At 41.6% G+C, this 60,948-nt stretch overlaps 4 protein-coding genes across 6 annotated transcripts; 3 read left to right on the top strand and 1 right to left on the bottom strand.

The window, feature by feature from the left end:
• Positions 1–2,114: 2,114 nt before the first annotated feature.
• kank1a (KN motif and ankyrin repeat domains 1a) lies at positions 2,115–24,106 on the top strand. 3 transcript variants are annotated; one of them, XM_072433329.1, is made up of 12 exons: positions 2,115–2,192; positions 12,571–12,697; positions 15,885–18,476; positions 19,617–19,778; positions 20,473–20,581; positions 20,677–20,892; positions 21,275–21,362; positions 21,437–21,656; positions 22,288–22,430; positions 22,838–23,038; positions 23,168–23,266; positions 23,354–24,106. In XM_072433329.1, the coding sequence occupies exons 2-12, from the start codon at positions 12,661–12,663 to the stop codon at positions 23,414–23,416; spliced, it is 3,930 nt and encodes a 1,309-aa protein (XP_072289430.1). In that variant the 5' UTR covers positions 2,115–2,192; positions 12,571–12,660; the 3' UTR covers positions 23,417–24,106. The 3 variants fall into 3 exon arrangements, with proteins under 3 accessions (XP_072289430.1, XP_072289431.1, XP_072289432.1); XM_072433330.1 differs by lacking the exons at positions 2,115–2,192; positions 12,571–12,697 and adding an exon at positions 11,548–11,590; XM_072433331.1 differs by lacking the exons at positions 2,115–2,192; positions 12,571–12,697 and adding an exon at positions 15,015–15,144.
• A 160-nt stretch (positions 24,107–24,266) lies between these two features.
• cfap157 (cilia and flagella associated protein 157) lies at positions 24,267–30,376 on the bottom strand. Its single transcript, XM_072433878.1, has 8 exons — positions 30,220–30,376; positions 27,646–27,917; positions 26,565–26,718; positions 26,223–26,490; positions 24,806–24,927; positions 24,578–24,728; positions 24,405–24,497; positions 24,267–24,338 (listed from the first exon to the last, which is right to left on the bottom strand). Exons 1-8 carry the CDS (start codon positions 30,366–30,368, stop codon positions 24,267–24,269), a joined length of 1,281 nt encoding a protein of 426 aa, XP_072289979.1. The 5' UTR covers positions 30,369–30,376.
• Positions 30,377–31,149: 773 nt separating this feature from the next.
• Positions 31,150–51,163, top strand: dmrt3a (doublesex and mab-3 related transcription factor 3a). Its single transcript, XM_072433877.1, has 7 exons — positions 31,150–31,338; positions 32,685–32,847; positions 34,388–34,530; positions 36,854–37,061; positions 44,403–44,551; positions 47,984–48,401; positions 50,205–51,163. Exons 1-7 carry the CDS (start codon positions 31,150–31,152, stop codon positions 51,161–51,163), a joined length of 2,229 nt encoding a protein of 742 aa, XP_072289978.1.
• A 5,246-nt stretch (positions 51,164–56,409) lies between these two features.
• On the top strand, positions 56,410–58,535 carry dmrt2a (doublesex and mab-3 related transcription factor 2a). Its single transcript, XM_072433842.1, has 3 exons — positions 56,410–56,813; positions 56,899–57,001; positions 57,217–58,535. Exons 1-3 carry the CDS (start codon positions 56,442–56,444, stop codon positions 58,242–58,244), a joined length of 1,503 nt encoding a protein of 500 aa, XP_072289943.1. The 5' UTR covers positions 56,410–56,441; the 3' UTR covers positions 58,245–58,535.
• The last annotated feature ends 2,413 nt before the right edge of the window (positions 58,536–60,948 follow it).

Below are 60,948 nucleotides of genomic sequence, written 5' to 3'. Positions count from 1 at the left end.
GCAATCCCAGAGTCCTTGTATTCTTTTGGCAAGGGTTGAGTCACTGAAATATTAAGCAATAGTATTTTCCTTTTTTATATTTTGAAATGGTTCCAACATATCTGTGCCCTTAGATGAAGAGATTTAAAAATTAGGTCAAGGTTTTACACAATAGTTTTTTTCTTCTTCAAACATTGTGGTCTTATACTAGTTCAAATAAAGCACTAGTTCATTCTAAAACTGTAAAATACCGTTTCTGCAATTTTTAGTACAGATACTTGCTCAAATGATGTTTTAATCAATTATTATCAATTATTGTCTGATTTTATATACTTCAACTAAAGTCTGTTTACTAAAAGGGCTCTATAATGTGTCTCAGTACGACTCGTGATTGTATTTCAGTTTTTTCTAGAACTATTCCATCAAATACAGTAAAGGGCTTTGTTTTAAAGATCTGACAAACTGTCATTCCCCTAAATGCAGGGAGGAAGTGGTTGTTAGCGACAGCCTGTCATTAACCTCTTGGAGAAGTTGTGAATGAAAAGGGTAAGATGTTAAAAAAACAGCAGTGAAACCCCCAGTGTTTTGTGGTGTTAAGCAGAGCGAGGCAGGTGTGAGGGGAATTCACTGACACAGTGATACAGTGATAATCCACAGTTATGCAGACACACACATACACACATGCAGACACACACATGCAAACATATGAAGACACATGCAGACACACACATACACACATGCAAACATATGAAGACACATGCAAACATATGAAGACACATGCAAACATATGAAGACACATGCAGACACACACATACACACACACGCAAACATTTGAAGTCGCATGCAGACATATGAAGACAGACGCACATGCATATACACATGCAGACACACACAGGCACACGTATGAAGACACAGGCACTCGCATGAAGACATGCACAGACTCATACAGACACACATGCACACGTATGAAGACATGCAGACATGCACAGACCTCGCCAGGTTTACACTGACATTCCCGAGGGACAGAGTGAATCTTGTTTTTGACTTAATGCCAGAACTCTGTCAAGATGATTTAGTTAGTCGATAATTGTGATTGTATACTTGATATTCAAATTTAGTTTATCGTTTATAGTAACAATGGCTACACAAGGAGGTTTTGAAATATAAGCTAGAATCACGTGCATTTCAGTACTTTTCTAAACTCCAGCATTAAGAGGTTTTGTAATAAGACTCATGAAGATGAACTCTTTCCATCCCAATGTTCCCAGGACATTGTATTACCATATCTGCACAAATCTAGCATAGAGTTTTCTTTAGCACAGGATATGATCACGGAGAACACCAGTGTGACTCCACTTCTGAATTGATGAGTGGTGTTTTGGGTGTTTATTGTGGTTTTATTTACACAAGCACATTCTTTGGCTGCACTTTAATCTTTGAAGCTTAAGGCTTAAGAAGCAGAAGTCTCTCTAATAACTGAATGCGATCTTATACATTATTCATTAATGTGATATTTAAATTAATTTAATTTTTTAGATGCAGACGTTTGCAGTGGTTAAAGGTGTGACATGGTTGTTAGTTGGTGCCACCTCGGCGTCATGGGTTCACACTACAGTGTCTAATAAAGCCTTCAGGATAGAAAAAGAATAATGATGAAGTAAAATATGCTTGTGTCATGTGAAATATGTATCCCACAACAGAATCTGGACTAGCACCATCTGACATGTTATGGGGACAAATCCGAGCCCTGTTTAGGTTTTACTGCAAACTGTTTTCAGTCCCAACTCATGAGCTATTTTTAAATCTTACAACACAATTTAGGATGTTTAACGTTTTTGTAATGTATAATAAATCTGCCCATGATTAGGTATGTCTAATGTTACTTTATTCTACTATTGGCCATAATTTACCCTCGACTTCAAGCGGTCCACACAAGCGGAGCCAGTGTCCGGCTGGGGAAGCCTGTTTACGGCCCACAGGAGTCTCTCGTGTTACTGCCTCCCTCACCGGCCACCATTGTCGGGTTACTTTGTGTGTGTGTGTGTGTGTGTGTGTGTGTGTGTGCTGATTGGCTGGAGCTCTGCGTGTCAGACGGTGGCGGCTGACGTCTCGATGCTAATCCCTCACTGCTCTGGGATCCTCTGTCTGTGGCAGTTGCACTTGTGGGAAATGCTATTACTAAATAACTTGGACACTTGTAAAACCGGGCTAAGGTGAGTTTGCGTTGCTTTTTTTCCGCCGTAGACGCCACTAGTCGGTAAATTGATGGATATACTGTGTTCCTGCTACACAGTAAAACGTGTTTTAATTTGAGCTGCTGCTGGTGGAGAATGTGAAACGCTCATTCCAACGTAATTGCGAGCTTCCCGAGAACAAGAGGGGAAATGCACTAATTGCTTGGATTGGCCCACCCTTCAGTGTGCTTCTTTTTCTTAACATAAGTTTCATTATACGGGGCATTTAGCTGACTGCTTACTTCAGTTCGTGGTGGGGGGGTTTGTTGTGTCTGTGGTGGTCACTAGTGAGTCAGATTTCATTTGTGAGCAGCTGCAACACCTGATCTGTTGAGTGTTCAGTGGCTTTTCAAAACTAACTTCTGCACACAAAAGCCTCAATTTCTGGACGATGGGCATTTTGTCTTTCAATTGTCTCGTTCCTTTCACAATTTCTCGAATTTCTCTGTGTTGCTAACTCGCTTAATTAGCTCCTTTTTTGTTACATTTAGTTGTTCAAATCCGGAGGTGGTCCACATGTGTTCTTCAGCCAAGCCTCTAATCCTGACGAGCTGTGGTAGCACATCTTTGATTTGGTGCTTCAAAGTCGTGTGAAGACGTTTGGGGCGTTTCTGGGCAAACTATAACATTACAGCCATAAATGATTTCCTTTCTGTGGTCGGCCGGGCTGCGTTTACAGAGAGACTGACTCCCGGTGACACCAAACATGCGATGGGCTCGGCTTTAAGCTTTTCAGCACCAGTGAGGTCTGTGCTCCACATGTTCAAGAAGTTGCTGTACAAGAGCTGTAAGATTACTGTAATTCAGCAAAACTGAAATGACAAATTTAATGGCTGCAATTAGTAAATCGTGGAGGTGATTATAATATGTCCCCTTCAAACGTGGAAACACACCCCTGCTTACCCTATTTTATACTAAAAGGTTGAGTGCTTCTTGTTTAGTTTGGCAGCATTGTTTTCAAATGTGTGCAAATTCTCAATGAGCTAAATCCAAATTGTTTGGTGTTGATGTCAAGGTACCAGTAGGTGTAATAAAACGTATGTGGTTTTGAGGACGAGCTATATATATATATATATATATATATATATATATATATATATATATATATATATATATATATATATATATATATATATATATATATATATATATATATATATATATATATATATATATATATATATATATATATATATATATATATATATATATATATATATATATATATATATATTATTTATTTAATATAATTTTTGCCGCCCAGCTCTCCTTGATGGGAGCAAAATAAGTCTGCTTCTGTATTTGTTATGTCAAGAGGAGAACTGCTTTACTCAGTCATGTGCAATTCATCTTATTCAGGCTTTGTACAACCTTCACTTCCCCAAGCAAAGTCTCTATCTTTTACAGTATTGTCGTGGATGTACTGGACAACACTGAACTATGCAGCGTCACATGTTCATTTAGTGAACCTTGTGTCCTGTAGCGCAGTGTGCTCTGCAGCTCTGCCCTTTGCCGTCCGCCTGGTACTTACTGATGTCCACTGTGCCTCTGTTTTAAAGATGTGCTGGAGTCAACTCCACAATAGCCTGGTCTCTTCTCAGGTTTCATTTTCCACAAAGTGAGGGACAGGGCGCCATGGCAACACTGTCCACGGGCGGCTGGCCTGAACGTGTGAGCTACAGCGTTAAGGTTGTGCTGGGACAGAACAAGGTTTAACAATTATGTCAACGACCTTTTGAAGGGTTGATTATGTTGAGTTTTCTAATTGCATATCCAGTTTTACTAGTTTTTCTAGTGTTTTTTTTTTCTTTTTTTTTTTTAAACAAACCTGAGGAAATCCCTCTTTATTCGGCATTTGTATCGGTTTAAGAAGTTAACCTGTTGGACAATGTTTTGTTTGTTTGACATTGTTGACTTAACGGGTAATGATCTTTATTTTGTGAACACTTCTGAACGGTGGAAACAAATGAAGTGTTTGGCAAAGATCCAGACATTTCAATAGTTTGTGTTACAAAGGGTTTGTAGGATAATCTGGTCTGACTTTGTTGGTGATCTTGACTAAATATGTGTGACTAATAACATGTTTATAGAAGAGTAAAATGCAGGGTTTGCAGGTTTTGTAAAAAACAAAACTCTTTGGAGAATGGTGTTTTGTACATCAAAGATAATTATTTCCTAAATGATCTTTCTGTTTGTAATTCCACAATCGTGTCACCCATAGAGAGCTGGTCTGATGTCAGAGATGTTCCTCGCTGGCACCACTGGCTCATTGTTCCTCTTATGGCTCTTTCACATGTTCAGTGACATCTGCCTCCTTTGCTCTGAATGGACAAACACTGATTGTTCCTGTTGTGTATAAAATAATGGAGCGTGGTCAATATTTGTCCATGCACAGTGCGTTCAAGCCTGTTCTCAAACTCATTCAAACAAACAACCACAGAAAGCGCCTATGGGTCCTTTAGTCTGACCACACACAAGCGGCTGTAGACACAATCCAAGTACTTCTACACAGGGATATTTATTCCATGTGAAGGAGTTGTTTTCTACATTAGCTGTGGACAGGACAGGTGTCCGTCTATCCAGTTTACCCTGAGGAATTGGAACAGAATAACTTTGAAATGTTGCTTTTTGTGTGTTGTATTGTGTCGTTTTTAGGCCGTGGAGGAACACCCTTTGAAAACTGCCCCAAGGGTGAATGCATTTTGCAACTAATGGCATATAGTTTTACCTCCATTTTGAAAGCGTTTCATGGTCATGTTAATTCTAGGGCTGCATTTTATTTGTATGCCTGTTTGACTATACCTTTTTTAATAATTGACTTATTATATTAGGATTATTAATATTTGTATGGACCACAGCAGAAGTAAATTGCAGTTAGCGTGAGTTTATAGTCGGATACATTTATTCTGCTTTTTTAACTCTAAATGCACTTTTCTTGGTGCATTTCTGTATGCAAAGTTGTTATCATGTGAACTTGAGCATTTTTATGATCTTTAGTGAGTATTTTGGGTCCGGTATATGGTAGGATGACCAGTACAGTATAACTTGATTTGAATGATGTCGCGCCCCCTGCTGGTGACTGATGAAACTGACCCGCGGCCCACTGAGACATTAGTATATGATTTACGAACATTCCCAAGAGTCATGTTCCCAGAAGGGCCCGAGAGGTAATCCTATTGTTTTGGTGGAAGTGATTACCCATAATGCCACAATGTTTCAACTGGAATGTGGCTCTATTGTGCAGCAGGATGAGTTCCACGCTCGCCCCGTGGTCCGGCCCTGCCACAATACGCGGTGCTGTTTCTGCTTCTGAACCGCGCTCCCGTTGTCATAGCCTCTGACCTCTGACCTCGGACTGCTCGCACCAAAAGCACCAGTCGGAAGTGGATGTTTAGCGCCAAGTTATTACAACTTCCTCGGGACCAGACACAACCATTCATCACATCCCGGCTTTTTACGTATTGCAAAGTCATTATTTTTAAACTGAAATTAGGTTGATGGAAAAAAAACCTGCATAGTTTGTTCTTTTAGAGCAGGGGTGGGCAAACTACGGCCCGCGGGCCACATCCGGCCCGCTGGGCCTTTCAATCCGGCCCGCCAGGCTTTTCCAAGTAATATTAAAAAAAAATATATATAATAATATTTTGCCCTCAGGCATCTGTCTGCACTTGTATCCTTAATAAATATGACGCTAAATGAATTAAATAATGGATTCAATAGCCTATATTTGACAAAAAAGTGATATTTTATTTGATATTTAATTTTTTGGATTTTTTTTTTTCTTTTTCACACCAATGATCGCGCGGCCTTCCGCTACTTGCCTGGATTCGAATATGGCCTTCGGAGGAAAATGATTGCCCACCCCTGTTTTAGAGGTCTAAAGGATTTTTCTTCTACTCCAGGAGGACCCGCCCGGTGGGCAGGGCTTACCACAGAATAGAATAAATATCATCTGAGTTCCCGAAAATTCTAAATTCGCAAATTGACGATGACTCTTGGATGAGAGTCAAAACGTCTTGTTTTTTCTAAAACTGAGTCCAGATGACAACAGCTGAACCTTTTTTCTACAATCAACTGGAGCATTTTTATTTATGTAACCAGGATACTCTAGGCTTGATATAAAAAAATGGCATCTCTTCAAAAAAACATTACCGATCGTATGTACACTTCGATATATTGTCTCCGAATCTATCCGTTCTAGCCAAATATTAATTGTGGCTATAAATAATACATGAATCAACGAAAAGGTTGAATCCACAGTTTGATCTTCAGTTTTGTGTTTGGCCAGAGCGGGTTTAGTTATCTCTCGCGTCGGTCTGTAGTTGATGGGCAAATACCATCCCATGTGTGGCTTTCCTCTTGGGGATAAATTAGACTTTTAAATGCGCGTCTGTGACTTATCAATGAGGAGCAGCTAAAAAGAAGATTGTACTAAATGTCCCCTCACCACTGCCCCATCCAAGAGACACTATCACTCTTTAGTTTGTCTCTTTGGTGGAACAAATCATTTTAGCTGCCACCTAAATGGGATTAGAGCTCACACAGGGCCTGCTCTACTTCCTCCACATCGGCCTTTTCATTTACACACTTGAGTTCATCTTCAGGACGCTCTTTTGGACATTCAGACACACATGAGTTTCAATATAAAATCAGGAGTGCAAATCTACAACAAGGAGTAAGTGGGTTTGTGTATGTGTGAAGTTCTAGTCACCATTTATACCAAAAATGACACCTGGAAAAGCGATGTTCTTATTTGCTTTTGTGTAGAAATTGGAATTTACTGTATACGATTTTTGTCCGTGTTTGTGCTTCTCAGATGTGTGTTATCTCTGACACATGACATTGAGCTAATCCGGCCTGATGTCGCTGCAGAGGAGGTGTGTGCTCGTCCCTCTTCTGTAAACAAGAGGCAGCTGAAGCACGGAGCGTCCCAAAGCCAAACAGAGGCCAGCCAGATGGGCACAGCAGCCACAGATGGAGCATGTTTTACACTTGATAAAAGCTCCTTAGGGAATTTGAAAATTCTTATTTTGTTCAATTTATTAACCTTTATTTAACCACATAGAAACCCATTGAGATCAAAACCTCTTTTTCAAGGTTGGCCTGGGGAACACGGTTTGTTTTTTCTATAGACGGGTCGTTGGTCAAGGAGGAATTCTGTCACATGTTTTTAGAGATCTCATATGTAAAACTGTTTCAATAAAATGAAGGAATTCTAATTTCTGGTTTCATTATAAGTGCCATAATATTCTAGGACACTTTCAGTTCCCTCGGAAGTGAATTGAATTCTCTGCTTTCGACCCATCCTTCAGCCAGTACCACAGAGCAGGTGCTGTGCAGCACTTAGAGCTGCAGCTCCAGATCTGGAGGTCCGCTTGTTTAGGACCACCTTATCTATTGCCTATTGTGTGGGTTTTGGGTTGATGGGGGAGTGCACGGAGGAAACTCACCCATATATAGAGCAAACATGCAAACCGTGAGTCGAGCCCGTGACCCTCTTGCGTGAAGTGCACGTGTTAGACACTCAGCCACTATGTTGAATAGGCCCATTGTGAGATATGTGCAGGTTTGAACCTTCTATGCTAATGTCTCATTTTGCTGAGAAAAAATATGGAGAATTAAAATGCATTTACAAGTTATAGTTCAGTAGACTGATAAATGCCGTGTTTTTGCCCTTCACTTGTAGCTCTGATGGCCCCTGTCTAGTGGGAGGCTCGGGTTACACTCTTTTGTGACACTGTCTCTGAAAAGGACATGTCTTATTGTTGTACAGCTTTGACATTTTTGATTGCGGTTTGTCCCTGAGCAAACTGTCCTGCATTTTTCATTGTGTTGTTTTAACTTATCCATCATCATCCTCCCAGCTGGTCCCGCCCCCATGTTGTTTGGCAGGGGTCCAGCACATGGTGACCCACGGCTTGTTAGAACTCTTAATTGGACCAGTAGATCAAGTGTTTGGTGGAATTCCGTACAACACAATTCCACATCAAACCTTCCAAAGCATTCCTGAGATACTTGTTCATGTTGAATGAGCACGGCTGGACTTTTAGCTTGTATTGACCATAAACAAGGTGTGAAATCTGACTAAGTGTGCAAATTCTCCTCCTCTTTACTTTCAGGTTGTCCAGTTGGAGACTGGCCTTCCCTCCCTGGGCATGTGGGTCTTTAATTAGCTTGTAGTGCATTGTGCAGCATGAGCTGCCCTTAGAAGTGCAGCGGTGAAGGGAGCTGCTGGATCTCATTGGTCTGTCACCAAAAGGTCAATGGAGAGGGCTGCTTGGCACAAAAGCAAACACAGGAGCACTTGAGATGGGAATTTCTCCCACAATACAGCTTTTGAGCAGGCGAACAACAGAAGGGAAGTCTTTAGAAGCTGGGTTAAAGAGGCAGAATTTAACTGGAGTCTGCAGTTGCAGTTTATGTTGAAAAGAGCCTAATTTGGTTGTGTAGGTTTGTATTGGGTTGTACGTATTTCAAATTGGATTTGCAGTACAATTTTGCTTTGTTAAAAGTTGGACCTGTTCTGCATTGCACTGAAAATCATTGGCACCAATGCAAAACAACTTAAGATTCATATAAAAACAATTTTAATCCTATAAAGAATTGGTCATATTTTTGAAGTGTTGTTGTACTGCTGTGACCTCCACTAGAGGGCAGTATTGGCAGAGCAGAAGCTGCTCTTAGCTCAAGTCTAGACAGAATTGCTGAATACAATTTGGTGGTTTACCTTTTTCATGAGTTTGTTTTATTTTTTGTGGCCCAAAATTCTGAGACTGGTCTCCGCAGGTGCTGCACTGCGGCTGGCCCATGCAGCAATGAAGAATGGGTCAAATAAAGGGCATATTTATCTACAAGACAAAGTCTTCACATTCAAACACAAAAATAAGTTTTTCTTGCGCTTTTTCTTCATTGCTATCAATGTTATTTCCATCTTGAATCTCCTTTCAAGTCAAACAATATTAGATTACCGGGATGGCTTAAAGGAAGTACACATTGTATGTGCTTGTATATTCTATTAGTCATTGAAATGTGAATGCAGACTCACAGATACTGCATACATGATCAAATATGATACAGGTGCAATGACAAGATTTAAGAACAGGAGTGGGGTAAAAATATACAGTCAAAAATGAAGATAAAATACAAGTAATAAAACACCTAACCAAATCTAATCATTTGAACTAAACTGTTTAACCAAAATCTTAAAATTAGGATACAAAATGGCAATACAATTTAAATACGACCCTGAAGTAGATTAAAACTAGAGCTGCTCTATCCTAATCATAATCTGTACATACTGTTTAAATGAACCTGTAGAGAAGGTGCGGACGGACTGTAATTTACTCATGATTTGTGACACTGTTTTCAAAGCCACTACATTAGACGTGACTAGACAAGTGTCTTTGCAGGGCAGAAAAGGTGCACATATAATACTGAACGGACTGCAATTCCTTGTATTTACGATCTTGGGCTGAAAAAAATTAATGGATTAATTGCAGCAAATAATTGGAATTATCTTAAACACATTTCATGATTCCGGGTTCTCCGGCTTCCTCCCACCGTCCAAAGACATGCATGTGTCAGGCAAAATTGGTGACTCTAAATTGGCCCTAGTGAATGAATGTGAGAGTGAACTGTCTGTAATGTCTATGTCTCTGTGTTGGCCCTGTGACGAGTTGGCCACTGTCCAGGATGTACCCCGCCTAAGGCCCGAAGTTACTGGGATAGGCTCCAGTCACCCGCGACCCCGAAAGGGAACAAGCGGTAGAAAATGGATGGATGGATGGACATTTCATGATTGTTTGTGCCTTTTTATGTTTTAATTATGAACATAAACAAAAGCAGACTTTAGTCTTCCTGATGGACAGTGATTCCTGGAGTTTTATGGAATGGATGCAAGTCTCTGGAGGAAGTCAAAACGGATCATTTTCATGCGTAAGAGACCAACCGGCCTTCTGTTCATTTCATCACCCAAAGGTGCAATTAGAAGTCTTTAAAGCAGTTTCAGATCGCTTTGACGTGCTCGGACGTGGCAGGGGAGCTGGGTTCAGTAGCACAGCAACAAATGGCCCTTTAGTGTGAAGGGTTTTGGCCTTTTACTTACCTGCACCTTCTCTGTCAGCTCCAGCATCAAAGCACTCCTGATGAGGTCCACAGCCACCGCTGGAAAGAGCCATTAGCCATTTACGCAATAAAAGCCAATTGTTACATGTACTTTAATTGTCTTTCACAATGAAATGTGCTCAACCACGTCTAGTTTTAACTGTCACTTTATGTTGCCCATTCTGAGGCTCCAAATAGAAATGTAGTCGCTCTCAAGGCCTTTTCCCCCTATTAAAATTTTGTTGGGGGGGGAAAAAACCCCTGCTGAATACAACACAGTGGGATTGCAACCTTCTGTGCTCTTGCTTACATTTCACATTACTCTTACATTATTATACGCACGCTTCTTGTGCTTTTTTTTTTTTTTTACCATCAACACTTTTAAGGTCTAGACAGAGTTCTCTACATGGGCCAAACTTTGAACAATTAAGCTTAAGATCACTGAAATACTACATGAATAAACATCAGTTAATCAAATGTTTGAGTGTTTATTATTCATAAGCCATTATAAATTGTGTTTCTACGTCGCACCACTGTCCGCTTCATTGGCGCCTTCCTGGCTTGAGTTGAAGCCCAGTGCGGTGAAGGAGCAAGTGGAGGTCGCTGCATTAGTGACAGTCTTGTTACCTGCAGGGGGCCCAGTTAAGGGGGTCCGGTCTGCACACCCCCATTCAGCGTACAGCCCTGATGCCGGTTATAGTGCACAGATCGGCTGGCTGTCATCTGAGGAAGTTGTCTAATCTTAGCCGTGAAAAGTATCCCTCTCTCTGAAGGCTGCTGGGTAAGGGCTCACTCTGGTTCAGAACCTGCACAGAGGACGTAGTTAGAATGAGAATTACGGGTGAGTTACATGAGAAATCCTTTTATAATAAACAGGTCTTGAATGTAATTTCACCGCGTTGTACATGTTGCTGTTACTTCAGAGTAAGTGTGGGCAATATTGACACAAGATCTGTCTGTAAATGTTTTGGTTTTGGTCGTTCTATTGGTCAAAAAGTGAATGGACTGTAAATGACTATTCAACACTTAAAGATTATTTTCGTTCTTTTGTCATTACATCTTTTTAATTTTATGTTTTCTTTTTGTAGATAATGATATGTTATGGCAGATCCCTTCAAAACCATTTTGATGTTTTGTTGCCTCGACTCCCTGTTGTAGACACACTATCTTATAAAATAGTTGTTTTGGCACAGAAAAACGACCTACTTGACCCATTTGTTCTTTTAGGCATTTGTGCTGACTACCCATGGAGCAGGAAACTTGGGAGATGCTTGGTCAGTCTCAATGATCCTTTTGCATGAAAGTTCACTTTTGTTTGATTGCTAATGCTAGTGGCATCATTTGGTTTGAGTTTGTTTTGTTTGTTCGTTGATTTGTCAAGTTTTCCCATTTAATTGTTGTACATTGTTTAGGGATTGGAATACATCAAGACTCTGCGTCTGTTCTGTGTCACATGCTTCATTTTTTGTTTGCAGTCAAATAAGGCGCTTTCTGTACTTGACATTGCTTTCCTGTCACATTACTAAACTTCTAAATTAAAATGTTAAACTAACTGGTATAGGATTCAACACTCATTTCAATACCACAAATATTTAAGAAATTCAAAATGTAATTTTCAACACAATTATTTAATATTTATTTAAATGTTTTAATTCTTATTGGAGAAGTCTGTGTAATCCCTCAGTCAGGCAGGTTCTGTAGGAAAGACATTTAGCCTCTCATCCAAGCAGCTTGTTCAGTTCCTCATTCTCTTTTGCATTGGAATCTCCCTGGAGTTATTACACGGACGTCCCTTTATTCTACCAGACCAACTAGATCAACCTAAAATTACACTGGAAAGGTCCAACTTTATTTCATTTGTTTCAATACTTTTTTTGTATACATTTTTATGTTTTTTGTTGTTTTTCTTCTATCCAATACATTTGCTGATATTGTTATATTGCCATTTTTAAAGTGAATTTATGTCTGCTTTCGTGGCGCATAAAGGCCCTATTGATTATAAGCAGGCCCCTTCACATTGGACGTCTGTTTCATGAAAACCAGATGCAAACACACCTGTGCTGTCTGCCATCAGTCAACCACATTTTTCATAAGATCTTATTCTGTAGCATTACTGTTTCCAACCAATTTGCTCTTGTGCACTTTACTCTAAATGTAATGTGATTAAAACAATGGTGTGAACTGGTTAGCTGCTGATGTGTGTGTGTTTTCAGCATGAACTCTTGACTAACTGCACTCTCCCTGTTTGTTGCAGTCCGCAGGGTGCATGACCGCCTGGACTTGATGCATGGCAGTTGCATGTGCCCATCTGATTGTGTGGGACTGAGAGCGCCGAGCTGCAGCCATGGCTCAGACCATACACTTCAACAACAATGGCACAGGTAACATCCACTTTACTGTTTTCTTGTAATGATTTCAAGAATTTATGTCTACTGCTACTTTGTTGTAACATGTGAAGTCTGAAATGTTGAGGTTGAAGCGTCAGACAAATATGAAAAGGATTATCCACTATAAGATTATCCACTAAAGTGCAGAAATATCACTTTACTCTCTTACTTGGAAGTTGTTTTTTTTGCAGCATTTTCATTATAAACCATATGCTCAATAATAACTTTCCATAGTCTTCTGTCCCCTCTTGCCATATAAATGAACCGCCTAGACTTACAAGCAGTAAGCGTCAACTGTCAGCGTTTTCAGACTGTGGTTCTATTGGTGGCACTTGCGCTTATGTTGCTTCTCATTTAGACCTGGGTTGGATCTTCTTGTTTAGACTTGATTATGTCTTTGTTATATTTTAGTTCTAGTGAATAATCCTAGTCCTTCTTTAGTCCTTGCTCAGTTTTAATATTAGCTGGTCATGATTCAGGCGGTATTTACTTGATTAAATACTTGTTTCTGGGCTGCAAGACCTTTTTTTTAAAGAGTAATTTCAATATTATCAATATAAACTCTTCCTCCCGTGTCGGGCCCTGATCGTAGACCCTTCTGAAGTGTGATTTCCACACTGTCGCCCGAAGTGGTTCACACACTAGTATAAAGCCGGTATTCCTTACCTCACGAACAAGAGAGACTTGTCCTCCTTTTTAAATAACAAATACATAAAATAACAAATCAAATGGAGCGTTAGCAATGTTGAAATGCAAACGGATATATTTTTGATCAGTCTAACAATAAATTAACTTGTAAACTGTACCTCAACAGTTAAATTTAGCCTCATTCCAGTCTAGACATTTTATCTGCTGCTTTGTAAGATGATTCTATTTACCAGTCACTAAATTTAATATTAAGAGATACATTTTTGGTTTGAAAGTATATTTAGGTGATCTGTTTCTGAAGTAGTACAAGACTCTGCTCGATACAGCTATTGTATAAATACAACACTGTTTGAATAAGTCTTTGAGAGAAGTGCATTAAATGGCTTTGTTTTGCACACATCAATAGATAATTGTGTATTGTTTGTCTCCATAGACTATAATGACAGCTTAACAATGTCGGTCTTTGTTGGTGGATTTTTTAAAATTGAGTTTACTTTTCCCCATAATTCGCTCTGAGAAACTTTTGAAGAATCAATGAAACCATTCTTGAGCAACAAAATTGAGTGGAATTTTCAAGAGTTACACAGTGAACTTGTGGAATTTGGCACCGGCGTGTCAACTTAAAAAGGCTTAGAATTTGTATAATCCGAGCCGCCACGGTTTTATTATTTCAGATCAGTCCTGTTTCCTGATATTTTTCCTCACGGCTGTATCTTGTTTGTTGTGTTGAGCAGCTGCAGCTTGATTAAATGTTTCAGGCGTAGAAAGTGCACAACTGTAGCCAGGAAATACCAGGCTGTGAGAAAGGGACCAGTGTGTGAGTGAGCCAAGAAAAGCCTGTTCTCTCCACTCTGCTCTGACCCAGTATAATGCGTTTTTGTATCCCTATTAACTAAAGGCTTCACATTAGATTATTGTAAACTACAAAGCAAACAGTCAACATAATCTTTCATAAATGAACAAGCCATGTATTTTAATAATTCAGAATACCTTTCAAAAATCTAATCTTTTTTTGAAGAAGTGGGGTGATTATGATCGTGTCCTGCAGAGGAATTGGGCCAGGCCTGTGCTATTTTTACACTATTAATTGGACAATTGCATAACACGTCAATTAGAAATAGAAAAAAGAAATCCACTCCACATTGGTCCTTTCAAAAGTGGTACCAAAAGAATGTTTTCTACAATGGTTTGGTCACCATGCTGTAATCCTGTCACGCTAACAATTGTGACAGCTGTGGATAAGCACGGCCGGGTCGGTTGTCCCAGGTTGATGAGGTCATCACTCAGCTGTTACTACACGACGACTCAAAACCAAATTGACAGTTCTTAACACGTACAACATGTGTGTAATTTTCCCCGCTAGTATAGATTTAAAGGTTTTTTTGACCAATGATATCTTAATAGTTTTCAGTACATTTTCCAGCCTATAATCTTTTAAATTTGTTGCCAATTTGTTCATACTAAACCTTTTGAATGGCTGTCATTTGTCTTAAGAACAGGCTGTTTTTTGTGCTGGTCTGACCACCCTCCCAGTGAAAACATAACCCTCATTTGGAAAGGGACGCGCCCAATCTCAAACAGTCAGCTGATTGGTGAGGCAGCTGTCCAATAGTGCACCAGAGAACGGCTGAGCTTACTTGAGTCCACACGAATACTGGAATTTTTCCCCGTGCAGAGAAAGGATTGAGAAAGAGCGTGCGGAGCAGGAGCCAGCAGCTCCGAGCTTTAAGCTGATGTGGACTCTTAAGTGTTGTTGAGAGGTGGAGGAGTCAAAATGGAGCGCGTGTCCTGAGGTGAGTGGAGCGGTTTTAACTGTTCAGATGGAACGGCCGAGCGGCACAGGGGAAGAGCTTGTTTATTTCAGGCCTGTGTTTTAGTGTGCTGGAGTTCCACGCATACCAAGAACAAGTCGCTGTATTTAGCCAACACTGCGTGAAAACACTGACTGTAGGTGCCTGTTTGTGTCTCACTAACACCAGACTTTATGCTCCTGTCGAGTTTAGACTTTGCCTTTAACTGTTTCCATTGATTTGTGTCTGGACTCTGGAAATCGACCACAGTCTTGACAAACTGTTGTTTCCTGTACCACTGACCCTTGTCCTGCTCTTGATTAAATTTGACTCCTCACTAGGAAGGAGGAACAAGCTGTTAATAATTTATTAATTGCTTGTTAGCGGAAAAAATGCTATCCTCAAGTGAAATATACATGTGGAAATATATACATGTTTGAACATGTGAGTGTTTTGCATTTAAAAGGCAGTCAGTAGTCAGTAGCCAAAAAGATTCTGAAATATCATAAGTTCTAGATCAGAATTTCATATGCTTTACTTACAAACCTAAAACGTTATTTGGGCATTTAGCATTATGATTAGAAACAATGCCATTTTATTATCTCTTTTTGATCGTGGATGATGAAACAATGACCGCATGAACTCTAATATAATGTACATAACTGTAAAACTCCAAAGGGAGATTAAGTTTTAAAATGCAGTTGTGGCATCAGTCACTGATGAATATTGATTATGTTTTTCAGAGAGAGGACAAAGATGCCCGAGCACAGAAGAGGAGAAGGACTCGGTGGCCCCCTACTACGTTGAAACTCCTTACGGTTATCAGTTAGACCTGGATTTCCTCAAGTATGTCGATGATATTGAGCGGGGCAACACCATTAAGAAACTGAGTATTCAGAGGAAGCCCAGAACGCCCAGGCCGCTGGCTCTGCCGCGGGGCAGTTCTCAGGCTGAATGGACGTCCACAGACTCGCTGTCCTCCTCCAACAGCGACGACAAACAGTCTCCAGTGTCTTTCACCTCCAGGCCTCTGTGCCCCGCTCCTCACACCCCGACCCTGAGCGCCTACATTGAGCAGGCCTACTGCGGCACAGAGTACAGACCACTGCTGCCCCCACAGTCCCCCCGCATCACCCCTCGCCACAACCCTCAGGTGGAGAAGACCCTGATGGAGACCAGGAGACGCCTGGAGCAGGAAAGACTGCTGATGCAACCTCACAGTGAGCCTCCACGCCGGCGCCTCGCCAGCTTTGGAGGTTTGGGCTCCAACAGTTCTCTGTCCTCGTACTCCGGCTCTGTAGGCCCCAGTCATATCTCTCCCTCGGCCCATCAGCCTTTAACCATCAACGGTCACTTGTCCAACGGAGAGTACAACCCCTCCTACACCATTTCTCTTGGAGGCTCCATCCGCCATAGCCCCTTGAGCTCTGGCATGACCACCCCTGTGACCAATGTCAGCCCTATGCAGCTGCAACAAATCAGAGAGCAGATGGTGATCGCTCTGAAGAGGCTGAAGGAGCTGGAGGGACAGGTGAAAACCATTCCAATCCTACAAGTGAAAATAGCAGTTCTCCAGGAGGAAAAGAGACAAATGGCAGCCCAGTCCAAAAACCAAGGCCCTGGTGGTTTTCGTAAGCGTTCATATAGCGTTGGCAGCGCTGACCAAATGGAAAATTCTAGTTTGATTCAAAAGGAAATGGAACTGCACATTAAGGAGCCTGAAGCCCCAGAACAGAGCAGTGAAAAGTTGGATGAGTTTAGACGTTTGGCTGCTGAGGTCCACGCTCTGGAACAGACAACACGGGAAAACACGGAGCGTGATACTCGGTCAAACATCCGCGTGCAATACCAAGCCAATCAAAAGTCTATCGGTACAGTTACTGAAGAAAGCATGAGCAATCTGACCGACCAAAGGCTGACCCCAGAGCACAGTTCACGAGATGTAGGTGTAGCGACAGACATGAAGAAAACCTATAGCGCTGCAGTTGGGGTGACTGAGACTATGCTTGGCTTGACTAGTGATGCGGAGAAAGAAATCGAGCTCCAGCAACAGACCATTGAAGCTCTGAAGGAAAAGATCTATCGCTTAGAAGTTCAACTCAAAGAAACCACTCATGAAATGGAGATGGGCAAACTAAAACTAGAGCTTCAAGCAGCCGGAGGGTCAAGTAAGAAAAAGTGCGACAAAGGTTTCATGGTGAGACCTGAGATGTACAACGCGTGTGTGGAGGCAAAAGTCCAGGTGCGAAGTCAGGGCGTGGGCGACGGTCTGAACATGGGCCCCGTCACAAGTGCGGGTCGCGCTGTAGGAGTCACCTGTCAGCCTTGTGTGCATTCTGTGGCTGTGGGTCCAGAGGTGTCAATGGAGCTCTGGGTGGTACATGAGCAAGTGCAGCTCCGTGACCAGTGTGTAGGACGAGAGGTGGAGATGTGTCACCAGGAAGTCGGCATGGAGATAGATGCCTGTGAGATTGGAGTTAATACAGAGGAGTCTATGGGCTTCGAGGCACTTGGCAGAGCGTTGACCAAAGAGAGCAGGTCGGTGGGCTGTGGGGACTGTTCTGTGGATGTTGTGGTCAGTCCTGTGAAGACCCTGGTCTCCCAAGGAACTGAAGTAGATCTCGTCACAAGGAGGGACTCTGGAACCATGGCTGTTCCTGAGTCTGCAACGCAGCAAACCAACACCAACTGTCAAAGTAAAAGCATTTCTACGAATACAGATGCTGCAGACTCGGTTGACTCCTCCACAGACACGCTGCTGTCTACTGAGGACAAGCACACCAACACCGCAATGACAGAGACCAGGACAGTGGCTGCAGGTGAAGGACTAGTCAAAGATCTCCACTCGCCTACCAACATCCGCTCAGTCGCAGTCGGAACAGTCACAGATATGCAGTCATTCCCTGGCAAATCAAGCTCCTCAAAAACCAAAGAATGTGGGGTGGGACCACGTAACATTCATGAAAACTATTTAGTCGGCTTAAAAACCAGGAATATTGCATGTGGCCCCTCCCAGCCCACAAATCCTGAACCTGTTACCAGCACTACTAAAGAGGATCTTGAATGTGCGAATGTTCCGGCCCATAATCAGTCCCAGGAGGGTGCGGGGCTGGACCACTACATCGAGAGGGTGCAAAAGCTGCTACAGGAACAGCAGATGCTCCTGGCTGAGAACTACAGTGAACTCGCAGAGGCTTTTGGTCAACCTCAGAGTCAATTCAACTCCATAAACAGCCAGCTGGTCAGCACGCTCTCGTCCATAAACTCTGTTATGAAGTATGGAAGTGCCGAGGACATTCTCAAGCTGCAGACTGACTCCATGTGCCCGCTGCCAGGTGAGGGCTCAGTGCTGCACATGTGGTCTGATTTACAGTCTGCTGTGCTTTAGATCTGCCTCCAGAGGCTTGTTATTGACTGCCTAAAAGCTCATGTTTAAGCTTTATTCAGTTTTATCTTAAGTTCTTCTCATTTCCCCTTCATTGTGTAATTTAGATTGAAATAGCTGTTAAACACTGGGTGGAGAGGCTTGTGAATAGTTCTGTAATGACAGGCACAATATAATGAATTACTTCTAGATAGTGCCTTTGACTGGCAACAAAACTGAAAAGTAAATATTTAATGTCCAAACCCCAAAGTGTGGTATTTTTTTGCCTTTATTACTTTGTTTTGTGATTTAGGGACTAGGCTCGTGTTGGCGAGCCTGTTGCTAATGATGCCGGCTTTTCGAGGGTCTGTTCACGCAGATACTAAAGATAATCTGATTAGATCAGACGGGTCAAAGTTATCTTTGTCCCTGAAAAATGCAGTAGGGGCTTTGGCCTCAACCCAACAGTGAGCTAATTTCTTTTGAGAGCCAGTAACATTACTCCAATCAACCACTTGTTTTTAGAGCTACTTTCCCTGTGCAGTTCACTCACAATAGATGCTGATTCATGCTTGCTTCAGAGTTACATAAGCTGCATTCTTGTTTCAGGCTGGGGCACAGCAATTGTCCTAAGCGGTTAATTTATGAACAACAAACGGAATGCTCAAAGACCATAAACATGTCAAAACTGAAAGCACAGAAAAATTAGGTTTTACAGCTTGATTTTAAAAGGGTCTAAAACCTTCTTTTCTCCACTGAGGTGTTATTGTTTAGCCTGAAATGTTCCATAGAATGGCATGAAACTGCAATCTCCATGGAGATGAGCAGGAAACTACCTGTATTTTTGGCAGTCAAAAGATCTTATACCTTACTGTCCTTTCTGGCAAAGCAATAACATTTTCATGAGACAAGCTGTAAGTTTCTGGTGGAGGGTTCATAACCATAGTGCTCCTTTACCATCACCAAAGCAACTTCCTGTGTTTGTAAATGTTGTTCATTGGCAATGGCAATAAACCTATTCTGATACTGTAATAGGTGCTGCTGACTGCCAGACTTCATGTTGCATAGTGAAGTGTTTTTCACATGTTTTAAAATGCTGTGTTTGTTTTAGTTGGCGCTGAGCAGCCGAGTCATAAGTCCCACTCTGGGGGAGCAGAGCGGGCTAACACAGACCAGACTTCAGTCACTGACCCTGCAAATGCACAGACACAGCATGCCATCAGCGCAGAGCAGAAGAGATGCATGGATCTACAGATGTCTACTGCGCTACACGGTAACGCAGAAGCTTCATGAAATTGTATCTTAACTACAAGCACTTGAGCTCATAGACGCGTGCTCGGTACAATCATTGAGTTACAAACATGTTTATGTCAGGTAAGGTAACAAATATGATCTCCTCCTCACGCTAACCACACCTACCTGTCAAAGCAAGCAAACGTGCCGAGTGACTCCTGCAGTGTTTCCTGGGAGCAGTGAAGAGGCCTCTGTCAGGGCAAGTCTTGGCACATGAGCTGCATGCTTTAGCTCCAGGCTTTGGTTTATGGAGCCTTTACTTAAAATTACTGAGATAGTTTAGGTCTGACAAACATTCCCTCCTTCAGATCATTTCTGACTAAAGCAACTTCCTCTGTATAGCACCAGCTTTTAGTTTTCAATGCAAAAATACAAACGCACACCGAGGTATTATTATAAATATCACGTTTAACTCCAAGTCTTTCGTTGAATATGTTGCGTGTCCAAATTTATAAGGGAGGCAGAAGCAGAATGCCCTTACAATGTTATGCAATATGAAAAAGTAGAAAATATCAAATAAGACAAATGTATATGTAGAGCACAGATGTAGTACACAAAGCGCTGGGGAAAAAAAGAGGGCTTTACGTTAATGCATTTCAAATTCAGTGTAATAATTACAGGTAAAAAAAAAAGTGAATAAAAACTAACAATAATGCTCCCTCTTATTCCTCCAGGGCAGCGCTGTAATCAGAGCACTCTTAAGTCCATCATGAAGAAGAAAGATAGCCAACCTGAGTCTAACGGCACAAAAAAGAATCTGCAGTTTGTCGGAGTAAATGGAGGGTAAGCTAATCTCTTCTGGAGCCACCTCAGGGAGTCCAGTGCTAAAGTAAACTAAACTTGAGTTATGAATTGTTGTGTTCTCCCTCGTGGCACAGTTATGAGACCACATCAAGTGACGAGTCCAGCTCAGATGACAGCAGCTCATCTGACGAAGAAGAGGAGGAGGAGGAGGAGGAGGAGGAAGAGAACGAGTTTGGAGACAATGGAGGCTACAAGAACGTTGAGAGAAAAGACACTAGGGGGGAGTTTGAGGCCGAAGGAGCTGAGGATGTGAACAAGGACGCGGATGCAAGTGCAGAAACCAGAGAACGGTACTTTATTCCTCTGACTCGTACTTGGATAAACTAGAGATGTCAAGATTTTTCGGTTGATCAATAATTGTGATTATTCAGGTCAAAATATAATTATGATATAAATGTGAGTTTTAGAGGCTGGATTAAGTCATTTTTTAATTCTGAAGTGCTTTTTATTTGTGTACGTCACATTTGATTGAATAAGGCTGGTCACATATTGTAGAGGAATGGGGATTTGTCAGACAATGTTAATTAAAATTAAGGAATTCACTTATTGGTCATGGTGTGAATGATCATACTATTGTGATGTTTCTTTTCACAATAATTGTAATACCAGAATTGTGACGTCCTAGAAAACTTAAACTCCTATAAACTTTGTAATGTGTACGTTTTACTAAAGGTATGAGCTGAGTGAGAAGATGATAGCTGCGTGTGGTGTTCTGAAGTGCCACCTTACTGACCCAAAGGCTGTAAACAGTAAAGACTTGGTAAGGAGACGTTCTTGTTGAATCCTTTGATTTCACACAGACGTTAATCCTACTTCTGTCTCGTGTATCCTCAGAGAGCCTGTCTAAACACCATTCAGCATGAGTGGTTCCGTGTGTCTAGTCAGAAGGCAGCCACTGCGGCTCTGGTGGAGGACTACCTGAGCGGCTTCGGGGCCGCTTCAGCCGCCGTGCTGCGACACATCGTCAACATGGCCGATGGCAACGGAAACACTGCTCTGCATTACAGCGTGTCCCACTCCAACTTCCAGGTGGTGAAGAAACTTCTAGATGCAGGTACAGACTAATTTATGACCCTTTTATTGCAAATAATCTTTGTTTTGTATTATAATTTGAAATGATGAATGGATATATGTATAAAATCACCAGCATTTGTTGGCCTTACAAATGGTTTTCTTGTAAGCTCTGGAGGCTGAGCTCACTTTTGAAGGTTGCGTCTATAAATGGCAAAATCAAAGAAGAGAACATAAAATAGTCTTAAAATATACAAGAGGTGCTCAATAGACTCTGATGAGGTCCGGGACGTGCTCTGCTTTAAACCCCTTTGTGCCCTCGCAGTTGGTCTTTTGTGCACTTGTCCAGCCGTCTGACAGCAAATCTTCCCCCTTCTCCCATTGTAGCTTTTGTACTTTGCCATACATTCAGTTCCTCAGACCCCCACGGCCCTCTCCCCGGCAGGACCGCATCCCCTCCAATTGATCTTCAGTGATGTTTTTACTCGAGTCTTCTTTTAAGTTCTAGTCCAGACGACGCAGTTCAGTGCCCACCTCCTATGCTGGTTGTGTCCGGGTGCATGGATTTGAATAAAATGAGATCATACTAGTCGAATACATTTGTGTGTTTGAGTGACGGGCGGGAAAGGCCTCAAGTCAATCATCCCACTCAGCAGCCCGTGTTTGTGTTTCAGATGTGTGTAATGTGGACCAGCAGAACAAGGCGGGATACACTCCCATCATGCTCGCTGCTCTGGCTGCCGTGGAAACGCCCAAAGACATGCACATTGTGGAGGAGCTCTTCAGCAAGGGTGATGTCAATGCTCGTGCCAGCCAGGTCAGTGAGGTCAGAGGTCAAAAGGCAAAACTAGGGCATCTACAGGTCCCACACAATTATTGAGTAAAGACAAAATCTGAGTAAAATTAATGTGTTCATATTGGTGAAAGAGCAAATAAAACAATCATTAACTGTAATAATAATAACTATGCATTATATCGCTTTTCTAGATATTCAAAGTCCCTTTGTCTATTTCATGCATTATTTATTCCCTCCATACTCTGGTGTGGTAAGCTGCTAATGTAGCCACAGCTGCACCATCAGCCTCTCTGACTACCACCAAGTCACTCATTGACACCTCATTCTTCAAGTGGGTTAGAGTTGAGCTGCTAGAGCTCTGCTGCACCCTTGTGGTCCTAAATGGTAACAGTGATGTATTAGGCCTTGAGTTCTCTGTTGTGCTGCAGGCGGGTCAGACGGCTCTGATGCTGGCAGTCAGTCATGGTCGGATGGACATGGTTCGTGCTCTGCTGGCCCACAGTGCAGAGGTCAACATCCAGGATGACGAGGGCTCTACTGCCCTCATGTGTGCCAGTGAGCACGGCCACGTGGAGATAGTGAAACTGCTGCTGGCTCAGCCAGGCTGCGACGCTACACTGAGTGACAGTGTGAGTATCTGAGATCATCTTCTGAATTACTCTGAGAAAATCTCATCTAAATGGAGCCTATGTTTGAGGATATTTAGTACACCGGAGATTCTACTACTGCATTCTACTGAATTTATCATTTATTTTCAGGATGAAAGTAATGCCCTGTCTATTGCTCTGGAAGCTGGACATAAGGACATTGCAGTCCTGCTTTATGCACATGTGAACTTTTCCAAAGCCCAGTCACCAGTATGTACTCCTCATGGCTACTTTTAATACAGTATTAAACATCAGTGGCTCTCAGCAATTGAACTTCTTTTTCTTATTTGTCTGTAGGGAACCCCTCGCCTCAGCAGGAAGACGTCCCCTAGCCCCACTCGACGAGGGCTGTTTGACTAGAGGACTCACCCCTGCCACAAACTCTCTGCTGCTATTGATTCAGGCTGATGGTGCCTTACCCACAGCTGGACGTGGGACGCCCCTTCTGTCATGAGCCCAAAGTGCCCTTGAATATGAATGTAACCAGCTGGTGCCTCATGTCCAACCAGGAAACCATCAAAACATCACACATCTTTAACCAAATGCCATTTGCCCTTTTTACATACTTTTTTATTTTGCAAATATGTTTTTTGTTTTAATAACTCGAGAGGGAGCTAAGGTTATTGTAACTATGAATGCATTACTACGCAGAGCAGTCAGTATCTCTTGTGTATATATTGCTAACCTCAACATAAAACTGCCTATGTGAATGATGATGAATCAACACGGTGGAGTAAATATGTTTATTTGACTGGTTAAACTGTTCTTTTATATAGATCATTTTTATTCTTTCCTATTTAAAAGAAGAATCACAGTATTTTAAATATTTCTAAACAATCAATGAAGTTGTATATTTATCATGAGCATAGTTTTTGTCGCAGATTTGTGTATTCATTGTACATACAAGAGTCATTAAATTCCTCTTTTTGTCTCGTGTCCAGATTACGTGTTTGTTTAAATGTATAATACAAGTCTAGTGTTCATAATAGTATTCAACTATAAATGGGAACTGAAGTGGGTGACACTTTGCCATAAAACAATAAACATTTTAACTGCACAAAACCTGTGACTTTTTTGTAATTCAAATATCCTCCAATGTATGATACTCTAATACAACTGCAGTATGTTTTATCCACTATACAAAATATTACTTTTTTTTTGTTTTTCAACCTGCCGTTTTAAATGCAGTAGCAGTGCGGTTTCATTTTCTTCACACACGGCCTGTTGGAGATTCACCTCTAATACTTCTGCCCGTGTTGTTTGCCTGACACTGGATTCCCTCCTGAGAGACAACAAAACGATATTGTGTGGATAAACGCCAATGCATATCTGAAACTTACAAACAAACCTCGACTGAAGGGGCTTCAAGGACCACGAGCAGCTTCTTCATGAGCAGCTTCCACCGGTCCACACGCTCCTTTGAGTTCTCCACCTCAACTTCCTGATCAAAAAGAATTAAACAATGTCATAATATCTCCAAAAAGGCCTATCACACTTGTAATATTGTAGATCAAAGCGTACCATCAATGCCTCTTTAAGTATAACGCATCCCTTCTGTATGACACTTTTCATCTCACTCCTCGTCCTCCTCTCCTGCTGCAGCGCCGCCTCCAGATGACCAATGTCATGTTGTTTCTTATTGCACTGCTTGAGCACAGAGGCCTGGTCCTGCCTGCACACACAGTCATAGTGACGACATTCACCTGAGAGGTCAAAGGTGATGGTATTTTAACATGTGACTGGCTGAACCTGAGCGTCTCCATCTCGTCCACACTCTGTGACTGCAGCGAGAGCAGCTGCTGATGCTTCTGTCTGCACTGGTTAAGCTCCGTCTGCAGCGCGGTGCACTTCTCTGTCAGCTTTTGAACTACCTGGAGAAAACAATAAGAAATTACCACTAAAAAGGCACGGAACAATCAAGCTCAATAATCAATGCAATGGAGGTTTTATACCATCTACACCAACTCAAAGAAAATATATCGCATACAACCTGTATTATTTTGTCTTAGTTGGGATTGGGCAGAGACGGGTAAAGTAGTCAAAATGTGAACACAAGTCAAAGTATTGTTATGTTAAAGTGTGGTGTGTGTGTGTGTGTGTGTGTGTATGTGTGTTTTCTCTTTTTTACTGTGTCTATTTTGTGCTGTGTTTTATAATTATTATTGAACCCAAATAATTACTCAAGTATTTAAAGAAATTACAACTTGAGTACTGAGTAACAATTTGTATGTAAATAGCTTTTAAATTATAAACCAGAATTTAAATACAATGTAATCATCAGACCAAACCTTAAATAGTGCACAGATTCTGGTATTTCCCAAGCATAGACACAAACATTAAAAAATGGGAAAATGTGGTGCAAGAAGTGCAAATGTTTGAGGTGTTAATGTCATCAATGAGCTTTTGTCACCAGATTTACAGAGTGGGAGGAGTAACAAACCTTCAAACAAAACTTTAGTCAAGTGGACATAAAAGTGTGAAAACTACTCTGAAAAGTACAATTTCTCAAGTACTACCTGCCAACTCTGGAGGGGCTGTGGGACTGCAAATATATTTATCTGTTTCTAGTTGGTCAACTTTTATTGATCAAGGATGAATACATCTTTAATTGAACTTTATTGGAATAAACAACCATCTACAAAGCCATGTATCCATAGTTTGGTCGATGAATGAAGGATATGTAGTAACATGTCCAGAATAGGGTTGACCACAAAGTCCTGCTTTCTTTTTCTTTTCTTTCCATTTATTTTCTAAACATAAAACAACAAAAACGTACATATACCAAACTGACCTATGTAAAGAAAGAAAGACAAAAAATGTACTACTAGTAAAAATAGAATAATAAAGAAAGAAAAAACAAGCAGAGCTGGGCAGCACCTTAGAGAACTCAGGATAAGATAAAAAGTAACAGTCCCATATTTTCGAGTTGAGTCCAATTTATATGCTTTGATAAACATTTCAGTCAGTTATAATTGTTGGTGCTTTGTTTCATTTCTTGATTATAATAACTCCTTATTTGTATGTGGGTTATAGCTCAGATCCATGCAGTTTGGCTTAAAACTTTGGTCATAGTCAATTTACATGTCCTGTTTTCTATTGATACCACAACACTATTGATCTAAACTTTACTATAGTTTTTATTGATTCTGAGTTTTGCTGCTCTCACCCGTTTCTGGATGCAGTTATTGCGGGTCACCTCTCGTAACATTTGCTCCAGGTTTTCCACGTCCAGTTTAAGTTGCGTCTTGCTCTTCTTCAGGGCTGTGTTCTCCCCCAGCAGCCCCTGAGAGTGCTGCGAGAGCTGGCCAAAGCGCTCCTTCAGCTCCTTGTTCTGCTGGAGGGCGAGGCTGGTGGTCTCTGGGAGCCTCTGGTTGACCAAGCGCTGGACCTCGGCCTCCATACCGGCGACATGGCTCTCGAGCGTCTTCTCCCACCTTCACATAAACGTCATACTGGTGAAAATCCTGTTGTTTGTGACATGTTATGCTCGAGCGTATGCGAGACTGACTTGTCCTTGTCCGTCAGTGCCTGCATGTCCCGGTTATGCAGCTCGACTGTGTGCGCTTCTTCTTGGCGGGACAGTTGCTTCTTCAGAGCGTCGAGTTTGGCCATCAGCTGGTCTCTGTCGTTTAAGAACTGCTCCACACACATGAGCTTTTCCACTGTAACATGTGGAAAATGTGAGTGACGCCAACACAAAACTGTGCCGTGAGTTCCTCTCTGTTTGTGGATATATTTCCTATTGTTCTTTTTTCCCCCACTTTTTTTGGAGACGTCACTGAAGATATTGCAAAACAGACCAACGTGCTATTTTAGCCTGTTATAGTCATTACTTTAGATACATTTTTTTGGTCTTATAACTTTCGAGTTGTAAAGGGTTGAATAATTAATAACTTACATATGACACAAATAGTCATTCCAGAGGTGGGCAGTTACATTTACTTTAGAAACTTTTAACAAACTGTACTTCTTGGAGTAACTTTTTGACACAATACTTTTACTCCTACTTGAGTACTGTCTGTTATTGTACAGTACAGTTATAGTACTCTTAAGTGACAAAAGCTTTACATTGACAATATGATGTGTTTCTTGCACTGCTCTTCTCATTTTTGTGTCTATCACTTGAAAATACTAGATGTGGTGCATTATTTCATGTTGTGTCCTTCCAATGACACAAACTTCCAATTATAAATCAGATATTACTTGCATACAGTTACTCTTAAAGTTACGCTTCTTACTTGAGAAATACTTTTCCTCAAATGCTTTTTTATTCTTTCTTCAGTCATTTCTTGGATCGCTTCATTGTACTTTTACTTATCATTATTTTTGAAGTAACTCTACTCCACCCACCTGCGTAATGTGTAAACTAATACATTGCAGCTTACATTACTTTTTTATTTTTGTATCTGTGGCGTAAGATAATCGTCAATACAATTCAATACAGTTTTGTGGCAGAATAAAGTCACAGTTTAAAATGTGTTATAATGACAGGTCTATCAATTGCATGAACTGTAAATTCATAGTGCAGAACAGACTATTATGACTCCAACAATAAGAAATCATAATTTTCTTTACAATTGTTAAAATACCGAGTGTTTGGTTGTCCACGGTGAGCGCGTCGGCCCCGTGTTGCAGTTGGTCCAGCTGTAGCTTGTGCTGCTGCTGCATCTCCTCTCGCTGCCTCTGAGCGTCCTGCTGAGCGCTGTCCAGACGCTCGCTCAGCCGGTCCGCTTCCTCATCTTTCTCCAGCAAAGAGCGTTTCAGGAAAGCCACGATGTCGGCCTTCTCCTTCTCCCGGGCGACGTGCTTAAGGTTTAAGTCTTTCTTCTGCGCCTCCAGGTCCTCACATTTCTGCTCATATCTGGAAAAACAAAAGCGTGCGTTTCAGGTCCTTGGACTTCTAGAAGGTTCCTGAGGTGTGAGAGCCCAGTCCCCGGGTGGATAAAACTCTAGCAGTGACGTGAGGTCGTGCTCAGTCAGGAGTTTGGGGTTTTTGAAGCTCAAGATCTGAAGATGGATCCACTGTCCCGATGTTTGCCTCATTCTTCCCGGTTTGACAATGTTTATAATGATACTTTCTCGCCGGAGATGAGCAGCAGATGTGACAGATGTAGAGGTAATTCCACAACTGTTACCTAGCAACCACACTGTAAACAAGGGCCAAATCCAGCAAATTATAAAATAGTTATGATTTGACAAATAATACCTTATTAGGGATGTCAATATTATTCAGTTGGTCGATAATCGTGATTATTCAGGTCACAATATAGAGGTAAAAAAAGTTAAAAATATGAAAAATTGTGACAATTTTAGAAGCAAATAACAAGTATTTTTAGTTCAATTTATAGCCAGAAAAATAGACATTAAGAATTTAAAATATTCTATTTTAATTTGTCTCTCAGAAAGTTCATTTTCATAAAGCTGGTCACAATTTTTTGTAACAGTAAACTATTATGAAGATTTCCCTGTTGTTTGGTCACGGTCCCAATAATATTTGTGAATAATCGTTAAATCGTGATGTTTTTCTCACAATAATCGTAACACTAAAATAAAGTTTGATATCGTGACATCTGGCCACAGTTTTTTTTAGTTTGAATCCCACAATTTACTGCATGTCCTCCCTTCTCTCTCATGTCCCATTCCACACCTGTCCTGCTGAATTAAGCCTACGGGCCACAATATTCTTTAAAAATGTCAGTAAATGTAGTCGGTTGCGTTGAAATTGTCTCCCCCTCTTACAGTAGGAACATAATGTATGAGACCATTACATAACAACCTTTTTATCTTTTTAAAACAACAGATCTAAGTCAGTATCCAGTAGTATCTAGAAATGGAACCAATGTAAGATTCCGGAATTAAAACTAAATAAGCATGTGAATCCATCTGCCCCATTTGAAGATACTTTTATGTGAAAAAACACAGTGTTCCCTGTGTTGACAAAAGGGAGTATAAAGACCTTGGTCATTCAGTAGCTTGTGATAAGGAATTGTCAAATCTTATCTTATTTTATTCCCAGACGCACAATTGTTCCTAATTTGTTATAGTAGAGATTTCAGTGATATAAAAAAACAAAAATACAGTTGTATTCAGTAGCTTTAGGTGATTGATGAGTTATATAGACCTTTAGAGTCATTCAGACAGCCACTGGGGGCACACTATCCATCACTCTATATACACTTAATCCCTTCTATTGTAAGCTACATATCATGGTGAATATGAATATAATACTGTTCTCTTATTGGGATAGGTGCACTTTTTAATTCTAGGTCTTCTTATTAGACTTTTGGGGCTGGAGTAAACAGGGTGCATTTTAGAATTAGATGATGTTATGATTTCAGATGGAGGGACGTGGTCTGTGCAACTCTGTGGGATCATTCACTGTTTTGAACATGATATAAACATGATTAATCCACAAATGTTGAACCCTCTCATTATTATTCATCAGCCATATTAGTCATGATGCTTTAAGCCCTTTAAACAGACGAGGATCACGTATGTATAACTACACTCTACACTCTCTGAAGCTGTAGTGAACAATGTTGTCACTTTAGTTTCATGTGCGCTCACAGAGGTGTGTGTGTGTGTGTCTGTGTGCGTGTGTGTGTGTCTGCGCGTCTGTGTGTGTGTGTGTGTGTGTGTGCGCGCCTGTGTGTGTGTGTATGTGTGTGTGTGTCTGTGTGTGTCTGTGTGCGTGTATGTGTCTGTGTGTCTGCGCGTCTGTGTGTGTGTGTGTGTGCGCGCCTGTGTGTGTGTGTGTGTGTGTCTGTGTGTATGTGTCTGTGTGCGTGTATGTGTGTCTGCGCGTCTGTGTGTGTGTGTGTGTGTGTGTGTGTGTGTGCGCGCCTGTGTGTGTGTGTGTGTGTGTCTGTGTGTGTCTGTGTGTGTCTGTGTGCGTGTATGTGTCTGTGTGTCTGCGCGTCTGTGTGTGTGTGTGTGTGTGTGTATTGTGTCATATATACATTTGAAACAATAGTTATGATTGACAAAAACCTGATAACGCATTTATTTCATTAAATCAATAAACTGTCACAGGCATTTTGTGGCTTATTGATGACATAATCACTCCTTTTGGAACTTTAAACATTACCTTTTTAAATGATCATTCCCCAAACTAGTAATGATCAGAAAAACATGGAGAAGTTGTCACATGCACATGAAGTTACCTTTCCAACTTCTCACTCAAGAATCGAATCTGTGCCAAGCAGAAGCTCCTCTCTCTCTCCTCAGACACAGCTTCAGATGCAGAGTCCGTGTCTTTCTTCGTCGTCTTTTTGCCTCGTTTCTCGCCACTTTCCTTCACTTTCTTGGACATCCTTTCACTCTTTATCCCACAGTTTCAACAGGGCTCAGACCAAACTTGCGGTCGCTAGGATATGATGCGTTCACGGACCTGGCGGAAAAAGCAGAAACCGTCACATCTCGGACTTATTATTTATTATTATTCAGTCAGTGTTCTGCAAAATATAAACACGTTATTTACACAATTACACAATAATTAAACACAAACCACCTGGTGTTATTGCACAGGCCCTTCCTGTCCTTATGTCGACCACTTTCTCTGGTGGGGTCAGTCAGGTCACGCGCCGAACTGACCGGAAGGACGCGTGTTTTTGTAGTATTTAAGTGCAATTAATTACACTTGACACGTTTAATGCCATAATATTGTGACGTTCCAGGCAAAGCACAAACATATCCGTGGAGTAAAGCAAACGGCTGCAACGTTTTTGTTTCTTTTGTTTCTCATTGTTCACCTTTAACTTGAAAGTTACTTTGTTTCGCCCCAAAGAGTTGTAATTACTTTAGGCTCATCACTTTTGTTTTTTATTGATGTTAAATTGTGCTTATTTGAGTCAAAATAAATAAATAAAAGGTAATTATAATGCAAATTCAAACTAACAAAAAGAGGTGCTACAGTGTTCTGGGCATGGGACTCCAGCCAACACCAGCACTTGTCTCCATATTTGCAGTGGTCCCTCCCACACGGTGGATGCCCACAGACAGGGCAGGTCCCGGGTGTGTGACCCTCAGCCTCCAGCAGCAGAGGACACACAGTAACTCATCCCGGGCCCCTCTGACACATTCTCTCAGCAGACATGGGCAGAGACAAGCGGGGCAACGCGTCCAAGGGCCTCAGACCCGCGAGGATGCCCAAGTGCAGCCGGTGCAGGAACCACGGCTACGTGTCCCACCTGAAGGGCCACAAGAGGTTCTGCAACTGGAGAGACTGTCAGTGTCCCAAGTGCAAACTCATCTCGGAGAGACAGAGGGTCATGGCCGCTCAGGTAACGTGCTTTTGACTCTGTTTGCGCGCCAACGTCACGCACGAGCCACGTGTTTACAGCCTCACATCACGCTTTAAACTTTTAATCACAATTGTGTTTTAATTTAACAACCACCAGAATCAAGTGGAGGCCGGGACCGTTTTTAAAAGTAGTCAATGTTTCCTTTTTCTCTGGCTGTTTTGAGTTTACACTTACAGCAGCAGCTAGGTTTAATGTAGCATGTTGTGTTCATGTTGTACTTGTGGCTCATTACAATCTTGTTACAATATGTTTAGTTGTTACAGCTAATCATGGTTGTTTAAAAATAATCACGTTTTGTCAAACACAAATGATCACGTTTTGTCAAACATCAATGACTTTGTAACAAAATCATTGTTTACAAACCAAACTATCTACTTTATCTTCTTACACTTCCCACGTTACATGAAAATTGTACTTTCAGTGTAGTTTTCTGACACTATACGTTTACTTCTATTTGATTAATATTTAGTTCAATTTTAGGTAAAAAAAAAAAGAGAACAAAATAAGTGTACTTCCTTTCTTACACCTTATCTTCATGATCTGTTTTGTAATTGTCTGTTATTTTGAAAAAAACAGAATCTGTGCATTAATTTGAATCCTGTAAAATATGGACAGAACAAAACAAACTAAATGTATCGCAATAACACCAAAGACTTCCATTTGACATAAATCTGTTGTATTTAAACTTAAAGCTCAAAACTTCTTGTGTTTTCCACCCAAAAATAGACCACTGCACTTTCTGCCTCTAATAATAAAGTATATTGTATGTCTCTTCAACCTGAAAGTAAGGGCCAAAAGCTCAGCTCTGATTGGCTGTGCTTAGGTGGTCCTAAAGCTGTGCACGTGCCTGAAAATGAATTCATGTGAATATTAACGATGAGATAAAAGGGTTTATTAGAGCGAGGGACGAGTTACACAGATTTTAAAACATACTTCCTGTTTTGCAGTGTGAAATTCAGGTTCTCCAGCTTTAAAAGGCTGAAAAAGGCAGATTTTCAATGTTCTAATTCATTAAGACATGACCGTGTTTGTTTGAATATAGCAGGGATGATTGTGTCCAAAAGTATATCACAATCATATCAATCTCAATCTCAATAATGTCCAATATTGTAAGATAAGCTATTCCTTTATTGTCCACACATGGGGAAATTTCATTGTTGCAACGCAGGTAGATACAGAGGAAAAGGATAGACAACTTATAGTGCAGCCCTAGTTTCAAACACTTTTTCAATTGAGTCATTATTTGGGTCGCCACTTTGTACGTGAGTTGGGGAATGGTATTTGAGTACTCTGCACCTCTGATTGTTTCTCTTCGTCCCCTTTAGGTCGCTCTGAGGAGACAGCAGGCCCAAGAAGAGGAGCTGGGGATTTGCAGTCCGGTGACTCTGCCCAGCCTGGTTAAAAGTGAAAGTGGAGCAGATTGCCTTTACGCCATGGAAGGATGTTCTACTCCTACAACCAGTGCCGCTGCGTCTATGGCTGCGACAGGTGAAGCCGGCGTTCACACTTCTCACAGCTCTCTGGTGTTATTGTTTTTGCAGATTGGACGTGCAGATGGCAAACGATTTAATGAAAAAAATGTAATGTAATAGTTCTGTCAACACAAAGCTTCCTTGTAGTAACAGCGTGTTCTCGACTCCCCAAAGCTGGTCACTTTCAATTCTGTGCAATCTGGTGTGGCCTTGGTCCCTGGTTTGGCACAGGAGAGGAAAAGCAGGAGGAGTTCAGCACGCTGTGACTTGATGGCAGCAGTTCAACGGGAAGAATAAATTCTATTATCTCAGAGTGAAGTGGTGCACATGTCTTCCCTGTGCCCGGCCAAAAGTTCAGGGTCTGCTTAAAAAGTATGTGGCCTTGTTGATAAAAAAATAATAAAGAATGTGTATGATGCAAACTCACTCTATTTCTTTCTTCTGTCGAGTAGAAAGGGCTTTTTGTGTTGAACGATCTGTAGACATGAGATTATGCATGTGGCCAGCAGATGGTGCTGTTGACATTATGTTGACAAGTAGCTAAAGAGAAGTGTCGAATGAAAAGGCAGGAAATTAGCTTAAATGCATCTAGGAAGCGAGACTAATGAGTCACAATTTGAATGTTTGCAATTTGCTAAATATTTAAGTGATATAATTTGTTTTAAAACAGCTAAATATTTGGTTTTATGCTGTAGAGAACCTGCCAGCTCTAGTGTAGACGTCTATGTTCTCATGTTCTTCAATTTAATGATGTCATTATTTCAGATCGAAAGCAGAGGGTCTGTATAACTATGGGAGATTCACTGTTTTTAAAGGAACTATCCAAATGTACATTCTACCAATCAAGTCTTGCTCCTCAGTTCTAAACTATAGGGACTCTAACTGGACTTTAGTTTCTTATGAACAGACCTCTGTGATCATCACACCTTCACATCATGTGATACTGAAGAAGTGAAGGCGAAAATGTCAAGAGTATAATAAATGCAGAGGCTTGTTCATAACAAACTATAGTATCATTATATCAGAAGCCCTAATAGCCCTAATGAACATAGTTATAAGAGGTTTTCAGATGGAGAATATGATGATGTCTTAATCTCAGGTGGTGGGCAAGAGCAAATTCACTGTTTTGGACGAAATATTCAAAATAGAATTCCACAAATGTTGAATTATCATGATTCATAGGTTTTGGCTCCAGGCATTTCTGAAGCTATTGTGAACAAATTATTTCCCTTTTAATTGTTTGTGCTGAGACTTTGAATGTTGTGCCAGTTTTTGTGTCACGTGGGAAGGCCCAGTAATTACAGAGATATGAACCGTAAACCAGGCCAACGAATCTCACCTGACCTCCAGCTCTACAGCCATGATATAAACTGTACACTTTTCCTATATCGTTCAGCCTTAAAACTGCAGTGGATAGTCTGTCATTTGTTTATTTTTTGACTTGCAATCCTGTGGCGATTTGTTTCAGAACCCTATTTGTGGAAGATAGAAAAGAAAAGGCAGAACACGTTGCTCTTTTGTGCGATGACATCCAGTTGTTTGATGTTTGTGTCCAGGGAGTCGCTCCATGTCGACCTCCCCCAGGCCTCACGCTGACACGTCGTTGGACCTGCTGCTGGAGACGTCCTACAACAACCTTTACCAGCCATCACGCTACTCTTCCTACTACGGCAACTTCTACAACTATCAGCAGTACCAGGTGACGACAGCAAATACTCAAAACACACAATGAACAACGCTGTTTATAGTCTGTCCAATATGATCAAAAACACAATACTGGCCAATGCAATATTTTACTATTTCATTGAACTTGTATTTAAGCTGGAGAACCAAATGAAGATCCATTAGCAAGCAATTTTATCATCTAATAAATGTACAGTGCTTTTCAAAATTAAATTGTAAGTTATGATTTTATTTTGACTTCATTTAGTCTTCGTTTAGTCTCATTTATATTTTTACCAAAAAAATATATCTAAACGTAATTTTTTATACAGTATTTTATCTGTTGTCTTATTGAGATATTTTTGTTGATGTATTTTTATTTTTATCTGTTTTAACGACTAATTCATGTCTCAAATTGTATCTCTGATGTGACAAATGAGACGATCTTATTTGATCAGCAACATTGGGCTGATCTTTGATGAGGTGGTTTGTTTTTTTATTGCGTGCGTTTGTCCACCCACCCTGCACTCCCGAGACCCCAATAGCAACATCTAGTTTTGGGGTCACTGCCTCTGCTAATCTGGCAGCAAACAGCGGCGCTTGAATTGCAAAGGTTAATGGTATTGTCTGTCGGCAGAAGAACACACCGCTCTGCTTCACTGCTCGAAGGGGAAAGTGAGCGCATTAATGCTAATCAGTTAGCAGTCTTTAGCATAATTTTGCCATCCTCCTTTATGATTTATGGTATTTTCAATGAAGTTGTCAGCTTTAGAGAGCTACGTGCTATGGTTATTTAAATTCAGATAGCACTTTTTTCTAACACAGGGGGAGAGGGTCGTGGTGAAATAGATGGGTAAGTTCAAGTAGCAGTAGCTGAGGCTTAGACATGTTTATGTTTATGGCGCTGAGTGAGCGGGCGTGGCCTTCAGCCTGGTATTTGTGTGTCAGTCTTCTTCTTCTCTTCTTTTTCCAGCCTTTACTTTTTAATTGCAAATCAGCATTTATTTAATACAATTCAATCAAACGGATACAAGTGTTTTAACGTGTATATTTATTCAAAACCACAATTAAAACATCTCTTAATTATTAATTTATCATATTTAATTATATTCTAGTTATCCGTGTCTTTTTAAACCTGACTTCCTTTTAAATTGTTTTTGCATTCACTCAGAGATTATTTGTCATTTGTATGTGTATTATTATAAGAAACCGAGAAGCCTAAGTAGCAGCTATAAGTCATTGATATGGGAAAAAATAAATAATAATAGCCCTCATAAGATTCAAATGAAAACTGTGAGTTACTTTACTCTAGATTCACTCTCTAAATGACTCCCATGTCCCGTGTGCACAGTGGGAAAAGGGCATTTCTTGTTCTTCAATAAAAAGACAATATTCTTTGACGCAGAGCAGATTATTTTGCAGTAGTGGATCAGATCAGTGTGGTCCTTATCCGTGGTTTATCTGGCTCATCCCTGCGCTCACCGGTGCTTGGCTATCAGGCGGATACATCATAATGTGCATCAGGATAAGGGCGGTGTAACGCTGGTGCAAGAGAGAGTGCCAGATAAGCTGCTCTTCTCAGGAATGTAAAGAAATTCACCTCTGTCCTTACTGGGAGAGTGGAATTACACCGGCTCAGATTTTACAGATGTGTGGCGTGGCGTAAGGAAAAGAAATATATAAACATTTTAATCGTATCAAAACCAATTGTGTTTCTTGTGAAATGTAATCCGAGAAGTGCACACGGGTCGCGTCCAATCTCTCCTGTATTTTTCACAGCCAATACAGGGGCTGAGTGTAGCTTAAATAACAGTTTATAAAGCTGCCAAAGAATTGATGGTGTGGACAATACGGGTGACGTATTACAGGCTGACAGAAATCAAATTCCATAAAAGTGAAATTGAAAACCCTGTGTGCGACGGCCTTGCTGCTGAGTAGACAGCTCATTTAAAACTTTTCAGAAGCTGCTGCACGCCTGCATTGCATGTTGCAGATTCTTTTAAATCACAGTGTTTTATTTTCATCCCTTTCCTCACTGTGAGAACGTAGAATTACATATGTGCAACAAAGGAGGAATAGCAGTTTATGGTTTGGTATTCATTTAGAACATTTAACTGTAAGATAGTTACTAAAGAATGCATCCTTTCGAGGGGGATCAAGGACATACAATATTTAGTTTAGTTTGTTTGTTACAAAAATGTATCACTAAAGGAGCTGAGCTGAGTGACAAAGCTGAGATTTAGCTTCTGTCCACTTTGCAATTGTAAATGTGATACTGTTATCTGTGGTAACACATTTATTTACTGTTATATTTGTTTGGAGCTCTTCTTATCCTAATGGGATGTTTTTATGTTTTGTAGCAGATGCCTCATGGTGATGGACATCTCTCCAGCCACAACATGCACAACATGCACAACATGCCGTCTCAGTATCGAATGCACTCGTATTACCCAGCAGCCACTTACCTGAGCCAGGGCCTGGGCTCCTCGGGCTGTGTGCCCTCCACGTTTACTGTGGAGGAGAACAGCAGCAGCAACAACAGCAGCTACGCAGAGAGCATGGCGAGCTGTGAGTGCCCCACACACGCAGACAAACACACACACACACACACACACACACACGCAGACAAACACACACACACACACGCAGACACAGACACATACACACACACGCAGACACATACACACACACGCAGACACATACACACACACACACACACACACACAGACACATACACACACACACACACGCAGACACATATACACACACACACACACGCAGACACAGACACATATACACACACACACACACACGCAGACACATACACACACACACACACACACACGCAGACACATACACACACACACACACGCAGACACATACACACACACACACACACACACACGCAGACACATATACACACACACACACACACGCAGACACATACACACACACACACACGCAGACACATATACACACACACACACGCAGACACAGACACATACACACACACACACGCAGACACATACACACACACGCAGACACATACACACACACACACGCAGACACATACACACACACACACACACGCAGACACATACACACACACACACAGACACACACACACACACGCAGACACATACACACGCACACGCAGACACAGACACAAACACACACACGCAGACACATACACACACACACACGCAGACACATACACACGCACACGCAGACACAGACACACACACGCAGTCACATACACACACACACACACACACACACGCAGACACAGACACACACACACAGACGCATACACACACACACGCAGACACAGACACATACACACACACACACACACACGCAGACACAGACACACACACACAGACGCATACACACACACACGCAGACACAGACACATACACACACACACACACACACACACACGCAGACACATATAAACACACACACACACACACGCAGACACACACACTACAGGCAGGGCTCTCATTTGCACATAAAAATGAAGTTTAGTGAGAACATAAAGTACTAGTCTCAGTCCTGTTGTGTTTAGTGCTTATTAAGTTTTTCAAATACATTTGGGTCCAAAGTTGATGGTGCTGGTGACATGTCTTGCATGTCCCACAGAGCTGTTTGTTTATCATTTTCAGCTGTCCACTTCCTGTGAGGGTCCCACATCAGCCCTGTGCACAAAATGAAACGCTCCATTACATGATAGTAACACACACTGCGGGTGGTCTCTGCTTCAGACTTTGGACTTGTGTTGTGTAAATAAGTCATATTCTTGGCATAAAAACTTGAGTGTTTTACATGATTCCAATAAGAAGAGCGCTACATACATGTGTGTTCTCCTCTAGCCTGTTCTACAGTAAAGTGCTGTGGTTCATCCTCAGAGAGCCGGCCTCCCTTCTACCTGCTGCCAGTGTGGCGTCAGATTTATCTCTCTGAGGATAGGGCTAATCAGTTGGCCAAACACAGAGCTCCACATAACCTTCAGCAGTGCCACGCTGTCCTTTGCCTCCTCTCCTCCTTCTCAGCCCTCTCCCCCTCAGCCCTCCCCTTTCTCCTGCGCCGCTGTCTCCGCAAAATTGCCTTCTGGAGTTAGTGAGCGGGAACAGTTAAGATTTACAAACAATGATGAAGCTTGTCATGCGTCTTTCTCCATCCGTCACGGCGGGCGGACGGCGCTGTGGGGAGAGCCGTCCTGGTGTTCTTCATAAAAGCCAGCTCTGTGTGAAATACGCCCCAGCCGCCTGTTTACTGCCCCGCGCTCGTCAGCAGCTCAGCGCCGTAAATCGCTGAGCGGGAGGTGACAGTACAGTCCATCAAACTCCACCCCACCTCTGTGCCCTCCCCGCATCTCCCTCACAGTGTCCCCTTCCACACCCAGCACCGAGCGCAGATGAGCTGCCCCAAAAGAGTTATGGCTGTTTCAGTCTTTCGGCAGACAGCTTCAAGACGACTCTTCAGTGTTTATGTTCTTTCTTTCTGTCCTTGTCAAGACTTTTTAAATGGAGAACCGTTCAAAGTTTGCAAGCATAAACTTTCTTTTCTCCCAACTTCTTTAGCAAATAAATTTAGACTTTTAAAATCGAACGTGACTGACTATCCAATAGTCTGTTTTGTTATAATGGTGTCAGCACAGAGCATACAGTCATTTAAATGCAAATCAGATTGTTGAGGTATTGTAGATGTTAATCCTGCTTAATCGATAGACCTGTGTGAGCCCATTAAGTTAGAAATCCATTACTATCTTTCAAGATGATATTTTATTGATTTTCCTGCTTTGATCTATACTGTACTGTACAACAGCTTGAGTTACTGCATATAAAGCTTATCGTTTCAGCTTCTTTGCCTACACTGAAAAATAATGGCAAACGACTGCTGCATTTGTCAGGACATTTCTTTATCTTCTGTTAAAATAAGGTCTTAATAATATGACTTTATACTGGTATCTGCTGCTGCAGTCTTAGGTCAAACCTCTTTCTAATTCTTTTAGCCCTGTGTTTACTAGTTTTGAACATTTGTGCAACAGCAGTTTCCACCGTGTCCACCAACTGTAAGTAAACTGTAAGTAAGATGTGCGACGCTGCAGGGCCTTAGTGAAAGCTCCTGTGGGGCTCGTCAGTGTCGCCTCTGCCCTGCTGTGCTGCTAAGTGGGACAGCATGCGGCGGTGGCCTGCGGGCTGTGGATGGCTAAATACCAGTGTAATTGTGCGCTGATGGCACAATCCTCTTGTAATGTGTTGTACAACAGCACCATTAACACAGGCCTGGGGCTGTGGAGGCATTAAATGGCCAGGCCTGTAGTTTATGTCCTCTTCTCCTCACTCTCCATTTCTCTTCTTCACACTCAGGCACACACACCTCTGTGACTGTGTGTCTGTGCTCAAAGTGTAGCCAATAAGCTGAACACTGCTGTTGCGCTGCACACTTTTGAGTTGAGTTAAGTGATCTCACAGCAATGTAACAAACATTTGATTTGTGATAAGGTGAAGTAAAAATACAAAATACTTTTTTTTTTTTTTTGTACAAAGTTGAATACATTGCTGACTCAATCACTTATTGTATTAGGCATATTACACTCTGTCCTTCCCTGTATCTCATAATATGGCATTAGTCTTACTATGTCCATCGACAATGAATATTTAGTGTGAAAAGTCTATTGAGTATTGATCGACGGCCTGAGCTCATTATTGCATATCTATAACAGATCATTTCAAAATGCTGCTGATGGAGTGACAGGCCATTTTGTGAGCTGATGAGGCACAGTAACTGAAGTGGTGATTTAGCATAGGGCCGAGGCCTCGGTCACACCTCCTCAGCAGCACAGATTGGTTAACAAAGCAAGGCTAAAGGGTCGTCTATGCTTAATTAGCCTTTGACCTCCTGACTGCCTGTGCCAGACTGCTTCGTGCTGCCTCAGCCTCACTGCAATAATGACTCCAAAAGTGTTTAAGTGTGAACTACACACTGTGACTGTACAGATGATATCAGACTGAAACATGTCAATTATATCCTAACTGTATCTGTATCATTATGAACATATGACATGCTGTAAAGGATGTGGCTGTAAAGTGCAGGTGAAGGTCTGCAGTGTAAACATAAGTAAAGAGCCCACAGGCAGCACTCTTGGCTGCTCGGTGCTTACAGCCTGTCTGCTCTTTGACTCAGTTTTCTGGACCATTAAGTCCCACACTGACCCTGTGATGAGGAGCCAGCCTCTTCTATTGTCCCACGTCCATATCTACACGAGCTGTCCTCCGCCGGACACACACCGTAGGCCCGTCCTGAGAGACACTGTCTGTATCCTTTTAATGGAAGACATTTAATCCAGGCCAACCTTGTCATCTGACAGGCGATTCTTCACATTTAAGATTAGATTTGACAATGGCCGGCTGTAAGTGCTTCAATCAAAGTGAACTTTTTACACTGGCTTTGCTGTGTTTAAAACCCATTGGGGGGGGAAAGTATTTTAAAAGACTTAAGTTAAGTTTTACTATTCTAAGAATAAGCATACCAAACATTGTCCTTGGTTAGTTTCATGCGAACAGTTCTGATAAAACAAATGACTTGGCCTCTTATCTCCGGTGCATCAGAGGAAGAGCGTGTCCTCTCACATCTGGGCCTTTGTGCCTCTGTGGCAGCAGCTTCATCCACTCCCTCCAGCTCTCTCCAGGACCAGTGGGAGGTTTCTTTCACACAAAGGACACCTCATAGTTTGGAAATCTTTTATGATGGGCTGAGACGACCAGGGGCAAAAGTTCATTGAGAAAATAACCTTATTTGGGTTTGAAAATGTAAATCAGAGTAATTGATTCTTGACATACAACATAGCTGTGGTGTTGTAATAAATGTAACCCTAAAAAAAACTGAGTGATATTAGACATTATAACATATTATTTTAAAAAACAAAAAAGCAAATCATTTTACAAATGATTGTGTCCTTGATTAAATTAAACTATACAATGTAATATACAATTTCTAAACAATCCACAACATTTTCTCTAATAAAATGACTATTTGTGATGATATTACTACTTCAGAATAAATCTGTCTCACCTCTATAGAGTTAAATATGAACTAGGTTAAGGCTATAGTTTACTTATATTATATTATTATGTTAATCCATCGTGAGGGGGGAAATTCAGTTTCTGCATTTGAACCTTCAACCACCGGCTGAGGCTCAGGCTCAGATCTTGAGCTCAACTTGGTCAGGACCATTTTACCTGGTGGATTTTACTAATTGTCCATGTGGTGACAGGATTGACACCACCCAATTGTAACTTGTGATGAAATTGGAGACCTTTGGGGGTAGTGCACTGTATTTTCTCTTATTTCTTTCATAATAAATAGATAATTCAAATTTTATCATAATCTGAAGCTCCAATACCAAAAGTTGCATTTTTATTTATATGTAAATTTAAGTATTTTTAAAATGTTGGCTCAATCAACCATTATTTTGCTTTAGCTAAAATTAAGAACATGTTATGTTGTAACCCTAATGGAATTAATTAGCTTTAATTGATCAGTTCACAGCCAATCCCGATGTTCTACACTGTGTCATGATTTAACCTCTCCTTTAATGAGCTCATAGATCTGCTGCTGATGAAGAGGAAAAGAATAGAGGAGATAATTCATGTTCCCACTCTGCCTGTTATTGCTGTATGAAGACCACACGCTTAAAAAACAGCTGGCTGCACTTAGCTACACAAACAGTATTAACAATTGGACCGGCACTTCAGAATTGGTGACAAACTGCCGACAGAGAATAATTAGAGTCCGAAACCAATCAGGAAGTTAATGAAGAGAGAAATTGCCCCTCTTTGTGTCCCACTGCAAAGGGGAAGAGAGACAGAATGATAGTGGGACTGGCCGAGGAAGAAGCATGGCTTTACTTGACACTTGGGATTTGTCTTTTGTTGCCCCAAAAACGTCATATTATTTGATAACGCACGGTGTGGAGTTTAATATATGTACAAATATTATACAAACCGATATACTATATATATATATATATATATATATATATATATATATATATATATATATATATATATATATATATATATATATATATATATATATATATATATATATATATATATATATATTGTTTCTTTGGCCAAAGACGATTATTTCAGTCTTGTCTGAGTTCAGCTGGAGAAAGTTGTTTTGCATCCACAAACTGATCTGTTGGATGCAGTGACAGAGTGAATCCACTGGTCCATAGTCACCTGCCGATAGTGAAACATAGATCTGAGTGTTGTCTGCATAATTGTGATAGGACACATTTTTGCTGCGTATCAACTGACCTATCGGCAGCATGTAGAGGTTGAACAGAAGGGGTCCCGTGACTGACCCTCTGGGCACCCCCAGGTTAGGGTCATGTGGTCTGAGACACAGCTACCAATTTCAACAAAGTACTTCCTATCTTCCAGATAGGACCTTAACCAGTTTAGGGCAGTGCCAGTGATGCCCACCCAGTCCTCTAGTCTCTGTAAGAGGATCCCATGATCGACAGTGTCAAAAGCAGCACTCAGATCTAACAGAATTAAGACTGAGGCTTTGCCCATGTCAGTGTTCAGGCGGATGTCATTTATCACCTTGACAAGAGCAGTCTCAGTGCTGTGATGAGGTCTAAAACCTGATGAGAAAACATAAAATGTGTTGTTTATTAAGAAGAGGTCAGTGAGCTGTTGGTAAACAACCTTTACAAGGACTTTGCCCAAAAAAGAAAGATTTGACATGGGTCGGTAATGACGCATGCAGCATCAAAACTGCTCTTTTTTAGGAGATGCTTTATGCCCACAGTTTTCAAAGACATTGGGAATGTTCCAGATTGAAGCGACAAGTTAACTATATGAGTGAGTGGTGCAAACAAACTGTTCAGCACAGACTTTACACACTGAAGCATTATGTAGATCAAGTCAGACTGGTGATAACCTCTTGGATAGTTTTGTGAGTTACAAGTGCAAATTGAGTCAGCTCAAGTGCTCAGCAAGTCAAGTGCTTCACATTAAACATGGAAATCAACATGAAAAAGATGTGTTGTTAAACTGTGTGGACAGAAGTGCCAATGCAGCACGTACTATATGTGCTCTAATGGCTGCAGACTGTTGTGATAGTTTTCTGCATGAAGCTTCTGTATTTTAATGGGTGGATGCACATAACTCTGTTGTTTCCTGTAAAAGGCCTAATACTTTGTGGACTGTCTGTCTTCTCTTGGCTGATTCAATTTGCTGTAAATCTTGCTTTTGTGCAGAATTTCTGTCTGTTCATATTTATGTCTTCATCAGCTGAATACAGACGGTGTGTTCTCTGCCTCAACAATAATATTTCTCTCCTCTTTCTGACTTGTGTTAGTATTGGACCATTTAATAGGACATTTGATTTCGTCCCATGAGATTAAATCCTGTTATTATTCATTATTGGAGGTAACAAGGGATTCGTTGAAAAGAAAATCAGCCAAAATGTAATCCTATTATGTTTCCTGTTCATGCCTGTTCTCTTGCCCATGTATTAAAGGCAAAATACTAGTATGCATTGTAAAACATGCATGACCTAATATTTTACAGCGGTAGTGATTGAAAAAAATACACTGCCATACTCTGTTCTGTTTCACAGCGCTCTAAACTGGGCCTGAACGATGCCAAAAAGAACCCACGCAATTGCATACTTCTAAACATCATTGTAGAAATTGATACAGGTTTTAATCATATTATCATTTCATACAGAAAGATGTTTGTCCTTTGCAGAGGACATTTTATTGCCTACATAATTGCGGCCTAACAGAGATCACCTTGTAACTTTAATGCTCCCAGTTACCTTCACTTTGTATATTTAACAGCTTGTACTTTTCTTTTGATACATTTCTGTTTGTGTTTTATGCAGCTTTCTCCAGCTCTATGCCGAGTGGCCACGTCTCCGCAATGACCTGCCGCTCCATCAACTCCCTGGTTAGCTCCGACATGAAGGCCGAGTGCGAGAGTGCAGCAGACGCGGCCAACTACAGTGTCATCTCCATCGCACACGACACCAAATAAAAAGGAAGTTAGACGGTTCGGCAGCAGCTGTTTGTGGTTCGCTTGTTTTACGCTGTTGCTCTGTTCTGTATTTCTGAACAAGCGGTGATTACTTCCTCTTCTTACTTATATACACTTCATATACAACTTTAGTGGGAACATTTGTCTGCACAGAAATCTATGCTGGCAAATACACTATATTTTTATGATTTATAGGTTGATTTTAAGAGCTTACCTAGACTTAAATAAAATAACCCAGGTTCTTGACAAAGTAGTTTGATTTTGACCATTTTAAAGACAGGAGATTCTGCTAAAGCTGTGATCTTTGACTCAATTTTGTAGAATTTCCAGAGCTTCTTAAAAGCAATACTATTGGAACAATGTATTTGTTGGACCCTTTATACAAACCATATGTTAAAAAAAAAAAAAAAAGTTGTATTTTAATTAGTAATTGTCAAAGCCAAAATGAAATAACCTGCCCCAAATGCTGCTGTTAATTACAAATTTTTTGACTATGGAAATTTACTCCACTGAAATAATGTGTTTTGTCTTGCAAATTCAGTACTCCGTGTGACAAATGATATTGTATATCTGACTGATTAAGTTGTGTTTCTTGTAGTAATGAAAGTTCTGAGCAGTTCTCTTGTTGACTGTAAAATCTTGCTCATTGTTTATGCCACAATAATATGATGACTCGTACTTCCTGTACCACAGTGTTGGAGTTTTCTCTGTTTGATTGAGATTAATTTTCTTCTGCACGCTTTCCAAGGGTTTGTGTTTGAATAATAACAGCTACAAAGGCCGTTCAGAGTCTGTGTGTTTATGTCGTTACAAGTCTTAGAGCGCGTGTAGTGATGGAGTGTAAATGCAATTGTGTACTGGGAACAACTACATAAAACAGGCCCAAGAAAATTACTTGTATTTTCTTTCTGCTGCACTCTGCGAACATTCATTGGATTTGGCCCCATCTGTTGTAATCAATAACACGACCGTCTTGTTTTTTTATGAAACGCACTTACTCTTAATTTCATCCACCAGTGGTTTTAGAGAGAGGAATGCGGCGTTACCTATACGGCGTTGACATTGTAAATCACTTCTGGAGACCGGTTTGCGCGGCGGTATCGATTGATCCTGATATATCACAGAAATTTACTGTCACTTCTGTTTTCAATTAAAGATACAATCATTCAGATAATGACTTGATTGGATTCCACAGAAGATTAAGTTTTATTGCGGCGTGCTTTACGAGTTTAGTTAAGAAATGCCGTTTTATCACAAGTGTCGGGGCAGCGGTGTCCAAGCCTGTGTACAAAGTGTCACGGGATTGGCTTTCCTTGAGACGCCCGTGTGTCCATTCATCAGACCGTCCCGTAATAGTCCTCGGAAGCGTCGGTCAGGGCAGGAGCGATATGTGTACTGTACGATTTGAACATATATTAGCGGTGTAATGTCAGACTAATTAAAGCTGCACGCTCAATTAGCACTGCTGCTGTAGATGAGCCTCGGCTAACAAACTGTCACCACTTCATCTCGTACATAACTGTCAGATGAGCTGCTGAACGTGGCACTTTCAAAATCACTTTTCCTTCATAGTGAACCTGGAAATTCATACCACATTTTGTTACCCCCTGTCATTCAATCATTTCAAAATTGCATTGTTTTTTTTTAATGTTTTAAGCTGTCCCTTTATCGCAATTAAACAGGCACTTCAACCAGAATGCAATGTGTGAAATTTGAGACTCATATTTAGGGGCAATATATACCTCTAAAATGTAAAGTCATGTTTAAAGAACTTAACGGAGGGCACACGTTATGGGTACAGTATGGCCTGTTCTTTTATAATAATGCATGTCAGTAAATATGTGTTGTTACAATGTATATAAGGGATTTTGAAGCCACAATATGACTTTATTTAGAGTGGCATGCCACCGAATACAAGTCCGAATAGAGATGCGGTTAGGCTAATTTCCCAGCCGGAGATCTATGTCCGGAGTGTCCCAGAGCAGTCCTAAATCAGTGTGTGTGACAGGGAAAGAGAGTGACAGTGACGCCCCCCATCAGAGCCTAATCATCCCCCGGGGACCCTCAGCTCCTGCTCTCAAGGCCTCTGCTCCATGGACTTGCGTCTTAAATACACATTTGAGTTTTTCTTTTGTTTCTTATATGTTCATTTGATTTGAGTAAAAGTAAAAAGTTATATTGAAACACTCTATCGCCATTTCTGCTTGGAAAAAGTCACGGCAGTAAGTAATGACAGCAAATTGTGTCAAAGCAAAAGATGCTATTGTCAAAAATATATAAAGAAATCACAATATTGTATTTAGGACTTTCTATATGCTAAGAAAACAGGTCCAGCTAATTTACGCAGTGGAAACAAAGGTATGACAGTGAGAGGGAGGCTTTTGTAGTGTTATGAGTTCATCCTAGGTCTTTGTAAACAGGAGAGATACTATTTATGACTCTTATATCAATCTATTGGTTTTATGGTCGCTGCGCTCTATGTCAGTGATAAAATGTGCGCATTTGCATTACGCGATGATGGAAAACGCACGGTGAATGTCAATTACTGTGCAGAACGCAGTATAAACTTTTATTCCGGTTTGTTTTTTTATTCTTACCGACGAACAACATGAATAAATTTATAATGCACTTTGGAGAAGGCGTGTACCACTCCCACAAATTTACTGGGCCGGCACAAACTGCAAAGCCACTCTAGTCACCTTGAAATTTCCTCTGCTATTTTCCAATTAAAAGCTTAATAGCCCCAGAGACGGGCTTCATGTGGGCAAGTTTACCGTGCTCTCATTCTGAGCGCCGATCCCATTATTTGCTTGAATAAACCTTTTTACGGCCCGAAATTGGCCCCGGCTTTGTCCGGTGTTATGTTTCAATGCCCTCTATTAGTCCAGCACAGGGGCCAGATCAGCTCCTCACATTAAAGGCCCGCACAATTTATCTGCGCGCAAATAAGTGCGCACAACTGCTGCCGGCGCTAACGCTCAGCCCGCGTTTTTACTTGGATTTGTCGTATTTAACCGCGTTGACAACAAAACGGGCCTTGGACACGGCCTGTGTGTCAACTTCACTTTTTGGAAAACATATCCAGTGCATCTTTCATTTTCTAGGCCCGTGACCCCCGTGTTGAGTGCTAAACCTGAAGACTGTTAGGTCTTCTGGAGTGATGTTAGAGGCTTCTGCTGCAGCTGTAATTGTGTTGTGCTTGTTTGTTGTGTGAAAGCTTTAGCTGGAGATGAAACAGTTGAAGCTGAAGCGGGACTGACGTCAAACTCAGGTGAGGCTGTTCTCAGCTTTATACACTTAAGTTACTGACTGTCAGTGCGTGTCCGCCCCCGGGAGAGAGAGAGGCGGGGAAGAGAGAGGTGCTGGGCGCGCGCGTGCGTGAAGAAGGGGATAACTGTCCCGCTTTGTCTCTGCCCCTCTCTTCCTGAGCAACATTCACGAGTACTGTGTCAGTTTACGTGCGCCATGAACGGCTACGGGTCGCCGTACCTTTACATGGGGACTCCGGTGTCCCAGCCCCGCGCTCCGCTCCAGAGAACACCCAAATGCGCGCGCTGTCGGAACCACGGGGTGCTCTCGTGGCTCAAGGGCCACAAGCGCTACTGTCGCTTCAAAGACTGCACCTGTGAGAAGTGCATCCTGATCATCGAGCGTCAGCGCGTCATGGCGGCGCAAGTGGCGCTCCGGCGGCAGCAGGCGAACGAGAGTCTGGAGAGTCTCATCCCGGAGTCACTCCGTGTATTGCCCGCCATCAGTGAGGCCGCACAGGGGCCCGGGGCCGCAACCAGAGCCGATGAGCTGGACCTGAGGTGGAGCGGCGCGGAGCCAAGCGCATCGAACTGCACAGGTAAGTGCGCGTGTGCTCAGGAACTGCTCAGGAACTGTTCAGGAACTGTTCAGGAACTGTGAACTGATATGTGTCGTTATTGATGACAATACTCTATACTATAATATATTTGTGAGTGAAACGTTTTTGATGTCACTTGCTCTGAGACAACGGTGAGTTTAAAATGGCCTGTTATAATACCTTAGAAAGTAACAAAGTAAAACAACCTGCTCATATAAATATACAATATTATAAATAGGCCTACATTAAGGTTCAAATATTCAAAAAGCTAACGTGTTTGACTAAAATATCAAAGTATAGTTAGGAGAAAATGATTTTTAAAATGCAATCTTAAAAACACTTTAAGGCTGCAGAAATATTACAACAGGCCAAAAAATTGCGTAATAAGAAAAATAATCACTAGGTCAAATAGCCTTGGCCAACGTTAATGTCCAAAGCATGCGCTACTTTTTAATTGTAGGCCCGCGTGCAGTTGATTGGCACATGTGTATTACACTGTGTCCTGGCACAAAGGGAGGGAATAAGCTGGACCCAGGGCTAAGGGCGCCTGCTGCTGCTTTCAAGAGTCTTTATGAACTCTATGGGAACTGCTTCTGTGGGTCACATGTTCTCTGACATTGTCATGGCTCAAACCTGTGCCTTTGAACTATCATGACACCACAGACATAGTGCGCTCTAGCGTGTTCGCTTTTTGAATTAAGCATATAGGCAATGTGTAATAAGCTTAACTTGTACATATTTACTAAATGTGTTTGTTTGTTTGTTTGTTAGCCTCTATAATCATCCTTTAACAGTCCAGAGCACTGACCACGGGCCTTACCTGTAACAGATTACCGTAATCAGAGGGAGACAGCCCCAATCGAATGTAATCGCCATGTTTCACGAGAGAGGTCAGGTCTGGATGAAATGTTTCCAAGCAACAAGCAATTTGTTTGCACAATGTGGTCAAAAGGCACGGACACACATCGCTCTCTGACGCGCTCAGCACTTTGGAAACTGCTCATGGCACGAGAAAGAAACCTTTGTGCCAATAGCTGTCTGCAAATGAGACAAATGAGACAAGCCACTGTAAACTCCTTTAAACTTCACCCATCTAAGGAGAATCAGGGCACTCTATGCAACAATACATTATGCTCTGCGACAGGACATTTCTAATCAGACTAAGAACTTTTATGGAAACACAAATAGGCTGGTACACACAACAGTGCTTTTGTTAGGAAATAAGTTTCGTTAAAACACATTTTACGGATCCACGAGAGAAATTGCATGGACACAGAATCTTCATATTTTAATTATGATTCTGAATTCTGTTAATAACTAGTTTTGATTGTTCATGAGTTGTGTAATTCTGTTTATTAGAGGTTGTATGTGCATTGTTAAAAAGAGGAAAAAATAGGGATAAACGACCAACATTTAGGCTATAATAGGGTGCACATTTTCCACACTACAGATACCAATTTCAAAGTTAGTCCCACTTACAGTCACTGCCGCTGTGAGAATTCCAGCAAGTGGGGCTGAGTGGTTCCTCTCACTAAATAGAGACTGGGGAATTATAGCAACTTATTTCTTTATTCTTCATTCAGGCCTACCTTCATTTCGACATATGCACACAAATCCAGTTAGGCCTAATAAAGACTGAAGCTTAGCCATTCTTGCTCCATTGTTTTGAGAGGAGAAGTGGCCATAACCTGACACATGACACAGCAGAATTCGGTTTTCCTCGTGCTCATGTTGACAGATCCGTGTACACGTGCAGGCGTTTGTGACGTGCGTAAAATAAAGGCGCGTGTTTCTTTTGCGCAGAGACGGAGGACGGTGCTGATGACGGCTCCGGGGCAGAGAATGGGGGCAGTGGTAGTGAAAAGGATCAGGATCCGCTCAGTTCTCCGGAAGGATCCAAACACAACACCTGCTTCACCCCAGAGCCGCCGGAGACCCCGTCCCAGCCCGAGGAGGCCCGCAGCAGCGCAGTGAAACCCGGGGACAAAGAAGGCAAAAGTCATGGGAGTCCGTCGGAGCAGAGCGCGCTCCTAGAAGCCCTGCCCCTGAGTCTGAGGGCCCACAGACCACCTCTGGACGTGCTGCAGAAGGTCTTTCCGGCGCACAAGCCCGCGGTGCTGGAGCTCATCCTGCGTGGCTGCGGGGGTGACCTAGTGGGTGCCATCGAGGTGTTGCTGTCCAGCCGCAGCCCAGAGGCTGGCGCACACCCGCCACACGGAGACACTGATGGGCTGGTGTTGCCCCCAAACGGACACGCGTTGGACCCTGCGTTGGGCTCATACCCCGTGACCAGCTCCAAGTGGTCTGTTGGCTCGGCCTTCCGTGTGCCTGACTCTTTGCGCTTCTCGTCAGACCCGACCCCGGGTATCGTGCCCACTGGACCTTTAGGAGTCCCGTTGCAGCATCCGTCTTTCCCCCAACCCCAGCGCTACCCCCTGATGCTTCGTAACTCGCTCACGCGCAGTCAAGCGGGGCCATTTGTGCACAATGATGTGACTCTGTGGAACACCGTGGCCCTGCAGCAGCACTACCAGCTCCGCTCCGCCGCGCATTATGTGTCGCCCTTCTCCACGGGCCCCAGTGCACCTGTCTTCAGAGGGGCCCCGCTCCTTGGCTCGTCCCGTGCTGAAGAGCAGCGTATCAGCCTGCAGGAGGACGCAGGCTCCCTGGGGTCTAAACCGCTTTACTCCCCAGACCAGGACCACGAATACGAGGAGCGCTCAGACTCCGCAGACTCTCGCATCCTCAACTCCTCGGCCTAGGGCCAAGTCACATCCCACAGATCTACAGAATCATGACAGAGACTGTACGAGACAAGGTTTTACGTTTTGAAAAACAAAGCAAAAACAAAGCAAACACATTACAGATTGTGTAAGTTTTCAGCTTGTGCTCAAACTAAATTGAGTGGCATATAGAGCTCGAGATGCAACGTAATGGAAATCCTCATGCTAGTTGCTAAATGTGCATCAGTCAAAACTATATTAAAAAGTTTAAAAAGTCATGGAACAACCTGATAAAGGGTTGAGCCTCTACTGGTACATGTATCAATCTATAGTACTTTTTTAATGAACAGTTTGGTAATTAGCATTTTAACATATTAGACTAACTGAAAATCCCATGATGTGTCACAATCCAGAGCTCTATTGGATACACGAGATGTACTGAAAATGCTTTATTGTTGCTGGTTAATTTAACAATCATGTATCAAATGAATTTATATGGTCATGCTGCTGAAATTGGTCTGTCTCATTTTTGTGAATGGGAGATGGGATATATGGCCAAATTGTTTTGTTTTTAAATTTTATACTATCGTTATCTTTAAACTTGAAATTCAGATTTAATTGTACTTACTGAATGAGCACACATAGCCTATGTATTGTCATATTCTAATTGCTGAATGCATGCCAGTATTGTGAACACATTCACTCCGCATGTCAAGAGAATGCCAAATAAATCAGAGCTGTCCAAAATATTTGTGTAGTTCACTATTTTTGCATGACTGAAACCGTTTGGGGCAAATTAAACGAAAACAAAATACAAAATACATTGAATCATTATGTATGTTAACAAACTCACCACCACCAAACCCGATAGGCTCTAGAACTCTGACAGAACAAGCCTTTACACACGACTTAGACACAGTAGTCGTGTCACCATTTACAAGTTTATAAACGAGGGTACAATTATATTTACATTTTATATTGTACACATTTTCACCAGTATGTTCCAACAGTTTCAACTTTGGAGATAGATTTTCTCTGCTGCTCACCCATCACTGCCTTTGCGTTTTATTTTTAGTGTGCACGTTCTGCCATCTAGTGGTAATCTGTGCACAGCAGCCTAAATGAAACAATGCCCTTCACGTCCATTGTACGTGTCCTGAATGAGGAATATCTGATTGTAGATGAATTGACAATTAGCCTTCCATATGCAAAATAGTGTCGGTTTATAGCGTTTTTATTAAGATCATAAACCTATTTTTTAGTCTGACCATAGACCTAGCTGACAAAAATGACCATTGACCGTGAGGCTGAACATGTATAAACTCTCTCTGTTGTGATGACTGTGGTACTCGATGAACAGCTTCCACTATTGGACCCTGCCATCTCGGAAATATACCTGTGGCCAGAATCTTTTTATTAAAATCTGGCCATAAAGTTTATTCAAATAGTCATCACAGACCGAATCATAGAACTATGTATAATCATCTAGTCGGGGCATCGTCTTTCTGTCACTTATTATGGCTTAATCTATAAATATTTGATTTAAAAAGAAAATTAAAAATGTCCAAACAGTAAAGAGAAACCATCTATATACAACTGGCTCCAACAAATACAGGCCTTCTTGGTCGTCATTTGCTGCCCTCTAGCGGACAAAGTCAAATCAAATCAAATCAAATCAATTTATTTTTGTAAGGCCCAAAATCAAAACAACAGTTGCCTCTGAGGGCCACAGGGTGAAAGTATGTTCATGCGTTACACAAAGTATATATTTCCATTACTAAAAGCACTTCAACAAAGTAATACTGTCACGTTTATATAATTTGGATAACATTTAGATACTATTGCTACAAAAATACAACGGATTTATAGATTGTATTTACAAAATAACGAGCTGTTGAACGATACCACCGCTCTTTAATTCTCAGTGAAATACCTACCAACTTGTTTCCAAACTTGTTGAACGTGTTGAAGAGTAATTGCACTTGTTTCATGTCGAAAGGGAACGCCCAAAGAAATATAGTGTACATCAGAAACCAGGTCAAACCAGGTTCACATTTTCCAGCAGATCTCATCTCAATTTTAAACTCTTAAATGTTGACACCACGTATTGAGACCTTTAATAATCTACAATCCAGTTCTTGCTTCACTGAATAGGCCTTGCAAAGTCGTTCAATTATATATATTGTTGGTGTTAATGGAAAAAAATCTGGTGACACATCCAGGCCAATTAGTCCAGTCAGCTCTGCGGAGAGGCTACCCCGCGGTATTTTTGAGCACACACCCAATATGAAGCAAACGCTATATGTTAATGATCCTATAACACGTTCCATAGGCGGCAAACCCTCCACAAGACAAGCTACACAGTGCATCTTTAAGTGTACATAACTTGAGTCTAATGAAAAGGACCCACTTGAGAGCTCTCCCACGGCAGCAGTGTTTGTGAGTGGCTCTGATTGAAATAGCAGCAGCATCTCATTGGAAGTGTCCCGCTGTGCAACCTATAAAGTGTAAGAGGATCTGGGTAAAGGCAGAAGAGCCTGTGAGATCACTGTTACCCTGTTATGATAATTAGCCCCTGATGGACTGACAACACATGCAGCTGAAGACTAAAGCAGACCCAACAGCATTTGTCTTAGTCTGAGCTCGCTGACCTTTCACCTTTGATGGATAATATGCAACAAACAGGAGGACGTGTCTATCAGCTGATTGGACCCAGTGTCCAATTTATTCATTCATCTATTACGCACATATAAAATGTTAAATGTTTTAATTAAGCTTTATGAAGTCAATTCCTATTGTGGAATATTCCAGGAAAATCAATAACATCTCCATGGACACCACCTTATTGCTGAAACAAGATTGTATTTTTGTGAATTTTGTTAAGCATTTTTCAGTTGGCAGACCCCCCTTCACATAGTGCACCTTTAAAAAGTGCAATCCAATTGAAATAAATGGTTAAATGATATAGCCTTAAAGTTAGTTTTACCCTACTGATGATGTGTTGTTGCAATAGTAATCATGCATTTTATTTATTAATTATTAACCTTTATTCAACCTGAAATGTCCCATTGAGATTTAGAATCTCTTTTACAGGGGAGTCCTGGCCTAAAACTTGTTAAGATATGCAATTAAACATCTATTTTTGTTCCCCTTTAGTTTGCTGATACCAACACTTTGGCGTTTGCACTGATTAGGATTAGAATTAGAATGCAGCCAAACTTAAAAATGACCCAAAAGCTAAATCAGAATATTTTGTAATAATAGTGTTGTAGTCGTCAATGTTTTAATTTTGTTATAATCTCAAAACAGATGGGTCTGCTGTATGAATCTGTCCCTTTTTGAGTCCAAATGGAGCTTGAATTCCAGCAAGGGTCGTCCTCTGCCCCCCCCCGGAGCGGGGGCCTCCGCTGCGCTGGGTCATCCTCTCCGGGCCGGACACACACAACACGTTTCAGGTGAACATCCAGCTCTTCCGTGTTCGGTGCAAGCCTCCTGTTCGTTCACCATCAAAGCATTCTTGATTTGCAAACGGCAGCGCGGGGTGGCCGCTCGTAACACTCGCCATAAATTACTGAGAAGAGGCAAATAAAGCTGCACCTGCACCAGCTTGTCCCGCTCCCCCCAGCAGACTGAGACCAGTGTCATCGTTTCTCATGACCAGTGACACGATGCACTGACCACACAGCCCGCTAGATTAAATAAAAGCTATGCTTTAATATATATTTGTAATCATGAATTTGCGACTTAATTTCAGATCGAATTTAAAATTAGTCTAATCGTATGATCGTTCAAACAGCCTTTTTCACATGCAAAATGTAATGCACACAAAACTTAAAAACAGGCTTAGTGGAACTGTTGAACCCTCTCAAAACAACGGATTCTTTATTCTAAAATAGTCTTTATTTTGCCGTTGTAACAACCAAGCGACTCTCTTAGAAAGTATAGTATTCTAAATCCTTTTTTCCCTACAGCATTTTGCGCGCAGAGCCAGCTTTTGTGCATGCCCTCATTTTTCACACACTGCACTTCAGATTTTATTTCCCATGATCTGCGGACAAAGGCTTTAGTCCACATGCTGTCACTGACTGTCAGTTGCAGCAAACAAGGGCATGTCTTTCTTGAAACCAGGATTCAGTCAGCGCGCGGCAAACAAAGGCACAGAAATAGTTAGAGTTTAAACATTTTGAACTTAAGTTGTGCGCCACGCCCTCTCTGTTCAACAAAGGGACAACAAGAGTTTGCATAAGTTCACCTTGAAAACATTGGGCATGTGAAACCTTTACAAGCCTTAGTGCCTTCGTGCTGTTTATTTTTCAAGCTCATACTGCTGAGGCTCTGCATCTGCGGATGTTGTGTACACACGGGGCTCTAATCTTTCTCAGGTCTTGTGTCACTAAGGACTGTAACAACCTGCACGTCACCTGCGCTCCTGTCCCGTATCTGAGCACGGGTCAACTCTCACAGGCTGCTTCATAACAACCCGTGATGTTTTAGCTGCAATGTCATGTGTGAGACTTTGACTCTGGAGAAGCCACAAATCAAGAAGATAAATTAAGTAGTAAAATACTGTCTCTAAATGTACACGCTGGACAGATACTGCTGTTGCGTTTTAGATGGAAAGGGTGTTTTATTGTGGTGGTGGTGAGATGGTGTTTGGTTTGTTTTAGGTTCAGGATAATCCTTGAAGTCACCTCATAAGGCCCGAACTAAGCAAATGAGAGTGATCCATGAGTGATCACGGAGGGGCCTGTTCCGTCTGTGTGAGCTGCGCGTTCCTCCATTGGCTCATACCCGGGACGCAGCAGCCAATCGGAGAGCAGAGGAGCAGAGACTGAAACACTTGATAGGAGTGGCGCTCACTGTTTCCACTTCAGTGTAATGTTAGAGCTTATGGACACACGCTTCAGTCTGTCATCCAGTGGTTGGGATTTTTAAAAACGCACCTGTGCACGGACTGCACTGGAAGCGGCTGTGCGTATAAGGTAGGGAATTGACAGACTAAATATTTAGCTATGTACTTAACTTGACTGCAGAATATCAGTGATATTGAAGGTAAGATTTAGGAATTGACCATGTCAGATGTTTTGTTTCTGTTTTTAAACTCAAAACTTAATTTTACCTTTATAAATCATAGCCTGTACTTGAATTTGCAAATCAAATGTGGAAGTTGAGGTCCCAGGTTAACCTCGGTGGTTCTCGGTTGCGTGATATTATTCAAAGCAGGAGAAGAGATTTGCTATAGATAGGCCAATAAAATATGATTGAGTTGAGGCTCAACATTTTATTTCCTCTCGCAGATAACGGTATAAACAACAACATGTCAGGCAGCGCCGGGTGCGATTTCGAAATCGACGTGGAAAGTTTGGGGACCGAGAGCGACGACATGCAAGAGGCGCACAGCCGCCCTGGCTCTGCTCCTCTCGGGCCCTCCACACCGTCAGAGGAGGACGGGGAAGGATCAAGGGCCGAAGACAAACCTGGAGCAAGTGGCATGCCCGGGGACCAGAGGAAGTTAAGCCGGACCCCCAAATGTGCCCGATGCAGAAACCACGGCGTGGTCTCGTGTCTGAAGGGCCACAAGCGCTTTTGCCGCTGGAGAGACTGTCAGTGCGCCAACTGCCTGCTCGTGGTGGAGAGGCAGCGGGTCATGGCCGCGCAGGTCGCCCTGAGGAGGCAACAAGCCACTGAGGTGAGATGCTACTCTGACACAACTTGGTGCACAAACAAACATGCAAACGAACGAAAAAGCTTAACTAAAATGTAAATTGTTTCAGGACAAGAAAGGGATTTCTGGGAAACCGATTCCGGCAGAGAGAAGGGCAATATACCAACGACACATCAGACCTTCAACCATGCTGGCCAAAAGCATTCTAGAAGGTAATTGTGCCTCTTTCAATATTTGTTTTTTAATATACGATTTATTTATTTATGTCAATTTAAAATAATACAATTCAATATTGACAGCATTTACTATAAGATCACTGTTGAATTAAACTTTAAACAATATTAACAAATGCCATTAACTTAAATAAATTAATACATGATTAAATAAATGTTTAACGTAACAAGATTTTAAATGTTATTTGTGGCAGGATACCGTCCGATGCAGTCTGATCCTTTCCTGAGCCCTGGCCAGTCCCTGCCTCCTCTGAGTGACCGCATGAGGAAGAGACGGGCGTTTGCCGATAAGGAGCTGGAGAGCATTATGTTGGAGAGAGAATACAAAGAGAGGGAGCTGCTGGAGGGTCAGTCGGGCCCAAACTCTCTCCTTTTCCCTGGCAGTGTAGTGCACCATGCAGCCGAGTACAGCTCCTACAGGAGCTACTCGCCCCCGACCCACACCGACGCTCAGGCCAAAGAGCTGTGCAACTTCATGGGGCCCAACTGTCTGGAGCTGCCTGTGCAGTACCCCAGCAGCACAGCCAATGTGGAGCTGATCTCTTCCAACGTGAGCGTGGCCACCACATACAGACATTACCCCCTGCAGTCGTCCAGAGGAAGTTTTGTTGTGTGGCCCCGGGGCCCAGCTAACCTGGGGGACGCATTGCTGTACCAGCAGTGTCTGTTGAATGCTACGGCCGTCCAGAACATGAAGCCCGGGGTGGTGTGGGAGCCTAAAATCATGCCCACTGAGAGCCAGCCCCCGGAGCAGGACGCAACAGCAGCTGCAGCTCTGAGTGTGGCCAAACTGGAAGGGTCCAGGGTGGCACTGCAAGAGTCTGTGGAGCCCAAACGTCAGGGTACCACCCCAGGACAGAGACAGAGGGAGTGCTCTGCTTTCTCTACACCCAAAAGGGTCTTCCCCACTAACTCGTCTACACATCACAGTCCTGTCCTGAGCAAACTGAGCAAAGACACTGTGAAACACAAAGTGAGCAGCTTGCACACTCTCCTACAGGACAAGAACAGCGGAGGCCCGTCCTGTAAGGAGCTGCTGGAGGAGGCAGCTCGCAAGTACAGAGACTCTTGTGTTAGAGACAATGTAAAGATGTCCATGTATCCCAAAGACTTCCTGTCCAAACCTGTGGGCACAAAGATGTCCTCTAGTGAGACACTGTCCTTCTCTGTAGAGTCCATCCTGAAGAGACCCACACCTGCAGTGAGCGCCGTGTTCCACTGACAGTAAAAGTCCTCTTGCACTGGTCTGTCCCGCAAGCACTGCACCAAAAGTATGTCACATTTAAGATACATATGATTCCTGTATTTTGTATGTTGAACATTTTCCATTGTGCATTTTCTAACATACAATAGCAAAATTTGTGGAACCAATTCATCTATGTCAATTATTATTTGTCAGAAAACCTTTTTTATTTTTATTTTGTATATTTGTATGGTTATTTTGTAGAAAATAGATATGAACATATATTTAAATACACACATTTTGAAAATTAAATAAAACAGTTTTAAAGTATTGAGTCAGCACAAATTATTATGACACCATTTAGGGAATGTGAAAATGAAAAGTGCAAATCTTATTATTATTTCTCTTCCAGTTCATATTTCATTGTCAGCTACACTTCCCAGCTTGTTGGGGCAGAATCCCACTCGGCTTGGAGTCTTTGACGCTGATGCGTCTGTAAACAGGCGTCATGTAGTAAAAGAGGACAGATAAGACGGATGAACAGGGTTTACATAAGCCTGAGATATTCTTACTCATTTTGGTTAGAATACTGAATAAGAAATCCCTTCCCTTTTTGAGGTAATCTTATATCAAATTTGAAGGTGTTTTAACTAGTCATTCTTTATCAAATTAATCTATAAATAAGACCTTCTCAATTTCAAAATAATTTATTTCATTTTTGGAAATTAAAAGTGAATTATAAATTTGCATCGATACAAAAAACACAAAATATTTTATTCACATGTTTTGCCAGCAATTTCTTTGTCTCACACCAACTTGATTCACTTTTCACATGCTGTGCATGTCTGCTTAACACTGCCGTGCAGAGTGCAGTTTGTTCTGGCTGGGATGTGCCACCTCACGTCACTGGTGTCTTTATTGTCGCCTTCTGTTTGGAAACACTAATGACACTATTATAGTTTACGGCGAAAAATTCCAGCAACTGTGTTTCCACACACTAGTTTTATTACTTATTTACCCAGCGTGTTTTCACACATTTTTTGGAAAAACGTTGAACAATGTAAGGTGTGTCTCCATATTTGAAGCATATCAGAAGCGTCATAGTAATAAAGTAAAGTACATTTGGGTGTATGAATGCACTCATTGTGTTTTACTGCATGTGCACACTGGGCTGTAACAGCAGAGCGGTGCTGAGCAGAAGGTGACAGTATTTGTCCTGACTAACTGTCGCTGATAATATCTTGGTGTCGGTGTGTGAGATTTAACATGTCAGCACATTGCCCCTCCTCTGCCCCCTTTCTCTTCCTCTGTCCTGGGTCTGGCTCTTATCTCACTTCACACAGTAGCAAATTGTTTTGGTAACACAGGTGTCACTTACCATTTAACCACAACTGTTTTCCATTGTTTGACATGAAGCCTTTTTAAAAAAAAAATGTATATTTTATTAGAGTTTACAATCTTCTCATGCTGCAGTCATTATTTTAAACAGTTAAAGACACACAACCTTTGCTGATGGTATTTTTAGGAAAATGTCTACTACATTTGTATGCATCATTTATATTAGCAGGATCATCTAGGTTTCAGCCCCATTTCAGCTCATTTAAATGATTGTAACAAATGCTTTGTGTTGTTGATCTTCCAGGTTCTTGATGGAATTATTTACTTAGAACAGAGTTCAGCCATAAAAAAACATATTTGAAATCCCTGAGTCACATTTAGCCGTACACCTCCCACACCTCGGTCCTTCTCCAGGTGTGAAAACCATCCATCCATCACACTGTTACCAATGTCACGCCACTATCGTAAAACCCACTGAGCACTAAGAGCCTGTTAAGCACCGCGACCCTATGACCGAACCACGAACCAGTGGCTTATTTTGACTCTCCACGATGGCACATGTTGTGTTTTGCATAGGGAAGCAGCCAGCATGAAGGAGAGGTTTGAATCTCTATTCATTCGCAGGCGAGTTGTTGCTCTTCTCTACCAGCAGACGAGCGGCGTCTCAGGCATTCCTTCTCAGCACCTTGTAATCCAATAACAAATGTGTAGCAGGGAAAGGTCCTTGGCAAGTAACTCCACTTAATTACAGATTGGTCTGACAACCATTTAGGAGCATACGGGCACAAAGGGGGACGAGAACGCTGACACTTTGTTCTTAGTTTTGATATGTTTTGGCAGACAGAGGCAGTTACATGTTATGTAAAAAACAATATTATTATTATTTTTATTATTATTATTATGTTAAAATGTGACCTTTATTTTCAGGTAAAAGTGAATATTTCATTACTCTGCTTCCACTGGTAGAATATTATATTAGACATTTTTTGTCTGCTATTATTTTCAACAGTAACGTCCCATTAGACTTTAAAACTATTTATCCAAGACAAAATAGAAACAATACATAAACACTTTTGGAATGTACTTTTGGCAACAGAGGAAAGGCTATCACAAAGAAACAGATGACACAGAATGAACCAACTATCAAGGACTCAAATAACATTTGATTTAAAAAAAAAAAAAGGAAAACATTTGGACTTAATTGAAACTGCAAATTGGATTTTTTTTTTAAATACCAAAAATACCAAAAGACATGCAAGACTTTTACTTAATGAAACTTTGTCTGTTTTTCTTATGTCTTTGTTATTAAAAAAATAAATTAATTAATTTAAGAAAAAAAATAGTTGTTTTGGGAACTTATAAGTTTATTTTCTATATACATTGCTAAGATTTGCGGTTAATAGTA

This window comes from Eucyclogobius newberryi, unplaced genomic scaffold (assembly GCF_026437365.1).
Source record: "Eucyclogobius newberryi isolate DKJ021-1_F unplaced genomic scaffold, fEucNew1.0.hap1 SCAF_6, whole genome shotgun sequence".
Classification (NCBI taxonomy): Eukaryota; Metazoa; Chordata; class Actinopteri; order Gobiiformes; family Gobiidae; genus Eucyclogobius; species Eucyclogobius newberryi.
The sequence above is the reverse complement of the archived record's forward strand: the minus strand, read 5'-3'. Positions and strand labels throughout refer to the sequence as shown.

Bases quoted from the DNA above. Each gene is read 5' to 3' on its own strand.
- kank1a (XM_072433329.1), top strand. From the start codon at position 12,661: ATGGCTCAGACCATACACTTCAACAACAATGGCACAG. The intron at 19,779-20,472 runs GTAACGCAGAAG...TTATTCCTCCAG, and splicing joins GATGTCTACTGCGCTACACG to GGCAGCGCTGTAATCAGAGC. The intron at 20,893-21,274 runs GTACTTTATTCC...GTTTTACTAAAG, and splicing joins AGTGCAGAAACCAGAGAACG to GTATGAGCTGAGTGAGAAGA.
- dmrt3a (XM_072433877.1), top strand. From the start codon at position 31,150: ATGGGCAGAGACAAGCGGGGCAACGCGTCCAAGGGCCTCAGACCCGCG. The intron at 31,339-32,684 runs GTAACGTGCTTT...CGTCCCCTTTAG, and splicing joins AGAGGGTCATGGCCGCTCAG to GTCGCTCTGAGGAGACAGCA. The intron at 44,552-47,983 runs TAAAAAGGAAGT...TCTCTTCCTGAG, and splicing joins CCATCGCACACGACACCAAA to CAACATTCACGAGTACTGTG.
- dmrt2a (XM_072433842.1), top strand. From the start codon at position 56,442: ATGTCAGGCAGCGCCGGGTGCGATTTCGAAATCGACGTGGAAAGTTTG. The intron at 56,814-56,898 runs GTGAGATGCTAC...AAATTGTTTCAG, and splicing joins GGAGGCAACAAGCCACTGAG to GACAAGAAAGGGATTTCTGG. The intron at 57,002-57,216 runs GTAATTGTGCCT...TATTTGTGGCAG, and splicing joins GGCCAAAAGCATTCTAGAAG to GATACCGTCCGATGCAGTCT.
- cfap157 (XM_072433878.1), bottom strand. From the start codon at position 30,368: ATGTCCAAGAAAGTGAAGGAAAGTGGCGAGAAACGAGGCAAAAAGACG. The intron at 24,729-24,805 runs GTTCAGCCAGTC...CTGTGTGTGCAG, and splicing joins GACGAGATGGAGACGCTCAG to GCAGGACCAGGCCTCTGTGC. The intron at 24,339-24,404 runs GTTTGTTTGTAA...GTTGTCTCTCAG, and splicing joins TTGAAGCCCCTTCAGTCGAG to GAGGGAATCCAGTGTCAGGC.